Source organism: Equus quagga, chromosome 18 (assembly GCF_021613505.1).
Source record: "Equus quagga isolate Etosha38 chromosome 18, UCLA_HA_Equagga_1.0, whole genome shotgun sequence".
NCBI lineage: Eukaryota > Metazoa > Chordata > Mammalia > Perissodactyla > Equidae > Equus > Equus quagga.
In genome coordinates this window covers 34,344,506-34,416,594 of record NC_060284.1, presented here as the reverse complement: position 1 = coordinate 34,416,594, position 72,089 = coordinate 34,344,506, and the positions used below count along the sequence as shown (strand labels likewise).

General features: G+C 37.1%; 1 protein-coding gene across 4 annotated transcripts; it reads left to right on the top strand.

The window, feature by feature from the left end:
• The first annotated feature begins 35,597 nt into the window (after nucleotides 1-35,597).
• Nucleotides 35,598-71,492, top strand: DPH5 (diphthamide biosynthesis 5). 4 transcript variants are annotated; one of them, XM_046645756.1, is made up of 8 exons: nucleotides 35,598-35,706; nucleotides 35,920-36,077; nucleotides 42,853-42,977; nucleotides 50,913-51,021; nucleotides 61,271-61,391; nucleotides 65,346-65,385; nucleotides 66,847-66,950; nucleotides 68,692-71,492. In XM_046645756.1, exons 2-8 carry the CDS (start codon nucleotides 35,943-35,945, stop codon nucleotides 68,913-68,915), a joined length of 858 nt encoding a protein of 285 aa, XP_046501712.1. In that variant the 5' UTR covers nucleotides 35,598-35,706; nucleotides 35,920-35,942; the 3' UTR covers nucleotides 68,916-71,492. The 4 variants fall into 4 exon arrangements, with proteins under 4 accessions (XP_046501712.1, XP_046501711.1, XP_046501714.1 ...); XM_046645755.1 differs by having other exon boundaries at nucleotides 35,598-35,743; nucleotides 68,692-71,491; XM_046645758.1 differs by having other exon boundaries at nucleotides 35,598-35,743; nucleotides 66,847-67,057; nucleotides 68,692-68,861.
• The last annotated feature ends 597 nt before the right edge of the window (nucleotides 71,493-72,089 follow it).

Genomic DNA, 72,089 nt, shown 5'->3' with positions numbered 1-72,089 from the left:
CTATATTATTTGAATGCAGATTGTGATAAGTTAAAGATATGTACTGAAAAACCTAAAGCAACAACTAAAACCAGCCAATTACTGGAGATCAAATAACTTTTTAAAGGACAGGAAAGCAGAGAAAAAGGGGAAAAATCAAGATGGTATAAACACAAAACAAATAATAAGATGGTAGACAAAGTAAAATAGTATCAATAATTACATTAAATATCACAGTCTAAACACTATAATCTAAAACAAAAACGTCACATTGAAAAAAAAAAGGAGGATCCAACTATATGCCCTCTATAAGAAATCCACCTTAAATATAGAGATAGGTTAAAAAGTAAAAGGATGGAAATATATATATCCTGTAAATACCACTCAAAACAAATAGCTATGTTAATATCAATTAAAGCAGACTTCAGGACAAGGAAAACACCAGAGATAAAGAGGTACATTTCACAATTATAAAGGAGTCCATTATACAAGAAGATATACAATTTTAATGTATATGCATCTCAGAGCTTAAAAATACATGAGGCTAAAACTGTCAGAACTGAAAGAAAAAATATACAAATCCTCAGTTATAGTTGTATATTCTAAGAATCCTCCCTAATAAGTGAAAACAAAAACAAAAACACAACATTAAGCATATAAAAAGACTTAACACTATCGACAAACTTGACCTAATTGACGTAAAAACACTCTACCCACCAACAGAAAAATATCCATTCTTTTCAAGGTTCAATGGAACATTCACCAAGAACAACCATATTCTGGGCCAGAAAACAAGTTTCAATGAATTAAAAAAAAAATGAAATAAAATAGAGTATTTTCTCTAACCACAATCCAATCTATTAATTAAACCAGAAATTAATAACAGAAGATACCTGGGGGAAAAAATCTCTAAATATTTGAAAAATAAACAAAACACTTCTACATAATCATGGGTAATAGAAGAAATCATGAAAAAAATTAAAAATATTTTGAATTGAATGAAAATAAAATATCAAACCTTTTAGGATATTGCTAAAGCAGTACTTAGAGGGAAATTTATAGTATTAAATGTTATTTCTTCTTAAATAAAAAGAAAGCTCTAAAATTAAAGACCTATATATACACATCTGAAGAAATCAAGAAAAGAAAAACAAATGAAATCCAAAATAAGCTAAGCAGAAAGGACATAATAAAAATAATAAAAATAATTAAAAAAAAGATAAAACCAATAAAAGCAAATGCTTTGAGAAGATCAATCAAATTAATAAATTTCAAGATGGAATCAACTAGGAAAGAAAAAGACACAAATGACCAATATTAGAAAGAAAAAAGGAGATGGAATTACAGACCTTACAGACATTTCTGGATTTTTCTATCTCATTATTCTAGTCACTATGGTTCAAGGCCATGTAATTCTTTTGATTTTTCTCTCACTCACAGGAATCAGTTAATCACCAAGTCCAATCTTTGCAATGTTTTTCTCATCTGCTTAATTTTTTCCCCTATCAAAATCACTTCATCACTTGGATTTCATGTTGTATTACCTCCCAAGGAGGGACCACTCTCCTCTAATTCATCTCCTTGCTTCCAGACTCTCCTTCCTAAAATCCCTCCATGCATTAACTAATTTATTTACCTAAAAAGTATTATGTGGCACCTTCCAAGTACCAAATAATGAACTTGTTATTGAGGATACATGGTTCCTGCTATCAAAGATCTCACTCTAGTGAAGGAGATTGACATTTACACAGATAAGTACAATGCAGTATTATAACTACACTACGGATATGCATAAAGTTTAATAAGACAAACAGAAGAAGAAGTAATGAACTCTGTCTGGGAGGGGAAGACATGCAAGGCTTCAGAGAAGTCATGATGTTTAAGCTGCATCTTAAAGAACAAGTAATTCTCAGGCAAAGGGAATAGCATAGATAAAGACAAACACATATGAAAAGCTTGGTTATGCTAAGTGAAACAAGCCAGACAAAGAAAGACAAACATAGCAAGTATCAGTTATATGTGGAATCTAAAAAAAAAGTCACCCTTGTAGAAACAGAGGGTAGAAAAGTGGTTGTCAGGGGCTGGGGGATGGGGTAAATAGGGAGAGGTTGGTAAAAGAGCACACATTTTTAGCTATGAGACAAATGAGGTCTTGGGATCTAATGTAAAACATGGTGATTATAGTTGATAACATCACATTGTATAAGCAAAATTTGCTAAGGGAGTAGAATTTAAATGATCTCACCAAAAAAAAAAAAGATAAATATGTTAGGTAATGGATATGTTAACTAACTAGATGTGGGGAATCCTTTCACACTATTTATGTACATCAAATTGCCACAATGTACATTTCAAATATCTTACAATTTTATATGTCTATTATAACTCAATAAGGCTGAAATTTAAAAAAGGATTACTAAATAATTAATATGTAAAATGCATGTTATCTTTTTAGAACAGAGCCTGGCATATAGGATTCACTATATAATAATTAATAATATTATTGTTGTTGTTGGCTCTGGGTAACACATGAACTATTCAAAGCCATCATTTCTTAATCTGAAAAATGGCACAAATAGATGGCCTCTATGGTCCCTTACTAGTCTAAATGTCAATGTTTATGATCCTTAATATTATAAAATATAAACTATTATCTCAAGAAACCTACTCTATTCTGTTAAATTTCTATTTAAGTCTATTATGATTTAATAAAGCCCAAGAACAGGGTATAATAGTGTAAAAATATTCTCTCTAGTTGAGAAATAGTGTCATATTAAATTGTTGTAAGTAAAAATAAGTTTAGCAAATCTGTAAAATAAAAGCTAGAAAGGAAGTTTTTATAAATAAATGTAAAATATACATACATTTAGTCTCCAGAGATGTTTGTTTATTCATTGATTTGCATAAAGAAATAAAACTAAATCAGGATCCACAGAAACAAAGCCATTTCATTATCAGGAAATCTTGCTTATTTAAGCTCTTCTTTTCCTCCTCTCTCTTAAGAAGATTCCCACAAAAGGTGATGTCACACTGAATCTAATTTGCAAAGGAAAAACCTGAAATAGTACTTTAACACTGTCAAAGCTTTGAACTACACGTCATCATAGACATACACACCTTGCTGTTGGCTAGAATCCAACCATGTAAGTACTTAAAAGAATTTAAAATAATCATTTTTTAGTATGCCTACTCCCACTACAGCAGGAAACTATAGGTTCCAAGCCCTAAAAAGATAATCTCTGGATGAAAACTATAAAACACAATTTGAATTCAAGCACGTTGGTTACATTCAATTTTAATTATAGGCGATTCTTTTAGAATTTGCTTTGAAAATAAAGAATCTCTTTGAGAAATATGTCACTGACATCTACAATGTGAACTCAGACAAAACAACAAACAATGTAAAAGAATGGATACCATTTTAAAGAATGTATGATTAATAACAGTCATTTGTTTCTCAAGCTGCTACTGGAACTGCAAAATACAGTCTGTCCTCTTATCTCAGAGGAACAGTTGTCCTGTCTCCTTTCCAACTCGCCTCCCACCACTGGACTTAATAACCTTTCCTTCTGTCACCCACACTTTTGCCTAAAAACTATGCTTAAGTTTTATAGCTCTATCTGTATCTGTGTCTATATCCCTATTTTTGAATCTGTCTCTATCTCTATATAATGTATCAGCAATCTCTCTTCTCAATGCAGCTGTTGCCTCAAACTACAATCTTATTTTTCTTTTACTAACGTATTTCCAGGGAAAAAAAGTAGTTTCCACTTTAAGCACTCACTCATTCCTTAGTCACCACATCTCTGAAGTAACTAAAGTCCTTTGTATTGGGTTGAATAATGTTCCCTCCCAGATTCATGCCAACCCTGAACCTGTGAATGTGACTTTATTTGGAAATGGGGTCTTTGCAGGTGTAATCAAGTTCAGATGAGATCATACTAGATTAGAGTGGGTCCTAAATCCAATGATTGACGTCCTAATAAGAGGAAGGAAATTTGGACATAGAGACACAGACACTCAGAGGGAAAATGGCCATGTGAAGAAGGAGCCAGCAATTAGAGTGACGCAGCTACAAACCCATGAATGCCAAGGACTGCCAGTAACACCAGAAACTAGAAGGGGCAAGGAAGGATCCTTCCCTAGAGCCTTCGGAGGGAGCGTGGCTCCGCCGATACCTTGATTTCAGGCTTCTGTCCTCCAAAGAGTGAGAGAATAACTTTCTGTCGTGTTAAGCCACTCAGTTTGTGGTAATTTGTTACTAGGAAACCAATAGATCCTGCTAATCACAAAATCCAACAGTCCCTTATTATTCCTCATTTTCCTTGGTTTAAGAAAAACTTAACCGTACCTTTTATCTTAAAATTCCTTCATTGGATTTGGAGACTGCACTAACATCTTCATGAGCTCTTTTCCCTCCTTTTTGACTTTATGGTGGGCTTCCTGCAAAACTCTTTGCCCTTTTTTTCATTCTTTCTCACATGGGATGACTCTTATTCTTGTGATTTCAATTACTGCTTCTACGTAGATAACTTCCAAACCTAAATCTTCAACTCTGACCTATCTTTTGAGCTTTAAATACTATGCTTTCAACAACAGTAATTTTTAAATTCTGTATTTTAGTTTATTTTTATTTATACAGACAATTTTCTAATAAGAGTTACATAGCCACTTATATGTGCTAAGCACTTTACATACATTATCTTGCACAGATTCACAATAACCTTATGAAGCCGTTACTATTATTATGCCCCAATTTAAAAATGAGAAAGCTGTGTGAGGCACTGAGTGGTTAAATAACTTGTCTAAGTTCCCACAGTCATTAAGTCGTAGAGCTGGGATACAAACATGCACGATTTCACTCAACACAGTGAGTCTTGAGTATTTGGGCAACTCAGATCTCTTTGAGAATTTGGTGAAAACTGTGGTCATTCTCCACAGAAAAATATGCAAAAGTTTTCCGTAAAATTTTAGAGAGTTCATGCATCTCTTAGAAGTCCATTTGTGCATCCCAAGTTAAGAAGATGTGTATTGGAAAAAGCTGAATCACTACAAATACATTAGCAATAAGGAAAAAATAACTGGACTCAACCGTCTAATTTGATTCTCTAGTAAAATATATTGTCTGCTCCAGGTAGCAAAGTAGTAGACCTTTATCATAAAGAAGATGGTGAACATCACACTCATTCATTCAACACTAATGTAATGAGTGATTCTCAATCTAGAAGGGAATACATAGCATATAAACAAATAATTACAATACAATGAAACAGTTATGAAAAGAACAAAAATCTTTATGGATCTGTGGAAAATAATATAAAAGGCCGGTGGTGAACAAGGAGATCAGGTGGAAAAAGTCATTTAATTAGGTTAAAAAAATTCATGCAAGAGATGATTAGAGAGATTCTAACCTAAGGCAGTGGAATCAGTGATGAGAAAGGAACAGATTCAGTGGTTACTAAGGAGGAAAACACTGTCCAAGTTTAGGGGCTGATTCAGTGTAAAAGATGAGAGAGAGAGAGGAGACAAGAACAACTCTAAGATTTCTGAATAGGATGCATATGTGTAGAGATGCCATTGATTGAGGCAGAAAATAAGGAGAGAAGGGTGTTGAGGTGGGGAGAAAAAAAATTCCATTTGGACATGTTGGGTTTAAAATTGGATTGGGGCATCAACGTGCAGCTATCTACTCATAGGAAACATGATTAAGAATTCAGATAAAAGACTGGGTTAGTATTCTGGAGTCAAAGATATATTATGGACATAGTTGAAGAAATGAAATGGATGGATTATATAAAGTGTGATGAATAAAATAACAAAGGGATCTGTAATCAGTCAGAGTCCTCCAGAGAAACAGAACCGATAGGAGATGTGTGTGTGTGTGGGTGTGTGTGTGTTTGTGTATTTTAAGGAGATTTATTCCAAGGACTGGCTCACATGATTGTGGGGGCTTGGCATTTTGAAACCTGAAGGGCAGGCAAGTCTGAAATTTTTAGGGTTGTCTGGCCAGCAGGCTGGAAACTCAGGAACTCAGGCAGAGGTTGATGCTGCTGTCTTGAGATAGAATTTCTTTTTCTCCAGGAAACCTCAGTTTTTGCTCTAAGGCCTTCTATCATTGAATGAGGCCCACACACATTATCTCCTTGAAGTCAACTGATTGTAGATGTTAACCACATCTGCAAAATACTTTCACAGCAGCACTACATTAGTGTCTGATTAAATAACTGGATACTATCACTTAGCCACGCTCACACAAACAACTAACCATCACAGGAGTACAGACAGTACTCAACAGTCAATGGGAAAACAAAAGTCTGCAAATACCAACAAGTAGTGAGAGAGGTAGAGAACTTGAAAAAAGGGACCACAGAAGCCAAAAAAGAAAAGATCATCAAGAAGATGATCAAAAGTTTCAAGCACTAAGCAGGGATCACGTGAGAGAAGAGCAAAAATCTATTCACGGAATTTGACATTAAGTAGTTAATTGTGACCCCAGTAAGATCTGTTTTGGTGGCATTTAGGGAAGGGGGCAAGATTGCAGTGAATTGAAAAGTGAAAGGGAGTTGAGGAAGTAAAGGCCTGATGGCAATATATTAGTAGGAACAATAACTGAAACGTTACAAAAAACATTTTCCCTTTCTTCAGATGGGGCCTCCTCGCTTCCAAATTATTTGGGTCTTCCCCCAAATTTTTGGGTTCTACCACTCCCTGAGGGGCCACCCCAGCAACAGATGCTGTCACAGCTGTTGAGATGCCAAGCATTATGGAAATTAGCTTCGTGTCACAGATGACCAATTAGAGATTACAATGGAAATGCTGGCAATACTTTTAGGAGACATAAGAGAATCCTTAGAAAAGTTTTCAATGTATCTGTAGAAAGAAATGCAAACGTATTCATTAATAAGTATTACTTTAAAAAACCATTGGTAATCTATATACTTTCCTGGAATCAGAAAAGATTCAGACGTCTGTTATACGCCCAGTTTTGTTAAGCAGTCATACTTAAAGTTTGGCTGACTAAAGATGAGCATACTTAATAAAAAGGGCATTTATGAGAAATGGGTGCATAGAATTATTATGATAGTTAAACTGAAATTGATTTTTATTGATACGTCTTAGTTTGTCTCTAATGAAATCAAGGAGAAGCATTATTTGGCGTGAAAATGCCATCTAAAATATTTGGATTTCAGGGCTGGCCCCGTGGCCGAGTGGTTAAGTTCACGTGCTCCGCTGCAGGTGGCCCAGTGTTTCCTTCGTTCAAATCCTGGGCGTGGACATGGCACGGCTCATCAAACCATGCTGAGGCAGCGTCCCACATGCCACACCTAGAAGCAGCCACCACGAAGAATATATACAACTATGTACTGGGGGGCTTTGGGGAGAAAAAGGAAAAAAATAAAATCTTTAAAATACTTGGATTTCACAACCGGTAGGAATTTGCTTGATATATAATCTTAATACTTGTTTGATACAAGAATAATCTTATCTGCGTTTCTTAAATAAAAACATATACACAAATTATTTGGGCCTCCCCAAGGCTAAAACTTCTTTACAAAGGACTTCTCTCAGCATTCAGGAGAAAGGCCATTGGATCTATGAATTAAAACTAAAATGTTATAAAATATTTCTTTTTTAACACTGGTTCTGGGGTAGAGGACATATGCTTAAATTATAGGCTAATCATGATACATATGGTTTTATTGTTGATGAAGATTTTGCCTAATTCAATAAATATTTCTGCAGACCCAATAGGTGCAAATACTTTGGTAAATGAGCTGCCCCTTCTTATTTCTATTTCCCATTTAAAAGCAAAAGATAAAAGACTAAATAAAATAAAATCACTGAAGGAAGAAAGTGAGATATTTTTTAAAGGCAACAGTGAAAACAAATACTATCCAGAAGCACAACCAAGGGCAAGGCAAGCACCCCCTGTAAAAAACATGACACTTTATCACGTGGAAAGTTGGAGGAATACCGCAGGAAGGGCTTCTTAATCATAGCTGAAAGCGTCTGAAGTTTTCACCATCAGAGAGACTAAGACTGGGCCTCCAAAAAAGGTATATGCAATGTGTTTTTACTGCCGGCCTGCCCACTGGCAGGCAGCATCGACTGTTCTTCCTCCCATCATCATCATCTTCAGCAGCAGCAGAGCAGCAGCAGCAGGCTCCCCAGGCTCTCAAAGGTCAGTCTCAGCCTCAAACTCTTGGTTATTGTCAGTTCCTCCACACTAAATAGATGTGTTTAGATGAAAGTTTTGAGTATAATTATTTTTACCAAGCAGAACTGATCACTTTTGAATCTTTTCTAGCTGTAGTGAGTCAAAAATTACTGAATGTGTATCATGTGCAAAATAGCATGCTAACTATGGTGGAAAGAGGGGATAGTGGCCAGCAGAGTGGAAAAATAAAATATAATCCTTCCCCTTAAGATTATTAATTTGTTTCATTCCTTTGGCTCGAATTCAACCAGGCCTAAAATGTGCTTGGCATGGAGATTAAAAAATGACACTAATCAAGTCTTCTGCCTTTCAAGGACTCACATCTAACTCAACATCGGTTTGTTGAGATCAACAAGGATTTAGATGTCAGCATATTAAAGTTGAAGGACCCAGAGATAGGCAGGATAACATAGCAGTTTAAAGTTTTGGAATCAAATGCAGTCAGGCTCCAACCCCAGGCCTAAACACTCTGCATTTTAGTTTCCTCATTAATAAGATATAATAGGCAATATTACATATATTTCATAAGGTTGCTGTGCCAATTAAATGAGAAAACTTATTTCAGAACATTGAGTATGATTCCTAGCATATGGCAGATTATTAAAACATCTAGTCTAACTCTTTCATTTAGTAGATGAAAACACTGAGACTCCAAAAGAATGTCTAAGGTTAGTGATGCGACAAATTGGGACTAAAACCCAGAGTGATTTAACTGGGAGAACCAGGCTTCACTGTGACAGTTAGGGATTCAAGAAAGGGTGCTAAGGCAGTTTTCATGTATTTTACAATAGCCCAAGTATTCAAAAATTTTAAGCAGATGATATTACTTATACTAAAATAACAATAAGCCATTATTTTCTTTAATGCCTTTTCAAGACTCGCACAAATATCAATTTTCTGCTTTAGTGCCAGTAACTGTCATAACTCTTTCCTTTGCTTTTCACTAGAATATAGGTTTTTTTTTAAAAAAAGGTAAACTTTTTGGGAAAATAAACCTGTTTCATTATGCTGACAATTGCCTTTGAGTTTACTTTCTCTTTTGCCCTTTCTCTGCTTTTCTCCTTTGCTATTCTTTACCACAACATAGAGACACAGTTCTTTTGAAGAATGTATCACACTAACCTACCTTCATCTTCCCCTTGGCTCTTCTCTATTTTCAGTATTGATGATTCACGTTGGTAGAATTGTAACTGAACTACTGAACAGTGGGCCAGCACTTGATTTTCATAGCACCCAAAGGAAACAGATGAGCTACAGAGATCCCTTGGAGGCCTGGGTCAGGCAGTGGAAGGGAAATCTGAAGGGGCAGCCACGAAGTCAAGATGCTTAGGCCTCACTGGCGTGATCAAGCCACCAGACTTTATTGTGTTCCAGCCTGTAAATCTTAACGATGCTGCTTTTCCCTCCCTTCCTCACTAATCTCTGAGACAGTGGGTATTGTGGAAAGAACTTAAGTTTTGGAGTCAGCTGAACTAAGTTTAAATCTGGGTTCCACCACTTACCAGCTTCGTGTCTTTGATTAAATTACTAAACCTTCCTAAACTTTAATACACTTATCTGTAAAATGGACCTTATACCTATTTACCCGGATTATGGTAAAGGTTAACCGAATAATGAATAAAAACATCTAACTTGTAGCAAGCTCTTAGCAAGACTCCTCCTGTGATCCTGATTTTGACTTGAGGCTGATCTCCTGTATTCTTTATTTTTTATTACTCATTTAAAGATAGGCATTTAATTCAATGATGAAGGCATATTGGAGGGAACATTATTGAGTTATTGACAGGTTATTTTTAGACAAGTGGCTTTCTGTTTGGAAAAGAAACAATTTTAGATCCTATCATGTAACCTAAAATCAAATGTCATTTTGAAAAATAATGTACTATGTATAATGGTATACAGAAGTATTAGTAACTAAAACGTTAAGCAAGAGATTTGCTTTGCGTTAGTTTTGGGAATGCTTTCATTGTAAGTGATGTGTGTGATTTTTTTTGTTGTATTTAGTATATTTACACATAGTGAAATACACAGATCTTAAGTGTAAAATTAGATAGGCTTTGACAAATGTATACATCCATGTAACCAAAAACCAATTAAGATATCACCCCAGAAAGTTCCCTAGAGGACTTTTCCAGTCAAGTGCCACCCCCAAAAGCAACCACCTATGATAGACCCCAGAGACTAGTTTTGCCTGTTTTTAAATTTCATATAAATGGGATCAAGCAGTATTTTTCCCTCTGTCTGGCTTCTTTTGATCAGCATGTTTCTGATATTCATCCGTCTTGCTGTGTGAACCAGTAATTCATTTTGAATTGCTTATAGTATAGTATTCCATTGTAAGACTTTATCACAGCGTTTTTTTTAATCCATTCTCCTTTTGATGGGCATTTGGGTTGTTCCCAATTTCTGGCCATTATGCATAAAACTGCTACAAAAACATATACAAGTCTTTTTGTGGGCATATGTATTCATTTCTCTTGGATAAATAACAGAAATCAAATGGGTTAGGTCATAGGATAGATGCGTGTTTAACTGCCAAACAGGTCTCCAAAGTGCTTTTATCATTTTACACTCTATTAGCAATGTATGAGAATTCAGGGGCTCTACATCCTCACCAACATTTGATGGTGTTAATTTTTAAAATGTTAGCCATTCTAACAAGTGTAAAGTGGTGTCTCATGTTAATATTAATTTGCATTTCTCTAATGACTAATTATGCTGAGTATCTTTTCCTGTGCTTACTAACCATTAATAAATCTTCTCTGGTGAAGGGTGATTCAACTTACTTTTTAAAATTGGGTTGCCTTCTTATTTTTGAGTGTGAAATATATATATATTTGTCCTGGTTCCTGACACAGAGCTCCTAAAACCCTTGCAAATGGGGTGCTAGGAGGATCTTTTGTTCTAATATTTAATCTTTAACTCGAGTTCCTGACACAGAGCTCCTAAGAACTTGGTAATTTCCTGAGTGATAGGAGCATCTGACACAGAGCTCCTAAATCCCTTGGAATTTCCCCAGTGACAGGAACATCTTTTGTTCTAATGAGGTGACTTGGTGGGCTCCTGGATAGGGGCTGGTCACCAAAGATGAAGCCATGATTAGAAGCTTGGAACTTTCAGCCCCACCTCCCATTCTCTGTGAATGTAATCACTAATCATGCCCATGTAATGGAGCCTCCACAAAAACCCAAAAGGAAGGAATTCAGAGAGGGGAGAGAGGCTGGAAATGGAGTTAATACTGAACCATGCCTATGTGATGACGCCTCCATAAAAATCCCAATAGTACGAGCTTCAGGGAGCTTCCCAGTTGGTGAACACATCTACGTCCTGGGAGGGTGGCCCACCCCAATTCCACAGGGATAGATCTTGTGCTTGGGACTCTTCCGGACCTCGCCCTATATATCTTTTCATCTGGCTATCCTTTATCACATCCTTTATTGTACAAAAAACTGGCAAACATATGTGTTTCTCTGAGTTCTGTGAGTTGTTCTAGTAAATGATAGAACCCAAGGAAGAGGTGCGTGGGTATCCTCAATTTGTAGCCAAGTCAGACAGAAGTTGTAGGTAACCTGGTGTGGTATTCTGCTTTATAATAAGAAATGTATATTTGGTCTTTGTCCACTGTTCCTGGCACATAATTCCTAAAACTTTATAGTTTCCTGTATAAGATCCACAGAGACATCTTTTTTGTTATAATGTCTGGCCTTTTGTCATTGGTTGCTGAAATAGCTCCAGAGCCATAAAGGTGAAAGGAGTGTCTTGTTATTCACAAGCCTCTTTCAACCACACCAGAGTTTATGTTAGTGAGATGACTTTTGGAAATCTCCTAAGGATGGGGGCTGGTTGCTAGGGGAAGCAACCATGATGAAAGGGTTGGAACTTTCAATCCCACCCTAGACCTCTGCAGAGGGGAGAAGGGCTGGAAGGTTGGATCAATCACCAATGCCCAGTGATTTAATCAATCATGCCTATGTAATGGACCCTCCATATAAACCCAAAAGGAGGGGATTCAGAGAGCTTCTGGAGATGGTGGGAGAGTGGTAAGCCCAGAGAGCTTGGAAGCATTGTGGTCCTTTCCACATATCTTGCTATACGTTTCTTCCATCTGGCTGTTGCTGAGTTATATCCTTTTATAATAAACCAGTAATCTAGTAAGTTCTATGAGCTGCTCTAGCAAGTTACCCGAACCCAAAGAGGGGGTGGTGGGAACCTTCGACCCAGAGCCAGTTGGTCAAAAGCACAAGTAACAACCTGGACTTGTGACTGGCCTCTGAAGTGGGGGCAGTCTTGCGGGACTGAGTCCTTAACTCGTGGGATTTGACACTATCTCCAAGTAGATAGTGTCAGCACTGAGTTAAATTTGTGGGACACCCAATCAGTGTCTGCTGAGAATTGGAGAACTGCTTGGTTTTGGAAAAAAACACACATCATAGCTGGGGACCTACTACTTGTGATTTGTGTGTGAAGTTGGGGGAAGTGTTGTGAGAATGACCCCTTAACCTGTGGCGTCTGTGCTAACTCAGGTTAGTGTCAGAATTGAAGTGAATTGAGTGAACTGACACTCAGCTGAAGTCAGAGAATTAATTGCTGTAGGAAAAAAACCCCACACACCCAGGTGTTAGAAATAGTGTGGTAGTAGTGTAAGAGTAAAAGAGAAATGTAGTTTTCCCTCTAAGAAGGATTTAATTATTTATTCAGATACAAGTCTTTTGTCAGATATATGTATTTTGAATATTTTCTCTAAATCTGTGGCTTGACTTTTCACTTAATAACATCTTTTGATGAGCAGATTATAATTTTGATGAAGTTTCATTTTATCAATCTTTTTTCTTTAGGGTTAGTGCTTTTTTGTACCTTTAATAAGAAATTACTTTCTGATTTGTTCTTTAGTTTTAAAAATTAACAGTTAATGAATAAGAATATATTTCAATTTTAAAGATATAAAAGTTCAGTAAAATATTATACATCACAATTTACACTGTTTCATTAATTTTCAAACACAACTATAAACTCAAAGTGGTCACATAAAATGACAGAATTGAAGTAATTTAAGTTCTATTTCTTTGCCTTTAAATCACTGTACTATCATTTATTTTGAATCTATTATTTTAAAAAAGGACTATGTATGTAGTATCACATGGGTTAGAGATATGAGCTGCACCGGAAGAAAATTCAAATGATTTCTAACCGTTATAAATCCCAAACCAAGGGCTGGCAAACTTTTCTGTAAGGGTCCAGATAGTAAATACTTCAGGCTTTGCAAGCTGTGCATGGTCTCTATAGCAACTTAACTTAGCCGTCCCAGTGTGAAAGCCACCACAGACAATATGTAAACAAAAGAACACAACTGTGTGCCAATAAAGCTTTATTTATGGGCACTGAAATTTGAATTTCATATATGATTTTCATGTCACAAAATATTGTTCTTCTTTTGATTTCAATCATTTACAAATCTAAAAACCATTCTTCACTCACAGGCTGTACAAAAACAGGCGGCAGGCAGATGTGGCCTGAGGTCTATGGCTCGCTGCCCCTGGCCAAGGGAAAGCTCGGTTTTACTAATATCCCTTGTCTCGCTTTGTGGACAGGTTTACCTCTAGTTCACCCTTACACTGAGTACAGCCCTTTGAGTTCAGATCGCTTTACAGGAGAGGTGGCTCATTTCACCGCCCAACTTTGGTAGGCTGGAGAGTTTGTCTCCAGGACTCAGGAGCCTGAATTGTGCAAATGGAGCTCAGGGTCCAAACGCTTTTGAACAAATTCCTAGGGCAAAGGCAGCCTAAGTGCTACTTTCTCTAAGTTTCTGTCTTCATTTTGCTTTTGGCCTCTGAATTTTGAAAAATTTCTTGTCAGCTCAGTTATACATTTTATCCATCATCTATTGCCATTTTCAGTAGGAGGGTTATTCAGAGTATTTTGCCATTCTATAGAAACAGAGATCCTCTAATCAGAAGAAATTTTTATACACACTACCCAAAAGCTATGTGTCATTTTTACCCTCTTTCCTTAACTTATAATTTTTCAAAGTTTTGGAGGTTAAAGTCCTAGGGAGATTTTTAAGTTTCTTCCTAGGAGTTATCCTTCACTCAGGCTAACATCTCTTAAGAAGAAAAAGTATCAATATTGGTAAAATAGATTTAATACCTCTTGGCTACTTAAGTACCTATAAGTGTAGGCAGAAACCTTAATCAAGACTTAATTACTCTTTACAAACAAAATGTAAATCTATTATAAATGGTAAACAGAATTTTAAATTAAATCAATAAGAAGTACCAAATAGAGGAAACAACATTTTTAAAGAAGAGATCATTTTGTCTATTCAATCTTATTTGTTTGATGTAGGACTCAACAGGATTTCACAGGCCATCAGCTTTATAAGAATGATCATTCAAGTTTTATTCTATTTATATGCTCTTAACTGTCCACACTAGCACAATTTCTGAAACATATTCTCTAAACAAAGTTGTTGTAATCTAATTAAGAAGTATTTCCTAATTCTGATAATTTTCCTTGTATGGACAGCCTTTAACAGACTTTACCAAGTGGAAATTTCTGCTGTCAATTCAGTTTTTAAGCATCACTCAGACTTTTAATGTGTACATAAATTCCAAATTCCTTGCCTCCCCCCCCCTTTTTTGGTGAAAACATTTATTTTCTTAGCAAATTTTAATTATACAATAGTGTTATCAACTATAGTCACCATGCTATATATTAGATCTTCAGACTTTATTCATTTTATAGCTGAAAGTTTGTATCCTTTTACCAACCTCTCCCTATTTCTCTCACCCTCCAGTCCCTGGCAACAACTTTTCTACTCTGTTCCAATGAGTTTGATGCTTTCTTTCTTTAAGATGTAACATGTAATTTGTAGATGTAATCATGTAACATGTAATCATGTAAGATGTAACATGTAAGTATTTACCTTTGTCTGGTTTATTTCACTTAGCATAATGCCCTCAAGTTTCATCCATGTTGTTGTAAATAGCAGGATTTCCTTATTTTTCATGGCTGAGTAATATTCCATTGTACACATATGTCTCATTTTGTTTATCCATTCATCTGTTGATGGACACTTAGATTGTTTCCAATCCTGGCTACTATGAATGATGCTGCAAGGAACACAGGAGTGCAAATATCTCCTTGATATTGTTTTCATTTCCTTTGGACCATGGCCGTTTCTTGATATGATTAAAACTAACAACATAATTTAGGTTTTGCACATGTTTCAGTTTTGGTGGCCAGGCTTGCTTTTATTTTAGATGGTCTAAGGCTGTTGTAAAAGAATGTGGCTGTCCGTTGTCCCTGATTCCTGTGAGGTAGCCTCTAAATCCTTGGAATTTCTCCAGTGACAGGAGTGTCTTTGTTATTCATGGTTGGGTCCCAGAGAGTTTACCCTAAAGAGATGACTCATGATGGGGGCTGGACACGTCAGAAAGATCAATCACGTGATTAGAAGTTTGGGATTTTGAGCCACATGATATCAGCCCAACCTCCAGGGAAGGAGAAATGGAGATTAAGTGCAACCTCATGGCCAATGATTCAGTCAATCATGCCTACATAATGAAACCTCAATATAAACCCTGGACACTGAAGTTCAGATAAGCCTCCCTCGTTAGTGATACTCTGTGAACTGCTACACACCAATGTTCATATCAGTGTGTTCTAACTCCATGGGGAAAGGACATAAATTTCACATTTGGGGCACTCCCAGATTTCACCCTGTGTGTTTCTGGTTTTGGCTGGTTCTGATTTGTGTCTTTTTTGCTATAACAAAACTATAATCTAAGAACAGTGCTTTCCTGCGTTCTGTGAGTTGTTCTAGTAAATAATCAAACTGAGGGGGTCATGAGAAACTTCCAAATTTGTAATCAGCTTGTCCAAAGTGAGAGTAGCCCTGGGAATTCCCAAGCTTGCAGCTGTGTCTGAAATGAGGGCAGTCTTGTGGAAGACTGTGCCCTTAACTTATCATGTTTGTCCTAACTCTGGGTAATTAGTGTCAGAATTGCATTGCAAAGGCTTTACAATATTTACTGCCACATGTACTCCTGAGCTACCTTCTCTTATCACTAAGTTCTTTGGTTCATATATGAATTGTGACCTTTTTTTTTTTTGGATCAAAGCATTTTATTGAGGGGCTTCGGGGGAGGGTCATAGGGCTGTGAGCACAATGAGATCTGATGTCCTCGGCCCAGCTGGGATCTCCCCAGCTTCAGAGTCACTTAAATGAGCTGTGACCATTTTTAAAGAGTAAACCTATTTTGCATCATATAAATTTTTTTAGAAAGCAATGTAATTGTAGATAGTAGTGATTATTTCTGAAGTAAATGAGATATCAGACATATTTTTATCCCATAAACTTTTATTAAGTTTATTTCATGGGTACATCCTAGTTGGCAGGATACAAAGACAAACATAATTCCTACTGTCAGGGGGTTTACAGCCTAGGAGAGACTCAGACAAACCCATTACAGTAGAATTAATCAGTGCTATTAAGAAAAATATGAAATAGGAAGTATGACAATGCCAAACGAGTGGACGAGAAAGAAAAGCAGAGGCTTCAAAGAAGTGACATCAGGACTGAAGTATGAGAGTTGAGCAGGGAACAGCCGAAAGGAAGGTGTAAGAAGGGGAAAAGAGTGTAGCACAGAAGGTGGAGAGTGGAGAATTCCCTGGGACCTGATACAAAGTTGGACTGCACATAGGAGAAGTAAGAGTTGCTGTTAGATAGAAACACTGAGGCTAGAACGTAAAATGCCTTATCTACACTATGCCAAGAAGTTTGGATTTTATCTTGAATGTAGTGGAGAAGCACTGAAGGATTTCAAGCAGGGGAATAAAACAGTAAGAAATATATTTCAGAAAAAAATTTTTGGAACACTGTTACAAACAGATTAAATATCAGATGAGATTGGAATCAGTTTTAGGAAGTAGGAAGTAATTCTGGAGTAAGGCCTTGGAATTAGGATAAAAAGAATGAATTAAATCAAGAGATACTAAGAAAGTAAAACTGGATTAGATTATACTGAGTTTGAGGGCATAAACACTTGGCGAGGCATGAGGATGTGGTCTGGATGGTGCTTCTCTTCACTAAAGGGAATTCAGGAAGAAAAGTATCATGGTGGGAAGAGTAGAGTTCAAGTTTTACACATACTGAGATGCTGTGAGAGAACTCAGCATAGCAGACGCATAGTTGAATATATGGGATGGCAGCTCAGGAAAGAAATTGCAAGTAAAAATATAGGTATGTTTGTATAGAAAATACAGAAAGTCATAACTTTAAAAGTGATTTTGGAGACATGAGAGTGAATAAGATCATTAAGGAGGAGTTTGTCGAGTAAGGAAAGAATAACACCAAGAAAGGAATCCTGAGAACACCAATATTTGAGAAGTAGACAGAATTAGAAGATAGATAAATTCAAGAGAAATGGTATCAGAAAAACCAAGGAAGGATTGATCAACAGAGTCAAAAGCTGCAGAGCTCCAGTAGCAGAATGTCCCCTGGTTTGATAACACAGGTCATTAGAGACCATGGCAAGAATAGTTTCATCGTAGTAGGGATGGAAAGTCAGATAAAATGGATTAAGACAAAAGCAGAGATGAGGAATTTGAGACAACCTCTGACTTTTTTCAAAACGTTTGTGTGTGAAAGGAAGGAAAAGTATTGGGAAATAGCTAGTGGGGTCAACAATTAGAGGAAGGTTGCTCTGATTATTTTTAAGATGGGTACACCTTACTGTATGCTGAAGGGAAAAAGCCATCAGGGAGGGAGTAGTTGAAATTATGGAAGAGGATAATAGATGAAGCTAGGTCTCTGTGATTGGGGAGAAGAGATTTGGAGAAGGGGTAGAGGGATACACGTTCAACAAACAAGATGCGGAATACTGTATTCTGAGTGAAAAACAACAACAATGGTAGGGGAGCCACTACAAAGAGAAACTTAAGTTACAATTCAGAGAGAAACTACGGACAGGGAATTCACTGACAATGGAAAGCCTATTGAGCCTGCTAATCTTTGAAAATGACACAAAACAAGCAACAATTTATGTACATTCTCTACAGAGAAACATCATGCAAAATATCAGGCCCAAAGAATAAGAAGTGTTTCCAAGCCATGTTTCCTTTTCCTGAGGAAGCCAGGAATTAACTATTCCAATGGATACATAAGAAAAGATTCTGTTTCTGCTGAGCATGCGAAGGCATGGCCATACTGCAGAGGTGTATTTGTACTTTAAACAAGTAATCACTATTCATTTTTTCTCTCAAAACAGTTTTATAAAAATAGCCCACAAAAACTGATTGAATTAGTCCTATAACTAAAATTTTACAATAGAACTTTGGCAGTTTTCATGAAAAAAACCCAAAACAAACAAATAAACAAAGCCACTCTGAAATGATGGTGTTACGTGGCTGGCTAGAATCCTCAGAAGGTGAGCAACTCATTTCTGGGCACGCCAACCCCACAGGGTGACCTGAATCAAATTTAGGCCTCTAGAAATTACAAATTACTTCATGTGACGGACCTTCAAAGTTGCTTGCAAATTAGGAAATCAAACTCAGGATACCAAGTATCTATTTATTTCATTCATTTAATAAAGAAACATTATTTCTTTCAACAAAGAAATTTTATATGCCAAGTCTTGTTTCAGTTACAAAAATCAGAACAACTGCCTCTACCTTCACTGGTAGACCTGAAAACAAAGAATTACTCTAAGAGGGTCTGTACTGCCAGGTGTAGGAATAGGAAGATAGAAAAGTCACTGCTTTATGTTTGAGAGCGTAAGAAAGGTTTTTTGGAGCCAAGCCTATAAAGTGACTTGTGGAAATGAAGAGAAGTCTACCTGGAGGATGGATCTGGGGGTTCTCCAGGGAGTGAGAACAACATGTGCAAAATGGTGACGGTCAGAAAAGCTTGACTTCTTTTTAGAGAAAACACTACTGCAGTGTAAAGGACGGGTTAGGGTAAGAATCGAGATAAGGAGGCAAATCAGGAGGCTACTCCACAGGCGAGGTGAGAAATGACAAAAGATAGAATTAAAGTTTGAGCAGTGGGGAGTACTGGAAAGATTCAAGAGCTCTTTAGGAGACAAAGCTGAAAAGACATGGAGAGCAATTGGGGGTAAGAGAAAGCACTCAGGGTGACTCCAGAATCTCCGTTTTGGGGTAACTAGATGCATCCCTGTGTGACTAACTAAAGTGGAAATCACAGATGGAGAAGCATGTGTTATTTTAATGTCCCCGTAGTTCCAGCCCACAAACTAACTTGAACAAATTTCTTCCAATGGGGTCCATGTAATAGCTGGAACCTTTTCATATCATGATTAGTAAAACTGCAGTTATTCCGCAGTATCAGAAAAGAATGAGATATTAATAATAAATATCAAAATATAAAATATAGACTTCAATAAAGAGATGAGCCTCAGAGGCCTGAGAGCTGGTCAAACATATCCACACATAAGGAGATAAGGCTGAACTTTTCCAGGCAGTAAGGAAAAGCAACTGGACTGTAGCTTAATAAGTGCTTTTAATGCACAGAAAGAATATATCACTATGAAAAGGTCAGCCCAGAAAACAGGGTGCAGAAAGGGAACTTACGGATATGGGGCTCACAAGAATTCCATTAACTTGTAAGCTGTGTGGAAGATTGGTATTTCCTTACATCTTCCCAGAATCTAGGTAATTATACCCACTTACCCCTATGGATTTTATGCTCATCAAGTAACCTTCAAATTGGTATGTGAAAGAAGGAATGTCTTAATTAGGAATATACATTCCCCACTTCTCCCCAAAATTAATAAAGTTGACAAAACGACAGCCAGATTTTTGTATATCAGAAACAGGTAGATGTGGTTAGTATTACCACATTGCTAAGAAACTGGTATTCTGGGTAACCTGGAAAATCTACTTAACATGTTTGCAAGGCTGAAGTCTATCTGCTATGCTGTCCCCATCTGCAGCAAGTTGGGCTCCCTGGACAACATCCCACCAGACTCTCCCCAGACCACTGCATAAATAAACTCTGGTTATCTGGTGACCGGTCAAGCATCCAGAAAGAGCTTCCATGTGTCACCTGGATATTATAAAAAGAAGAGAATTAGACCAAGCTATTAGAGCAGTATCCAGTTTAATTAACCTCTTTTTCCCTCTGTTCTCCTGATGTACGGCTTGTACCTCTATTACAGCATGCATCACTGTATTATGTTATCTCTATGGAACACAGCTATTTATGCTGTTTTCCCACTTGAATATAATCTCTAGAGGGTACAGATAATAACTTATGTCCCTAAGAGTACAGAACACATAGCCTACACGTGACAGGCACTCAATATTTGTTGTATTGAACCAGGCACAATTAAGGACAATTAGGTATTATCAGGCTTCAAATTAGTTGTGAAAAAAATTAAGATAAATTTCTGCATGTGATGAACATTCATAAATGTACAAGAATCTGTCAAAAATGTGATCCTCCAGAAATGAGTAAGTTTAGCTCAGGGGACTTTTTGGGAGAGGGGTGTAAAAGTATTTCAAATGACTTGCAGAAATGAATAATAATCTCAACTTTTCTATGCCTATTTATGCCTGCATCCAGTTGGTTACAAGAGGCAAGAAAAATCCCACAGATCATTCTAGTTTTGTTGAATTTCACCATAAAATGGTGTTTATGTTTATAATAATGAAATGTTATGACAGCCCCAGAAAGACTAAATGAGAGCTTTTCTAGGATCCATTTCTTTGTGGTTTTAAACACTATTTAGCTGTATAGAGAGTACTGTCAACTTAGATCTGAATTTAGCTTTATTTTCTTGACATTTGACACGAACTTCTAAAAGTAAGAAACAGGTTCCAGTTTGGATCAACTCCAGGTTTTAATCAGTCCCTGCTCTCCCCTCCCCCGCTCAATTATGATCATGGTCACCCACATTGATTTATACAGTCAACACATCGCAACTTACTTTGCTATTGAGTAGACTCAAGGCTGATTATCACCTCATGCATAAACCACTACAATAGTTTACATCAAATAACTTTCCCATTTCTAGCCTCTCCCTTCTCAGTTCCATTAAGCCTATCTTTACTTGACTGCTCTTGCTAGGCAGCACTTTCACCAAGACATTCTACAAATATTCACTGAACATCTATTATGAGCAAAGCACTGATATAGGTGTCACAGAGAATATAAAGAGAAATAAAACACTGCCCTTGCCATTAAAATCCAACTAACTAGAGAGATAACATACAATAGTAACAAAATATTAAAGGAAATCAAAAGAGGAATAAAGGAAAGAAATTGCAGCTTAGGTGAGGTGGGATGGCACCACAGATGAGGGGCTTCTAAACTAGAACTTAAAGGATAAGACTCCTTTAAGATAAAGTAGAGAATGAGAATTCCAGATGGGAAGCAAGAACCTGAGCCACGGGTGGCTGTAAAATTTGAGACAAATTAATCAGAAGCAAGATACAAAGCAGACGAGATCAAATAAAGACGACCACAAACACTGGCAAGAATCTCAGCACAGGCTATCCAGTGAAGACCACTCTTTAACTGCTATTGCAGCACGTAACGATATGGCATGTATCATTAATTTTAACCAAAAACAGACAAAAAAATCAAGTGACACAAGATCCAGGGTATTTATCCAAGCAGCAACATAGCAGGTGATTAACAATAGTTTAAGAAATAGACAACTGGTCACTGGGCCACCATACACAGTTGGGCAGCTTGCATGTAGTTTATGTAAGTGACACTTCCTGAAGCTGTGCAGTGCACAACCTGTTCAAAAGTGCTCAGTGACCCTGACAGTTTCAGAGAGGTGAGTACTTAGCTTTGTGGGGGTCCAGCTTTGCAAAAGGGAGCTCACTCATGGGGAGAAGGGGATGAGGGCAAGAAATTTCAGTCAGAAGACTGAAAGCAGTTGTATGGTTCAATCTCTTGAAATAACAAGGCAGAGATGCAGGCCCTGATGAACCAGGTATAAGCAAGAAACTCTGTTATGGAGTTACTGAACTCTATTACCAAATTCTATTACTCTAAACACAGGGAGGTCAGACAGGAGCCCAGATAATGGAAAAGTGAATAACTAATGTTGAGTGATGCAAGTATCATGATTAGTACAATTCTGGGTGTGACTTCTATGTAGGAATTCTTACAGCTTCTTTAAGAAAAGGATTCATGCCAGGGTCTCACACCACGATGCCACTAACACCACAACTTACTGATGGAGTTTAATTGGCCACAGAACAAAATTATTAGGAACTAAAACATGCCACCATCATTATTTAAGAAAAAAAATGTTTAAATCCTTATTTTTTAAGTTACTAATACCACTTTTGCTTTCTTTCATTACAAATAACATTTCAGCTACATTATAATTTTTAAAAACTTTGAGCTTTCATCTGGAAATCTGTATGTTTTCTGAGTACAAATATTCTAATTGCAAATTCACTTTTTTGGAGGGATGAGAGAGAATGGTCCTACAGTGCAATTTTACTTAGACACACGGAAATTATATAAAACCAACTGTAAAAACAGAAAAAATCTTTGTTTGGTAGTAATATCAGCTAATGTTAATTGTGTACAATCATGCACTGCTTAAGGATGGGGATACATCCTGAGAAATGTGTCATTAGGCAATTTTGTCATTGTGTGAACATTATCGAGTGTATTTATACAAACAGAGGTGGTGCAGCCAACTATACACCTAGACTATATGGTATAGCTTATTGCTCCTAGGCTACAAACCTGTACAGCATGTTACTGGACTGAATACTGTAGGCAACTGTAACACAATGGTATTGTGTATCTAAAAGGTACAGTAAAAATATGGTATAAAAGACAAAAAAACGGTACACCTGTATAGGGCTCTTATTGATGAATGGAGCCTGTAGGACTGGAAGTTGCTCTGGGTGAGTCAGTGAGCAAGTGGCGAGTACATGTGAAGGCACTGAACATTACTGTACACTACCATAGACTTACAAACACTGTACACTTAGGCTACACTAAATATATAAAAAAAAATTTTCTTCAATAAATTAACCTTAGCTTACTGTAACTTTATCACTTTTTAATTTTTTAAACTTTTTGACTCTTTTGTAACAACATAATAACACAGCTTAAAACACAAACACATTGTACAGCTATACAAAAATATTTTCTTTCTTTATATCCTTACTCTAAAAGCTTTTTTCTATTTTTAAAATTTTTAACTTTTTTTTTACTTTTTAAACTTTCTAGTTAAAAACTAAGACACAAACACACACATTAGCCTAGGCCTACACAGGGTAAGGATCCTCAATATCACTGTCTTCCTCCTTCACATCTTGTCCCACTGGAAGGTCCTCAGGGGCAATAATGCATGGAGCCATTGTCTCCTATGATAACAATGCTTCTTCTGGAATACCTCCTGAAGCACCGGCCTGAGGCTCTTCTTGAGGAGGTCTCACTCTTTTCAGAAATATGTCCATGGTGGTTTGCTCCGTTTGTTTTTTTCCATCACACATTTGCTTGTAGGCAGATAGTGCACCATGAACATTTGTGTCTATTAACGAAAATCTTTTGGTGTTAGGGGTCTATGTTTTCAAACTTTTTAAGGAGCTTGTTGAAGTTTGCAAAAGCTTCTGCTAAATGCTTCACTATGAATTTTCTTGGGGGTTCTTCTTTTTCTTCTCCTGGAGTTTCCTTTTCTCTTGCCGCTTCTTTAGCTATGCATTCCTGTTGCAGTTTCAACAACTCCTCCTTAGACAATTCCTCAGGAACCACCTCTAGGAGCTCCTCAATGTCATCTTCATCCACACCCAGGTAAAGTTGTTTGCCATCTCAACCAGTCTTGCTTTTTGCAACCTCCTCATCATTGCAAATCCTTTGAAGTCATGGATGAACCTCTTGAGTGTCTTCTTCCAAACGCCATTCATACCCTCCTTGGTGACATCACCCCAAGCCCAAGCAATGTTCTTGATGCAGTCATAGACGTTGCAATCCTTCCAGAATTGCACCAGTGTCTTCTCAGTGTCTTCCTTAGTTGCAGCAATAGCCTGGGCAAAGGTCCTCCTTAGGTAGTAGGCCTTAAAAGCTGCTTTCACTCGTTGATCCATTAGTTGGATCAATGAGGTAGTGTTTGGAGGGAAAAAACACCACTTTGATATTGGGATGAAGATCACCAATAAAAAGAGGATGCCCAGGAACGTTATCAACAATAAGCAACATCTTGAAAGGCATATTATTCTCCAAACAGTACTTCTCCATTTTGCTGGCATAGCAATTCAGGAAGGCATCTTGGAAGAGGAGCTGGGTCATCTATGACTTCTTATTGCTCCTGTAGTACACTGGCAGTGTGTGCTTACTGACACGCTTGAAGGTCCTGGGGTTCTCACTGCACCAGATCACAAAGGGTTCCAATTTGTAGCCTACAACGTTGCTCCCAAGCAAGACTGTTACCCTGTCCTTAACAGCCTTGAAATTCGGCATTGACTTGGCCTCCTTATGGATGAAAGTCCTTTCAAGCATCCATTTCCACAATAGGCAGGTTTCACCCATATTCAACATTTGCTCTGGCAACTAACTTTCCTCTACAATCATCTTATCTAGAGTTTCCAAAAATTGTTCAGCTGCCCCCACATCAGCACTCACAGATTCACCGCTTATTTTCACATTATGTAATGAGTAACAACTCCTGAATCGTTTAAATCCCCCAGACCCAGCAGTAAATCCAACATCATAGTCAGGTCCAGCCTTTTTTTTCCACGTGGCAAAGAAACTTTTTGCTTTGGAGGTGATCATCATGGTGCTGAGAGAGATATGCTTCTGTCTCTGGTCTTCAAACCAGGTCATTAGAAGTTTCTCCATGTCTGATACAGGCCCTTCTCAAATTTTTGTTAGTCGTGTTGCCTTCAATGAAGCAGATCCTTTAACAGCTTCTGTCAGTTTGCTCTTGTTCTTCAAGATTGCAGCTATGGTGGACTGGGACATTACTGACCTGCAACCAATAACCACAACTGCTTTTCTACCTTTGTAGTCCTCAATCACTTTTAATTTTGTTTCCAGGTCAATCACTTGACATGGCCTCTTACTGGCAACATCAGCAGTGGATTTTGTATGCTTAGGGGCCATGATGAATAAAACAACATGAGATTAAAGCAAGCACAAGAGAAAATAGTGCAATCAAGAGATGCTACGAACACGAAATGTATAAAGCTGCTGTTGGCATAACACAGCATACTGTTTTACAGTAAAATTTTTTTTAAATAAATAGAAAGCATACACTCTAAAATAACAATAAAAAGGATAGTATAGGAAATACATAAACCAGTAACATAGTCATTTATTATCATTATCAAATATTATGTAATGTACATAAGTGTATATACTATACTTTTATACGACTGGCAGTGTGGTACGTTTGTTTACATTAGCATCACCACAAATGTGAGTAATGCATTGTGCTGCAACATTATGACGGCTACAACATCACTAGGCAGTAGGAATTTTTCAGCTCCATCATAATCTTATGGGACCACCACTGCATATGCTCTCTGTCACTGACCAGAATGTTGTTATGCAGCGCATGACTGTACCGCATTGCAGGCCTTCTGATATATATTTTACTTATATTATCACATTTAATCCTCAAAAACCTCTATAAAGGTAGTAATATTTAAAACGGCGGCTAACATTTATTGAACAATTATTAAGTACAAGACACCATTCAAAGCAATTTATATGTAGTATTATCTCATTTAAGCCACATGACAGTTCTATGAGGTAAGATAACAACCTTTATTATCTGCCTTTTACATGTAACATAACTGAAGATTCAGAAACTCTCCTAAGGTCATGATAGCTAGTAAGAGGAGCCAGAATTCAAGTCCTGTAGTCTGACTCCACTGCCCTGGCTCTTAATCACAGCTTTTTACAGCTTCTGCAAGTGCCAGGAGCAAAGATATGATTAAAAAAGATTCTGTTTGAGTTGAGACCCCCATAAGCCATTATTTTCAGAAAATCTGATGAGCTCAGATAGTGAGGTTTTCAAAAATGCTCAAAAGAAGTGATGCTACTCAAAGTTACAACAGAAAATATTACAGTAAAACAAACAAAAAACTAAATAAAATAAAGTAAAAAGGAAGGAAATAAGGTTAGGGTGAATCATATCCTAAGTCTGCCTAGGATTTAGAAAATGCAAACCATATCCACTCCAGGAAAATTAAGTTTATGGAAATTCTGCAACTTGAGATAGTCAGGGTTTTAATTTTGGTTGAAAAGTTTCTAGATTTATCATGGTGAAAAAAAATCAGTCTGTAAGTATCATAAGTGACGATATTACTAAATCTGAATAGCTCAAGTTCTACACAGTTTATTAGTGTATATTTAATAACAACTCAGAGAGTGTTTACAAAATTTATATTCTGGTTACATTAATTTCCAGGCTTAAGGAATTGTTGTATTGCTCACTGTTTCATATCAAAATCTGTTAAAGGAAGGAAGGTAGGGAACAAGGAGGAAGACAAAGATACTTATTACTGAGATTTCGAGCCCCAGAAACAAAGCAAAGGCCCACAGGTGCAAAGTCTAGGTTGATTCCCAGTCTAGTATTCTTTCCATTCTATTCTACTTCTTCCCCAGAAGAAAGTTTCTGAAAGCTACAGCATGTCTTAGAAATCATCTAGCTAAAAGCATCTATTTTACTGATAGCAAACATGGTCCAAATTCACATAGTGACTGGGAACAGTCAGAATAATTGGGCATCCTAACCATGGGTATTCTCTCGGGCATAACTATGTTCTTTAGGTACACACAGTCATTGGTGCGTACACCTTAAGGCTCATTTAAAGAAAGCACCCTAATTTACAAATAGGTTTACTCACTTAAAAGTACAGATTCAGCACTTAAACACTGTGATGGGGGAAATAGATACTTCTGCTTTAAAAATAAATTTACTGTACACCCTAAACTTACACAAAGTTATGTGCCAACTATATCTCAATACAGCTGGAAAAAAATATTGTCCGGACAAGTAGAGGAAAAAGATTAGAAAATTAAAGTTCAAAATGTTAGTGTTTGTTATCTTTAAAAAAAATCAATTTACTTAAAAATGTTTTTAATTACTACTGACTTTAAAAACATTTTCATCCAATACAAAAAGTAATATTGTTTTATTAATATTAAAGAATAAAGAATTAAAAAATTAAAGAATAACTCAAGAAAAAATAAATTACATATGAGGTGATTAACATCATTAATCATCAGGGAACTGCAAATTAAAACCACAATGAGCTATCACTACACATCCACTAAAATTCAAAGGACTCACAATACCAAGTATTGGCAAGGATATGGAAGAACTGGAATTCTCATCCATTACTGGCAGGAATGTAAATTGTACAAACTTTGCAAAACTGTTTGGCACTATCTACTAAAGTAAAGACACATATATCCTATATCCTAGCAATTCCAATTCCTGGGCATAGATAACAACAGAAACGGGTTTGCTTGTATCCAACAAAAGACAGATACAATGATGTTCACAGAAGATTCATTCATATTGGCCCCAAACTGAAACAACTTAAATTTCCATCAACAATAGAAAAGATAAATAAAGTGATACAATCATACAACAGAATACTATGCAGCAAGGGAAAACAATGAACTACTGCTACACAAAACAACATGGATGACTCTCACAGAAACAGAGTTGAGCCAAGGAAGCCAACATGAAAGAGTATATATTACATGATTCCATTTGTAAGAACAGGCAAACTAATTTATGGTACTAGAGGTCAAATAATGGTCACCTTGGGGAGGAGAAGGTATTTATTGAGACTAGACAAAAGGGAGACTTCTGGGAAACTGGAAATGTTCCATAACTTGATCTCAGTGATGGGTATATGGTTGTACACTTATGTAAAAATTCATCAAATTGTGCACATAAGATTTCACAAACTTTGCTGTACACAACCTATACCCCATCTCCAAGGCACTCTTTTGTTCAACTTTCTGTGAGATTCATCCATATTGTTTTGCTTAGCAGTAGTTCATTCTTTTTCATTGCTGAATAGTATCGTATGAATGTACCACAATTATTCTTTTTATTGTTGTTGGGCATCTAAAAAAGTTTTTAAAAAATTTAATTTGATTTTTAGATCCCAAATGAACATTTCCTCTGCTCACTTGTAGATTTTGTTCACTAAAGTTCTGAGAAACGAAGTCCATTAATATATTAGCCATCCTCTACTTTAAGCATTAACAAATTGCCAGGCAACATTTACTTGGTGCCAACTGAGTCTACAGTGCTACACTCAATGACGGAATGATAGAAATACAGACAGTTCTTCTCAGAAAGAATACCTCAGAGTATAATAATAACGTTTGCTTAAAATGACCCTTTGTGAATCAATAATATTATATCTAGAAGATCAGTCCATAATTAATGGACTATATAATGATTTCATAGAACTTTTGTGAAGGGGGAAAAGAAAGAACCTATTTAGGTGGGATGAATGAGGTTGATTGTCACATTATAATCTGTTGGATGCTGTACATAACTATAAAATGAATTTCAAAGTCTATATCTATAACTGCCAATGTTTATTAAGTCTCACTAAGCCAAGCCCTTTATATGTATTCATTCATTTATCCTCACAATAATCCTATGAGGGATGGTACTATTAATTCACAGAGGAGACAACTCAGGTTTAGAAAGGGAATGCACTACTGAGGGGAAACACCTGAACTTAAACCAAGGTCTGAATGACACCAACATCTGAGCTCTAAACCATTATGCAAAATTCTCTCTGAACAGTTCCTCCTTTATAAACAAAAGATATATAATTTATCTTACGTAGATATGCATTCCTTCATTCAACATATACCTATTGAGCATATGTGCCAAACACTGTTCTAGGTGTTTGTTTCACATTAATAAAGCAAACGGACCAAAAAAAATTGCTGCCCTTGTGCCGCTCATATTCTAGGAGGACATCGACACCAAACATAAGTAAGTAAATTATACAGTTATGTTAGAAGGTGAACAGTGATATGGGGGGAAAGAGCAGGTGAAGTGATTGGAAGTGTGAGTTAGAGTCTTACACAGGTTAGGCCTCACTGAGGAGGTGAATTTTGAGCAAACACTTCAAGGAATTGGGACTAGAGCCTTACAGATATCTGTAGGAGGTGGGGGTGGGGAGAAAAGCAGAAACTAAGGTCAGAGAAGTAGAGGAGAGGTGTAGTGATGGGGTGAGGGGGTGGGGACTAATCTAGAGCCTCGCAGGCCACTTTAAAGAACCTCGGCTTTTGAGTGAAAAGGAAATCACCTCCCTTCTCCCACCAAATCTTGGCTAATTGAGATATGGCTAAGTGAGATATGTTTCCCTAAATAAAACTTAAAAAGACACTATGCAGTTTTTTAAGCATAGAAAGAATGAAATTATGTATCTTTGATTCTATCTTTTTAGCAAAAGACTTTGTAGGAATTAATTGCCAAGTATAAAAATGGGTTAGAAACAAAGAAAAAAAAATTATACACACACACACACACACACGCACGGAAACATCCTGGGGAGCTACTTACTTTACAAAAACATAGGGCTCTAAGTGACTTTCTTACAATCTATTAAGCTAGGGGTACTGACTACAATAAAAATTCCCATATTTTTCACAAAAAATAACACTACTCATGGAGGGTTTTTAAAAAAATTATTATTACGCAATTGCATGATCACATAGTGTAAAATGTGTAGATTAGTAAATAAGGTCACTGAATAAAGAAAAAGTGACCTTTTTCCCTAAGATAATGTACAGTAAAATAATTTCAAACCTTGTCTTAATCTTAGTAAATATAACTCCTTCTCCTAAAGCAATGCTATCTTTAGTTAGAACTTATTTGTGAATTGTTAGAAAATAACTATCAATCAACTTAGGGTCTCTAAGCTCTACAAATATTAATCAAGATTTCCTCTAACAAAGAGACAATGTCTGGAACATGTAGGTTAAAAGGCCAGCTGCAGAGTAAAATAATATTCTCTATTCACAATAAGGTCAGATGGAGTTTACCCAGTAGCCCTGATATCTTTTTTCAATAGACAAACAACGAGCTCAAATAGGAAAACTGAAGGATGATTTCTTTTAGATGTAAGGTAATTACAATTTGCTCATAATGTAAGGCAGTGCCTCAATTACGTTATCACTTTAAAATAAAACTATTATATGATGCATTTATGACAATAAAATGCAAAAGTCATCGCTATTAACCTCTTACATTTACTGCGTGAAGTTCTCAGATTAGATTTAAGGAAAAATTTCTGACAGTAAAGGTACTAAAAATGAGTTACTAACAAAGGTTATAAAGACATCTGAAAGATCTTTCAGGAAAAGCATTAATGTTCACCCTCATGGATGATCTGGTATTGTCCTACATATTAAAGCAGAACAGAAAGCAGGAAACTTCAAGCCTCATCTATCCTTGTTATTCTTTCAACTTAAAAGGCTTTCACTTCTTCCTTTTGTTTTGTGCTAGAATCATGGATCTCTATAACCATTCCCCCTTTCTGCTGCTAAATATGAGATTTCAAATTTGCTATGACAGTGTAAATATGTATTCTATCTGCTTTCATTATCATAAGATAATGCTACAGTGTTGATTAAATACTAATTTGAAACTGTTTTAAAGCAAAATTCTCAAAGCCCCCCCTAAATTTGGTGAAGAAATGATATCATTTAATCAGCTATATGCTTAGGTATGTTTTGCTAATTTGTTACCCATATGAGAGGTGTATCTTTCACGAAAATACAATCATATGCAGACTTATGTCTGCAACTCCCTTGGAAATGCATCAGAAAAATAACATGAGTTGAAGGCTGATGGATGGCTAAATATGTGATAAGGTAAACACAGCAAAATGTTAATATTGTAGAATCTAGGAGATGGCTATATGTAAACACTTACTGTAAAACTGTCTCAACTTTTCTCTACATTTGCAATGGTTAACACATTGTTGGGGAAAACGCAATCATATTTGAAAACTCTTTTAAACGGCAAGGGAGAAACATCCAAATCACGAAGAATAATTGTGCAAAAAAATACTAAGCAAGACTTTGCGCTTATATCTGTTGAGGTGGGGAAGAAAAAAGATTGCCATAATATCTTTACTTTATCAACCTCAAGAAAAGTCCCCAAAATTTACACTCCTATTGAGAAATGAAGGCAGCTAAAAAGGTTTGCTTGTTAAGAATTCTATAGTGAAAATAAGTTCCTTTGACTGAATTTTGAAGAGGAAAAACTGCAACTACTTTTCTATCTAAAAATATGTTATTTCTTTACCCAGAATAACTTCATTTTCAACAAAGATTTCCTGAAAGGAGATAAAGTACACCTTCTTTTGGATTATTCTTTTTGGCACTGTCCTTTCACTGTGAATCTACCTGAAAGTACTAAGAAAATCTGCAAACAAAAAATGACCAGTACAATGGAAAATTTACCTACTTTATAATGTGCATATAAAGTACATGTGATATGTGTCATAAGCCTTTCAGCATAAATGACTTTCCAAAGTATCACGAGCAAGGAATGTTTATGCTTGATATTCCACCAACGACTTTTTGGTAGTCATTGAAAACATACCACTCCTTGCAGTTCATAAAGATAGAAAAATACATCATAACTCAAAGAAATTGCTCAGCTAATAGTGGATACACAATGATCTATTTAACAAACATTTATTGAATACCTACTATGTGCCAGACACCATGCTAAGCCTTAGGGATGAGTAAGATATGAATAAAATACAGTCCTGACTTCATGAAATCTATGGTTTGGTAAAGAAAACAGACAAACGGACAATTATAAAATATTTAAATTGACCAATAAGTATATGCATAGAGTATTATTGTAGTAAAAAGGAGGTACCTAACCTAGGCCAAGGATCTCTGGGAAGGCGTCCTGAGTTTAGTCTTAAAGAATGAATAGCAGTGATTTAGGCAGGAGAGAATGAGAGAAGGTATTCCAGGCTGAGGTGGAAGCCCAACTAAAGGCAGAGAGGCACAAAGCAGGATGTTGTGGGCACAGAACAAACAGTATCACCTAAGAAAAAGCTCATGGTATGGAGTGGAGAGAGATGAGGCTAGAGAGGTAGGCAGTAGTCACGTCATGGATGATCTTGTGGTATGATCTTGTGGGATATGTTGAGGAGGAGCTGGACTTCCTCTTGGCCTCAAAAGGATTTTAAGAAGGGGAGTGACATTTTCAGATGGTATCTTAGCTAGAACTCCCTGGCCACTGAGAGAAAGATGAATGTGAGGAAGACATGGTGACCAGCTGCAGGAGTGACATGAGGACCTGAACCAAGACCATGATGGTACGTATGGTTTTTATTGAGAAAGACAGGCAGATTGTCAGGTTAAATGTGGGGTGACTTCCATGTGACTGGCTTGCATGAGTCTATAGATGACAATGCCTTCCAAACCAAGAAGATAATACGGAAGGAAAAGCCAAGTTGAAAAGGAAAATGATGGATTCAGTTTTAGATGTATTGAATTTCATATGCCTCTGGGTTATCTAGGTGATTTCCAGCAGAAAGTTAAATATAGGATGCTGAGGGGGAGGTCTGAACGGGAGGTTGAAATTTGAGTCAGCAAAATATTGAGAGATAACTGAAATTATAAGACTGAATATTCAAGGTTTTGTATTTGTTTTTAATTTGGGCCATTTTAGGTGTGTAGTAGTATCTCGTTGCAGTTTTTATTTCCCTAATGTCTAATGATGTTTGGCATCTTTTCAAATGCTTATTTGCCATTTATGTATCTCCTTTGGGGATGTGTCTGTTCAAACTTTTTGCCCATGTTTTTTAAATTACTGTGTTTCAAGAGTTCTTCATATATTCTTGTTACAAGTCTTTTATCAGATATATGTTTTGCAAATATTTTCTTTCAGCATGTGACTTCACAGTGCTTCCTGAAGGGCATAAATTTTTATTTTGTTAAAGTCTGTGGGGGACCAGAATTGGCCACCTCAGAATGTCTCTCTTTGCCTTATTATTTTTTAATTTTGTGAGGAAGGTTGGCCCTGAGCTAACATCTGTGCCAATCTTCCTCTATTTTGTATGTAGGATGCCACCACAGCATGGCTTGATGAGCTGGCCATGTCTAGGTCCGCACCTGGGATTCGAAGCTGCGAACTCCAGGCTGCCAAGGCAGAGCATGGGAATCTAACCACTATGCCACCAGGTTGACTCCTCGCCTTATTTTTAAGAACAAAGGCTCTGAAAGAAACTTTGACCTCCCCCACTGTCTAAAAGAAATTCAAAATAAAAGGCCTGTCCCCAGTACAGGCCATCACCATAGATAATTCTGGGTATTGATAGACTGTGAGGGTCCTTGCTAAGCCCATTCTCATCTACCAAACACTCGCTTTTCCATTTCCATGTGAATTGCCTTCCTCCCCTTTGAAGCTCCAAACCACTAGCCCCAACACCTTCCTTCGTCTTTCTGAAGATATTTAAGCTGGCAGCTTGGCCATTCTACAAAGTTACCCAATTTTCCTGGGTTTCTCCCATCTATACACGTTATAAAGCTTTGTTTGATTTTCTCGTGTTATTCTGTCTCATGTCAATTTAACTGGTAGCCCAGCCAGAAGGACCTAGAATGGGTAGAGGAATTCTCTTCCTCCTCTACAAGTCCAATTTATTAATTTTTCTCTTTTCTGCATCATGCTTTTGGTGTTGCACCTAAGAAAAAGAAATCTTTGCCTAAAGAAGGTCACAAATACTTTCTCCTATGTTTTCTTCTGGAAGTTTTATTGTTTTAGGATTTCCATTTGACTCAGGAACCAGCCTAAGGAGACAAGGCCATCTGCAAGTCTCTGGGCCTAACAAGATAAGGCCCTAACAAGATTGGCCCTAACCAAGTGGCAGGCTAGGAGAATCAGCTAGAGGCCACCAACATCCACATTCCACAGCTTCTGGACTTTCCTGGACTTATGTATGCACCCTAGCACCCAGGAGTCCCCTGAAGTTGACCCAAGCCCCCCATGAGCATAGTAAAAATCACACCCAGGGGTGGAGAGCTAGCATGCTAATGATACAAGCATCACATGTAGTAGCATGTTATATGACAACGCAGGCACAAGCACAACTCCACATCTACATGCCATGACAAAGCACTCCTCCCCAGCCTTTGCCTAATAAGAACCCCACAACCCTGCTCCCTAACGAGCTGGTCACATGCCCCTTTCCTTTCTGCACTGGCTCCCTTGTGTCTCTCCTGCACACAAGCTAATAAACTTTTACTCTTCTACTCTCATTTGTTGTCTCTCTTGATTTCCATCCTAGGGGACAGTAAGAACCCAATGTACTGGTAACACATTTACATCTATGATCCACTTTGAGTTAATTTCTGTTTATGGTGTGAGGAATGGATATGATGAGAGTGGATAGAATCAATCATAAACAGTGTTTAGAATAAGAAGTGCAAAGAGTGACGGAACCTGGGAAGAAAACTTAAGGCCAAGGCTTAAGGAAGCTGAGTTGGGCAAAAAAGACACGAGGCACTGTCGGAAAAGCACCAGGAACATTCTGAATAATCAACACTGTCTAAGATACGCAATGAAAAATGTCTTTTTAACTTGTTTGAGGTCATTAGCGACCTTACAAACAGCATTTTCAGTCAAAACAAACCATTTTGACGTTGGGACTACATCTAACCAACCACTTTACAAGAATTCCCCCTGTGGTAGTAACTGGGACGAGGTCTGAAATCCCTGAGCATCCTTAAAGGTCACTTCTCTAGGCACAAAAGGGTCTGGGCTTCCCGACACTGAAGATGACGGAGGCAGATTCCAGTTACGTCCCTTGGGGCACTCCAAAATGAGGTTTTGGAGACAAACCCGAGGAATCACTGCCCCGCTGGGAAATCAAAACCACAATCATTGCCGGCTTTGCCAAACTGACACCTCACAGGGGAGGCAGCTGGTTACAACTGAATGAAAAGGCGAGGATGGAAATCTGTGCACTTGGGTAACCCGGGGGCAAAGCAGAGAAGTCCCTCCCAGCCGCCACCCCCTCGTGTGTCTGGAGGAAGAGAGGCGCAGGGCAGAGGGCTCCGCGGCCCAACCTCGTGTCTGGCTCCTCCCGGGTGAAGAGCTCCTGCACTTACCCAGTCCCAGGATGGAGATGTTTAAGCCACTGGCTAAGGGCATCGTGGGCCCGACTCGTCCTTCCCCAAAGGGCACGCGAGGGGCACTGGACGTACTTCCCCGGGCCAAGTGACCTTTCGCCTCCCCACCCTAGCAGCCTGCTGGGTACCACAAGTTGAGCCGGAACCGGGTCTCCCCCGCGCAGGAGCTGGCTTGCCCATCCCCTCCAGCTAGTCGTAAAGTGCAGTAAAGGCGCCGGCGTTTTGCGGCACCGTAGGTGAGGTCGGCGGCGTGGATCCTCGCTCGGCTCAAGTCTGCCGATTCGGCAGCTGCTTCTGCAGAGAGGCGGTGGTTAAGAATTTGGGGGGGAAAGGTGCCCAACTAAGTTTCTCTCAGCGGGTAATTGTCTGCTGTTAGCTAACAAGAGAGGTCGCAGGTAGGGTTGTTTAAAAATACTTCTTCCAATCTTATTTAATGAGAAACGTGAAGTAGGATTCTCGAATCTTGTGACGTGCCATCCCTCCTCGTGCTGTTTGGGTTTTCATCTTCACTAGATTTTAGGCGTCCTCGGTGTAGCTGACATTTGGTTTTCTTGTTCACTTCGTCCTGCAGCCTCCCTTCCCCTGGATTTTGAAATGCTTTACCTGATCGGCTTGGGCCTGGGAGATGCCAAGGACATCACAGTCAAGGGCCTGGAAATTGTAAGACGCTGCAAACGAGTGTATCTGGAAGCCTATACCTCGATCCTGACTGTAGGGAAGGAAGTCCTGGTAGGTGCTTAAGGTTCTCCAGCCTTCTGGGAAGAAAGCTGTCTAACAGCTGATTTTCATTTCACTAAGCTGAACCGAATTTTCAGGTCTACTTGTTTAAGCCCTTTGTTTAAAACACACCCCCTGCTCATTAAGGATCAGAGGAGTACAAGAATGGAAATCATACATCAGCCAAGTGACTTGGAAAATGAAAGGGTGCTTCGTCTTACTTTACAAGTCTAATTTTGTGGCTTTCTCCGGTCAATAGGAAAGGAAAGTTATTTTACACTCCTGGGGATAGTTATCAAAATCTCTTATTTTGTAAGATAGCCAAGAAATCCTTTCTGAGTTGAATGCTAATGAGGTGGGGACCCACAGCCTTAATGAGTTGGTTATATATTAAGAAACTAAGCTGAAAGCATCCCCCTTTGAAGTGTTTCCATAGGGAATGCTAATCGCCTTTCTGTCTGTATCATATGCAGAGAGATCTTACCTTTTAAATAGACATCTCCCAGTAAGGCTTATAGCCGTACACTTGTTTATATTGAGTGAATCTGGGACTTAGTAACCATAGGATTTGTTAGTGTATCATACATTTAGCTGACTCATTAAAATTGTGGAGGAGGGGTCAAATTAAGGGCTCAGTAAATTTTAGAGGAGGGATCAAATTCAGGTTCATTGTCACACTCCAAGTAGAATGTACGTTAAGATGAAAAGATTGATGGGCATGTTGTAGGAGGAGGGAAAGGATTTTAGAATTGTCTGGTTTATTAAGTCTCCCACACAAAAAGGTGACCTAGAGAATTTCAGATCTTCTGACCTATCAGATTTGCAACCCAGAGAGTTCTGAAGGTCTCAAAGTTACTTTAAAATCTTAAAGAAGAAGTTAAGGATTGCTGCTTTAGTCGGCCATGCACTGAAATAAAAGTTGTGTCTAATGGCCAGCTTTGATGTGGCTCCAGTTTATTAAGATGGAAACAGAATATCGAAACTCAAGATGATAGAAAGATTCCTCTCTAATTAGTGGTCAGGGACAACTAGAATGAACTTAAAATCTTCTAAAAGAATATAGACAAATAACCCATCAGTTTTATAGAATTACGTGTCAGAGCATGGCATAGAGGAAAGTTTGGACCTGGTTTTTAAGTCTTTGCTCTTTTGCATATTAACATATGACTTTGGACAAGTCCTTTAAATTTAGTTTCTTACTGTGTAAAATGAGGAGAAAAATCCCTACCTTACAGGTTCTTTTCAAAGAGCCTGGCACAGAAGTGTTCAGAGATAGTAGTTGTTAATAGACATGTTTCCAAACTTCTCTAAACCTCAGTTTCTTCATTTGTTATGTGGAGATAATAACCAATTGGAGTGTCATGAAGGGTTTTATTAAGATGATATATTTGAATGTGCTTTGTAAATTTAAGGGCTAGCTAAATGTTAATTTTGGTTGCTGTAATTTTTGGTGTTAATTTTTTCCCAAAAACGTACTTGTAGAGTTTTACTTACAGAGAAGATCTGGGGCTGGGCCCAACGTCACCCACAGGTAAATTGTGTGTACTTTGTTAAGGTGCTAGACTATCTGTTCCTCCACGGTAATGAGCAGTAATAGAACTTACTATGCCATGTTTTAAATGCTTTACATGGACTATTACTCGATAATTACTGTTCACATTTTACAGGCACAGAGGAACTTGCCCAAGGTCATACAGATAGCAAGTGATAGAGCCACAATATGAGCCAAGGCTGTCCTGAGTTGAGATCAGCCACCCTTGACCTTTGTACCATACTGTGTCTCTTTATTCTTATGGATAGATAATTGCGTCACAAAGTATGACTTCAGAGAACAACTACAGAGAAGTTGGGATTCAACCAGAATGGTCAATCCCAGATCCCTCCCTGTCACAAAATTCCATTGGTCTGTTGTCCATGACCACCTCCAGGCCCTCAGTTCATGTTCTTCCCTGAGCACCTTGCCGTACAACATCAGCCACCTTAAATGAATCATTTCTGGAATAAAGGTATAAATAAATAAATTTATGCCTTATATTGTCCGGTAAAATCTCAGAGCCACTTTCTCTTCAACCACTTCCTTTCTTCTTTTCATTTCTACCTTTTTCTTTTTTAAACAAGTTATTATTTTTTTTGTTGTTGAGGAAGGTTAGCCCTGAGCTAAAATCTGCTGCCAGTCCTCCTCTTTTTGCTGAGGAAGACTGGCCCTGAGCTAACATCCACGCCCATCTTCCTCTGCTTTATATGTGGGATGCCTGCCACAGCATGGCTTGATATGTGGTGTGTAGGTCTGCACATGGGATCTGAACCAGCAAACTCTGGGCTGCCAAAGTGGAGCATGCAAACTTAACCACTATACCACTGGGGCAGACCTAAACAAATTAATTTTTTAAAATTCTTGATGTGCTCGCACTTAGGTGTACAATCTGGTCTCCATAACTAAATAATTATTACTGTGAAAAAAAAAATTGGAAAATTCTTTTTTCTATAGTGAACATAACACTTTTTTAATCAGTAATCACACAGTATAATATTTTGTAAAAGGCACACATGGATTTTGCTGAAGAAATCTGAAATTTATCTGTTCTTACATGGAAAGCTATTATTTTCAAATTGCCAAACAGGTAGTAGTATTTGTATGTTCTCTATTGTTTAGAGGTTAATTAAAATGGAGACAGTGAATCCAGGAAAGAGTTTTAGTTTTGGTATATACAAGATGAATTTCTTTAGGCACTTTCTTGGATAAATTATTTTATATGCATATTTGATAGAATGCACCTGTGTGCATTGTCCAACGAGTTATACACTATGATCTTTGCTCTCAAGTCGTTTGTGAGTCATCTACATATACCCAGGAAAACCTAAATAATAATGGAAGATTTAAATAACAATTCATGACAGCAGCGGAAAGGAGAAGCTAAACTTATGTTACTGGAAAGAACTTAGATGATCTTACTTGAGCCAACAGTCTTGCTTTCACCAACTAAGTGGTATAAGCTGTCTCAAATGTTAAATAATCACTAGTTTTTAATTGTAATGGAATACATGTAAGAGAGAAGATCATTTCAGTCTGTGGTGGTCAGGGAAGACTATGGAATAGATGGAATTTGAGCTATGTTTTAAAATAACACATCCCAATCATTTTGTTTCTTTTGTTTGAATCATGGTCCAAATAGAAAATGGTAATGTTTGTACAGCTCTGCAGGGTAATTAGAGGAAGCTGCTCATGGCCAAAGGGGACCTGGGGCTCCAGCTACCCTGCAGAAAGCACAGGAGATCACTAATCTCTGCCTGTGTATCCCCATTTGTAGTACATGTCAAGGTTTGGAATCAACCGAGGTTCTGTGACCTTGAGCAGTCACTTTGCTTTTCTATGCTCTTTTTCTTATACGTAAAACAGGGATAAAAATAGTACCTATCTCATAGATTGTGGTAAAGATTATATGAATTCATATGCATAAATTCTTAGAATGGTGTCTGACCACAGAGTAAGCCTATTTTAAGTGTATTATTACAAGTCTTGTTATTATAGATAAGATTTGATAAGGGAAAGAAAAAGAGTTATTATAGATAAGATTGAGTAAGGGAGAGAGAAAGGGCATTCTTTACTGATCAAAAGCATGGAGGAGAAAAAGCACAAGTATTTGCTGCATTTATTCTTGGGCATCACTGAAATAACTTTCATCTTCTCCCAGTGTATCTCTTCCTTCCTTTGTCTTCCTAACCTGCTTTACCTGGATGGCGTCTCGCTCTGTTTCCTTGTCCTCTTATCGAACTGCTGTGGATTGAGTGGAGGGACAGAAGAGGACAGTAAAGGACTTCACACTGAAAAAAAGGAGGCCGTCCTCTATGACCTTTATTAACTTCCTATTTGTCCTCACCCTGAATCTGAATCTGCCCTCCCTTCAGTCTTAGAAAATGATTTGTAAGATGAGATTCTCTTCCTGTTCAAGACTAACTCCATCTACGTGGGTTTTTTTCAAACCTCTTTCTCTCCCTTCCTCTCAAACCTTACTCCCATCAGTTGTTCTTTTTTCTTTATGTTCCATCTATTTTAACATCATTCTCCCCTTAGCCTGAAACTATACTCAAATACTATCCATTCTGAAAACTCTTATCTTTTAAACCTCATCCTCATAGTTATTATTCTCTTTCTATCTCTTCTTTTTCCAAAGCTGTTTGAAAAAGCAGTATACTCTTATTGTTCCCCACTTCCATTCCTGTCTCACACTCCTGTGGGCTGACTTCCTTGTCTCTGAAATATTTCTCTCTTTGTTGAACAATTATTTAGCAGTCGAGAAGCCCAAAGGGCAGTTTTGAGTTTTTTTTTTTTTGAGGAAGATTAGCCCTGAGCTAACATCTGCCGCCGATCCTCCTCTTTTCGCTGAGGAAGACTGGCCCTGAGCTAACATCCCTGCCCATCTTTTTCTATTTTATATGTGGGATGCCTACCACAGCATGGGTTGCCAAGTGGTGCCATGTCCACGCCTGGGATCCGAACCAGTGAACCCCAGGCCATCGAAGCGGAATGTGCGAACTTAACCTCTGTGCCACCAGGCCGGCCCAAGTTTTGAATTCTTAACCTGTTTTATTTCTTTTGACATAGTTTGCCTCCTCCTTGAAATTGGCTTTCAAGGCATGACTCTCTCTTGGTTTTATTCCTACTTTTCCATTTTTCTCAGTCCACTTTGTAAGCACATTTCTCCATTCCTTCTTTGAATGTTAGTAGGTTTGGTTTTTTTTAAAGATTTTGTTCTCTCATTTGTTTCCATATACTTCTTTGAGCCTCTACTCTTACTTTTTGACTAGGTAATACATTAAATTGTTTGAAATTAAAAAGATACTAAGAGGCATACACTTGGAGATTTCTGTCCCAGTTCCGCTTCCTGGAGGCAAATCAAGGCAATCATTACTAATGTCTTGTGTATCCTTCTAGAAATACACAAAGGTAATTTTAACTTTTAGTTCTTACCCCGTCCCCTATATACAAAATCTGCCAACTTAAAGCCAAGAATGAATTTTGAGTTTTACCTTCATTTTCATGAATGGAGATTAGGGCTGAGATTGTATAAGGCTAATCAATCATTGGATGCTATATAATGTAAATTTAAAATCGTTTGTTAGATGGTACTACTTTTTTTTTATTTTTCTCTCCTGATCCGGACTAGGTTTGATGCTCCTATAGCGCATATAACGCAGTGGTTAACTCCCCACTAGACGTGATGCTCCACAGGGCAGGGGCCATGTATGTCTCATTCACCACTGTTTCCCACCGTCAAGCATAGAGCTTGGCATGGAGACTGTGCACAAGAAATATTTCTCAAGTGAGTGAGTGAATGAATAATTAAATGAGTGGGTAAATTTAAAATAATATAATGCCAGTCTCTTACTGGTTTTGCTCTCTTTTCCCTTTTTAAACAGCATTTTTCAGGAGGATCAGCTATTTGATTATATTGGGGTGTTTGTGTGTGTTTGTTTCTCTTAAAAGGAGCTTTTTTTATAAACATTCTGTTGTCTCAATTCTATAATAAAATGTTTCTTAAGGTAAGTGATAAATATGGAGTGATACATGATAGAAGTCTTGAGAAGAGAGTGGGGTTTTGTCTTGTCGTTAAATCACTTATCAAATATCATTTAGGATTATTGCTAGCATTAAGCTGGTAGCATGTGTCTTGCTTATCTTTAAGAAATGTGAAAAGTCCGGAAAAAACTATTATTTCCTTCGGTTTTCAGTAATCATATGTGTTTCTCTTATATAAGTGAATATAAATGTTCTGCAACTATTAAGTTTTCTGGATTCATAAAATTAAAGGAAGGTATATAAAAACAATGATTAAGAAAAAATACATGGTAAAAGTGAAAATAAAGAGAACATTTTTCGTCTATAAAAATGCCATTGTCATTTGACTTGTGATATAATCCTTATGACTCAAACAAACTTAGTATGTAAGAAATAGTATTGTCTATCGGTGCATCCACTTGTACTGTATTTGAATTACATATTGCTTTGTCGGAAATCAGTTATGAGATTCATGATTTTGTATAATAGCTTGTAACTACTACCACGTGGCCGCTGGCACACTACTAACTCACTCTTACACGCCGTGCTCCGGTTAAGGTCAGCCTCCTAGGTTTGTTCTCTAGAGTTGAACTTCAGGAGATTAATTCACAAAGCAGTTGTATAGCGACTTCCTATATATTTAGAATCCTTTTCTTTTCCCTGCAACTTTGTCTTTTTTAGCAGGAACTAGGAAATACAGTTTTATATTAGTCTTTCCTGCAATTATATAGGAATGTTGGCTGGTTCTGTAAACAACTAAATCTTAATTTTCTATTATTTCTCATTGACGTTACCTTTTATTTTAGCCAGGGTCCCTTAGATTTTCCTATGGATAATTTAGTGAAACTTAAACTACCATGTATGTTTGTAATTATTGTTTAATGTATTCTGTATTACTATGTTTGTGCAGTAAGGCTCATGCATACTTGTTCTCTCTTCATCCTACAATGTTCTGCCTGGTTTATTAGACCCAAATTTAGAGGTAAATTTAAAATGCAAAAAGCCTCAGATGTTAGAAGGTCTACCTCCTCTTGGGATATTAAGATAGCCCCAAAGACAGAGTTTAATTGCAACATGATATAGAGTGTTAGCTTATTGATGAATTGTATTCAATGATCTGTGTTTGGATAGTTGCCAAGAGTTGCACCAGCCCCAGACAAAGGTTGTTTTGTGTGTATGTTTTGAAATGATCACCTACTGTTTCATTTTATGTTGGACTTAAATCTATAGGAAGAGTTTTATGGAAGAAAATTGATTCTTGCTGATAGAGAAGAAGTGGAACAAGAAGCAGATGCTATCTTAAAGGATGCTGATATCAGTGATGTCGCATTCCTTGTGGTTGGTGATCCATTTGGGTAAGTCAAAGCAGACATTTTGAATTTTGATTTATTTACTCTTTTGTTTAATAAGAATTATTCTATTACATTTAAAACCTTTTACCTGCCAGGTCCTGATAAGAGACTCTGTTTCCCTAGATTCTGTCTAAAATTTCGTACTTTAAACATTCATTATCTTTACATTAATGAAGAAAATCTGCTTAGTAAGGATGTCATCATATGTATCACTTACATTGGTTATCAAGTGTCAACTCTAAAAGTTTGTATCATTTCTGCTGTTCTTTTAGAAGGTCACTTAGGGCATCAAATGACTTAACTAGTACATCATTATTAAAATAAGTATGTTGGATTATCAAGAGTGGTACCTGCCATTTGGTTTGCAGGTAATTGCAAGCATCTTCTGCTTGCTTTGTCCTAGGCTTTTTTTCTTCTTTTTTAATCATCTAATATTTAGCAATACTGCTGTCACTTTACTTGCCTCAAATTTATCATTTATCAAGCCTCAGATTTCAATTTCTTATATCCATTGGGAGCTCTGTTCTTCCCCATTAATAAAAAGATGGGTTTCTACTTGTCTAGTCAAGCATCATCAATCTCTAATGTCAAGCTAAACAGAAGAATTCTTTGTCTCCAGCTGGTGACCCAAGATTTATGTCACAGATTTAAGGAACATAAGGACAATTAAATCACTATGAGCCCACCACCAAGGATATTTTTCAAAAGAATGGAGTTATATGTGCATGTGTCTGTCAAAAAGAAAGTAATTTGTATCAGTATGAGGTGCCAGAGATTGTGTATCATTATTATACTTGGTTGCAAACGACATTGGATAATCATACATTTTAAAATATTTAAATAGTTTGTTTTAGCCTCTGACATTGTTTTCTGTAAAAGTATGATTTCCTCCAAATTATCAGTACCTGTCTTCCTTTTTTAGCCAAAAAATAGTAAAATAAAATGAGGGTAATGAAAAATCCTGTATATAAAATGTCTTGGAACTCCTGTAGTGTCTTCTCATTATCACACTGATTTCTGCCCAAATCCCGTGTTTTATATATGCCTTCTGAACTCACCAAGCTTCTCAACTTGATGGTACCACAATTCTAATGGTCACCTCGACGAATAATCTCAGAGTCACTTTTGACTTTCATGGCATCCAGTCACTGACAAAGTTTGGTAAACCAGTGTACTCAAAGTGAGGTTTGTGAACTGGTGCCAGCCCACAAATTTTCTAGTCGAGGAGGAGATGATTACAGAAATTGAGAGTAAGCGTTTAGAAACTTTTATAGTAATTTTAAAAAGTAATTTTATCTCTGGTGAATCTAGTAATAAAAACTTGGAGCTTATATTTTGTATTATTTTATATTTTATTTTTCTAATAGTTAATTTTTATTGCATTTTGAAAAACTATTTTTCCATGACAATTTAGAACTTAAAAAAATACTGGCCTGTGTCCACAGTTAGTTTGATAAGCACTGCTGTTGACTTATTTTACCCAGTTTTTTATGTCATTTCTTTCCTTTCCACTCTGGCTACCACTATTCTACCTAATCCAAACTCTTATTATCGTACACCCTGGCTTAACATAGTGGCCTTTTGCCTGGTCTGGTTATAGACTCTTAATTCATTACCTAGGCTGTGGTCGAATTCCAATTTGTAAAACCACATTGGAAGTCTTACCTGGGCTCAAAATGAGAACATGGTTAGTTCCATCTTTGGCTAGACATGAAAAATACCGTCCAGCCTGCCCTCCTACTGATGTTCTGCCATTCTTGTACTGAAACCCACACTCATGCCAACCAGTTTGCGCTTCCCCAATCATGCTTTTCTCACCATCACACATTTGTTCAAACTATTTTCTTCATCTGTAATGCCCTTTGCCCTATTTCTGACTGTCAGAAGCCTACCCATCTTTCAAAGCCCAACTCAAACATCACATTCTCTATGCTGTAGTCCCTAATTACCCCTACCCAAAGTTATATCTCTTCCTAACTGCTGACATATCATATTAGTTTTCATGTATTACCTCACAATGTATTTCTTATATGTATATCTACTCTTTAGATTTGCAGGCTGTCCTTCACATTTTTATCTCCTGCCTTTCCTTCACAATAGTTAGTATATAGTACTAACTAGTATATAGTGGACAACAATTAAATATTAATTGAAAGTGTTGTTGAATAGTTTGCCTGAGGTCACAACAAAGGAAGACCAGGCATATCTCAGACTGACATTTATCCATTCGGTACCTTTTGAACATATCTCATGACAGGCACTCCTACGTGCTGGAGATATATATATTAGATGATGATAAAACAGGTTTATGGTTTAGTAGGGAAGGCCTACAGCAATTGAAGAAAAAATAATAAATTTTAAATTTTGATAGGCCTTAAAGGAAAAAAAATAGGGACTAACAGGGATAGACTTATTTATGCAGAGTCATATGGCAAACCCGTTTTGTGGAAGTGATATTCAAGCAAGTATCTGAAAACTAAAAGGAATAGCAGGAAGGAAGAACATTCTAAACAGAGGGAACCATAAGACTATTCAAGGAATGGAAAGGCCCCAGCAGCAAGAGCGTAGTGAGTGAGACAGAGGGACGTGAGGAGGAGGTAAAGAGGTGGGCAGGAGCCAGGCCTGGTAAGGCCTTGGAGGGAGGAGGGATTTTGTTTAAAGTGCAGTGGTAAACCTTTGGAGGATTTTAAGTTGGAAAGAGTCACAATCTTACATTTTTTTTCAAAAATTTTTTATTTTCCCTTTTTTTCCCCAAAGCCCCCTGGTACATAGTTGTGTATTTTTTTTAGTTGTGGGTCCTTCTAGTTGTGGCATGTGGAACGCCACCTCAGCGTGGCCTGATGAGTGGTGCCATGTCCGAGTCTAGGATCCAAACCAGTGAAACCCCGGGCTGCCGCAGTGGAGCACACAAACTCAACCATTCAGCCACAGGGCCGGCCCCTGATTGACATTCTTAAAAGATCACTCTAAATGCTTGGGTGAATGGACTTTAGGGAGACCAGGGTGGCTCTGGTGGAAGAGAGAAAAAGACAAACTTAAAAATATTTAGAAAGAAGAATGCCAGGATGCATATAGTAGATGAGAAAAAGGAAAGAAGTCTTCCAGGATTCTGTCTTTAGTAACTGAGTAGTTGATGGTGCCTCTCCTTGAAATGATGAAAATCAGTAGGAAAAAGGACTGGGAGAGGGGCTGGCCCCATGGCCGAGTGGTCAAGTTCTGTGTGCTCTGCTTAGGTGGCCCTGGGTTCTCAGGTTTGGATCCCAGGCATGGACCTACTCCACTCCTCAGCCATGCTGTGGAGGCATCCCCCATACAAAGTAGAGGAAGATGGACACAGACGTTAGCTAAGCGACAATTTTCCTCAAGCAAAAAAAAGAGGAAGATTGGCAACAGATGTTAGCTCAGGGCAAATCTTCCTCACCAAAAAAAAAGGACTGAGGGAAACAAGAATTGGTGTTGATTCTGGAAACATTATAAGTTTGAGGTGTCATGTAGGCAATTTGATATCTACTAGTGGAGCTCAAGGGAGGGGTTATCCTGAATCTATGGCTTTTGAAGTCATCAATATATAGATGATATTTAAAGCCACAAGAATGGGTGGAGTTACTTCACGAAAGAACAAGAACAAGAGAAGAGGACCTAGAATCAATCCCTAGGAAACTTTGGCATTTCATGGTCTATCAAGAGCCAGAGAAGGAGAAAAACCAAGAAAGTGTGTTGTCACAGAAGCCAAAAAAAGAGAATGTTTCAAAAAGGAAAGAGTGGGGGCTGGCCCCGTGGCCGAGTGGTTAAGTTCACGCGCTCTGCTGCAGGCAGCCCAGTGTTTCGTTGGTTCGAATCCTGGGCGCGGACATGACACTGCTCATCAAGCCACGCTGAGGCAGCATCCCACATGCCACAACTAGAAGGACCCACAACGAAGAAAATACAACTATGTACCAGGGGGGCTTTGGGGAGAAAAAGGAAAAAAATAAAATCTTTAAAAAAAAAAAAAGGAAAGAGTGGTCAGCCTTGATAACTGCTGAAAGATTGAGTAGGAAATGAGGATAGAAAAGTGTGTGTAAATTTAAAGGCATGGTGTTTGGAGCTAATCAGTTGTGACTTTATGGAGGAGTTGGTACTTGGGCTGGGACTGTGTGGGGTTCAGTAAGTGGAGATTGTGGGGTGGTCCTGGGGGTGCGATTGGGAGGTAGATGGGAGAATTCACTGTAAATGAAAAAGACTGAGACCCAAAGAAAGAGCCTTTATGCTTCTCAGAATCCTTCAGGGACTTTTCATGGCCTTTAATCTTTTAATAGTCTATCTGCTTTTTCCTTTGGCTACTCATCTTTTTGACTACGCTACAGCCAAGTTGTACACGTAGGCCATTTCATAAGTGGTTTGCAATGTTCGTCCTCTATGTCTTTGCTTATGCTCTTTCCTTAAAACAGACTGTTCCTCCCACTTTCTATTTAATAAAATGGTAGACTCTTGAAGACCCAGTTCAGGTGCCACCTCTTAATGAATTCTCCCTTACTTTATTCAAGACTAAGTACTTTTTTTTTTTTAACTCCTAGACAGTTAAGTTTCGCTATGTCAGTGAGTAATCATGTATAACTTTGTATTCAGATTTATGTAATATTTACTATACTATAGTTATTTTTCATTTTCACACTGAATCACTGTTGGGATATAGTAGTTGAAGACAAGATGGTAGGCAATGTGTAAATTTTCATTGAAGAATTAGAATTTGAGAGAACTAATTGAGATAAACCAGTAAGGCAGTACAGAAGGCAACAAGACACTGAAATTCTTCCTTATATATGACCCCCAAAAATGTCCTTTCTTTAATTTTAATCCTCTTTCTACTCACTTGAATAAAAAATTTAAAAAGAAGGGAAAATTGTTCGGTCAATCTCACATTCTTTTTTCTAGTATTTTTAAAATTGTGGCGAACTATATATAACATAAAATGTACCATTTTAACCATTTTTAAGTGTATGGTGCAGTGGCATTAAGTACTTTCATATTGTCGTGCACCCATCACCACCATCTCCAGCAATCTTAGATGCTTGAAGAAGGCAATTGAAATCAGTTCAGTCAGTTAATGTAGTTCTCATCTTTGCCTTTTTATCCAGGTTATTGAAGGGAATATAGAAGTTAATCACATAAAGAATGTAAATGACTAAAAAAAAATACTACATCAGTAGATCTGACTCAGTCATGTGAGAGATGAGTCTTAAGTTTTTTATCCCCATAAGGAGCAGTTGAACAGGGTCATCATTAAACAGATTCTTTCTAAAGATGGTTCTGTTTTTATTCCAGTCTGTATTTTAATATACTCTGGAACTACAGATATTTTGTAATAAATGAACACATAATTTTTTATCCTTATGTTGTGTGCCCTTTCCTTTATGACAAACACACATACAAAAATGTACCTTTATTCACCTGTCTTCTGTGTGCCCAACTTGGGTCATTTGATTGCTTCTATTCCATGTAATTAATGCATTCCAAGAGTGCTTGTCATCTAGTGACTATTGGATAAACATCAGCATTAGTATCATTAGTCCATTTTTTTCTCCAATATAAATAAAGCTGCCGTGTACAGATTAATGTATATGATCCTTTTCCCTCCTCTCACTTTACTCATCCCCACATTTTGGATTGTTTTCTAATGGTAGATTCTCCGAAACAGGTTTATAATACCAAAAAACTCAAAAGTTTTGGACATGGACATTTTCAAGCATATAATGTCAATTTACTTTTCAAAAGGATTTTACCAATTTATAATGAGAATATCAGTTTAACCATTTCATTGCAAATAGTTAATTTTCAGATCATTAGCCATACCTCTGTCAAATGTGGTGGTACTATATCTGCAAACTAATGTTATTATAAAATAAAATTTTGAATAAACATACCAAGTCTTATACATTCAAATAGGTCACCATTATGTACTTTATTTTTTTGACTCCATTGATCAAAACATTCTTGAATCTCCTCTTTTGAAATTGCCTTCAGAGCAATTCCAAGTAACAACTATGTTATTAAGAAAAGTTTGTAAGGTTTTATGGGCACGTGGCTCAATCCAAAATCGTGTGTGTGTGTGTATGTATACGTGATTTTGGATAGAACCGCGTGCCTAGAAATAGTAATACATTTGTTTTTACACACACATACTTTCCTAGTCACAATAATGAAGCATTTTCATGAGCTACAAACTGGAAGGAATGTTCAGTATAAGGGCATAAGCCCGTGTTTCAAATTATCTTTTTCTTTTCCATGAAGCAATATAATCTAGGTAATCGTGATAATAAAATACCAATTTTATCACAGTTTTTCATAGTAGAAACCCGAGGAGCTTATTTAATCACATTTATGGCAGTTTCACAAAATGAAATCACTTTGCCAGGTCATAAAATCTTCATAGTACACCAACCACATCTGGTCATTTTAAATGAACTTGTATCAAAGAGACATATAATTTTAAACCAGGTTTTTTTTCCTGCTCATCTATTTAAATAACTCACCAAGTAACTAATTCAGTTTTCTTTAATCTTAGTGTTAAGTAGTGAGATTCTTTTGAAGGTGATATTAAAAACATTTTTTACAACTGGCATTCATATTATTTTTTAAAAGCTTACTCTAAATCAAATTAATGATTGTTTTTCATATTAGTTTTTATTTTATGTGTGTGATTAAAAGCAGGTTTCCCTGGTGGGCATTTGTTCATCTGTTTCTGACTGCCTCATGGGGTGAAAGCCCTTGATCTTCCTACTTGGTATGCATTGACCAGTTGTCAGCTTCTGCTTGTTTGTATGTAGCTCCTCAAACATGCTAATGTTGCATTCCCCAGTAGGGCCTGGAGTTCTCATCAAGGGGGGAAAAGGCCTTTAATAATGCAGTTCTAAACTGATGTGGGCTTACATTTCACAATATCCATGTTTATATTTACATATATTCTTTCTCTACCCAAATCTGTTTAATTACAATAATTAGATTTATGTCAAAAAAGGAAAGGCAACAGGCAGAATATGCATATATATACACATACTAATTATACACAGTCACCAGACTGAAAACAGTTATAAATGACTGCTAGACTAATGTAAAATCCAACTAGGATTATTTCCGATAGAACACTAACATAAAGACAGAGATTGACAGGCTATGAAAATGTTCTGTGTATTCTGCCTTGTTGTATTTCAAAATACAAAAACAAAGCCTTCAAAATAGAGCAGAAATCAAGGAGTGGGTCTAGTGGTGCCATAATTTAGAACTCAGGAGCAGTAATTTTAAGAGGTTTTTTCTTTTTGGTAGGGGAAGATTCACCCTAAGCTAATATCTGTTGCCAATCTTCCTCCTTTTTTCTTCCCTTTCCCCCCTCAAAGCCCCAGAACATAGTTGTTTATAGTTCTAAGTTCTTCAGGGTGGTTCTTTGTGAGCCACCGCCACAGCATGGCTACTGATATACAAGTGGTGTGGTTCTGTGCCCAGGTACCAAGCCCAGGCCACCAAAGCAGAATGCACAGAACTTTAACCACTAGGCCATCAGGGCTGGCTCAAGAATTTTTTAAAGGGACCCTAAGATCAAAAAGTTTGAGAATTGCTATTCAAGAGCATGGTCTCTGAGCTTATACAGTATTCCACAGGTGGCTTTTGCAGGTATTAATAAGATGAAAAGAGCAAGTAAAACTTCTCTTTGTTTCTGTAGCTGCCAAGGCTGCTTTAAGAATATTACAGGTGCAGTTCAGTGTTGTGAAGGGCATGTGTAGACTTACACTTTTCTTGCCGGAAAGCCCAGGTGAAAGCCTTATGCAGGCGTGCAGCAGTATTTGAGGAAAAGCCATCCCCTTGACCCTTTGATGGACTTCAGCTCATGAAATCTTATAGCTTTACTGTCTTACAAAGTCATTGTTGGTTACTTTAATCCAACCTGATCTTTTCTTACTACAGGGCTACAACACACAGCGATCTTATTCTGAGAGCAACAAAACTGGGAATCCCTTATCGGGTTATTCACAATGCTTCCATAATGAATGCTGTAGGCTGCTGTGGTTTACAGGTAATACTATGCAGGATGTTTTTTTAAATGGTGCTTAGCAAAAATTTTTTGTTTTTCTACAAATTGCAAGTAGATTTTATTATATTTCATGAATTATAAGACATTATTATTTTATACTACATCACTGTGTACTGTTTTATAATACTAAATTTTTTTTATACTAAGTTTTCTTGTAACTTAGATTTTTTCCCACTAGTTGGAATAGGCTATTGATATTTAGCTAGAGAAAGATTTTAATCTTATATCCAACTTGTGCATACAAAAAAGGAAATATAACATAATTAAATTGGTTAAATATTCCTGAAACCTTTTTTCATTCTTCCAAATAGCTTATTCTGCATTGCTGAGGCCCACGTTTTTCACTCAGTATTGTTTTCTGTGGCATCAAGAGCCTTGTGATGCAGCATTTCTTAAAATAATTTATAATAGGGCCAAAAGTCACTGATACGAGGCTTTTAAGGCAGCTTTGCAGTTTTTGATGTGTCAAGTCAGTTGTTTTAATCCAAGACTCTTGGTTCTGAGGGGTTAAAATAGTGCTTCATAACCGTTTCCAAGATTTTCTTCCAAACTGCTGGCATTCATTTTCCAAGTTTGATATTTGTGTTCTGATGTTCACACATATATAATCCATGACAACTATGATTGCTTCTGGCCAACCGTGGTTTTAAGACCTCATTGATTCTTAAGGCACGTTCATATCAGATATATTGTAACAGGAAAAAAAATGTGTATCTTAGAATCTATGAAATAAGATATTCTCTAATATATTTTCCTAGACTGCATAATTTAAAATAGCTATTTACATTATCATTGTATGCATGGCACGCTTAAATTTTAAAATAAGTGTATAGATATATTTCACAATGCAAAAAGTTTGGCAAAGTCCGCTTCCTTATAATAGCTGGTGTTTTTTTTTTTACTATTTGGATTCTCATTTATGGAAAAAATGATAACCTATACCAGTGGTTCTCAAACTTTAGTATTCATCAGAATCACCTGGAGAGCTTGTCAAAGAAATTGCCTGGCATTCCCCTTAGATTTTCTGATACTGTAGCTCTAGGGTGGGGATCTGAGAATTTGCATTTCCAACATTCTCAGGTGATGCTGATTCTGGTATAGGTACCACACTTGGAGAACCACCAACCTAGACAGATAAAAAATTTCTTACAAAGTTAACGAACAGTACTATCTTTTTTTTTAGCATAGCAGCATTGGAAAAGAAATATGCTTGCGAAATGTAAATGTAGAACAAGTTACCTCGTCATGCTCTCCTGATCAGTTTTTAAAAAGGGGAATGGGCACCACTTTAGACAGGCATTCTGTCAAAGAGCTTTCCCGTGAGTTCAAAAAGAGCCTTTGAGTTATTGAACAGAAGTGCTGTTTGGGTGCTGTGACAGACTTGAACAGTTTATGCTTTCCAACATCTTTACCTTCGGTTAAAGAGTAGTAGCATGAAATTCCCAACCTAGAAATGGGTGCAAATTTTTTTAAACTGTCTGTTTATCAGCCCCTTTTCAGCTATTTTATTGTTTTTGTTTTATTCTAAAGCAGCATAGGGAATTCAGAATCAGCCATTGAATTTTTTTCATGAACTTTTTAGTTTATTAACTGAGAGAAGACTCTTGATTATCAATAAAAATGAAAGTAAGTAGTTGCGTAGAGTAACACTTCTGCACACACATACACACACACACAGCCAGTGATAGGCCTTCTCTTAAAGGCTATAAAATACAATTCCTTACCACAAACCCGATATTCTTTTAACGAAAATTTTCCTTGTTAAATGAAAAGTATATTAGAGGCTGCCAAGTTAGACACTGTTAAGAGGAATAGTGATCCATTTATTCAACAAATACTGTTTACCTACTTATTGTTGGTGTACTCAGTGCCTTTGAATACAGTGATAACCTGACCAAAAAGGTCTGTGTTCTCAAAGAGTATGCATTCTAGTAGGAGGGAGAGGCAATAAGAAGTAAAAAAATAAATTTCAGGTAGTGGTAAGTATAAGAACTTCAAGTAGACTGATAGGTTAGAGAGTCACTACTCTAGTTGGGTGGTCAGGAGAGGTCTCTAAGGTGGTAACATTTAAGATTAGATATGAATCAAGAAGGGATTAGCATATTCCAGTCAGAGGGAGCAGTTCATACAAAGACCCTAAAAGTGGAAATGAGCATGGTTTGTTAAAGGAACCAAAGACAGGCTTTTTGGAGAGTATCAGGCAAGGGGAAGGGTAATCTGAGGTCAGATAGGTGAGTAGGGCCGGCTCACTAGACTCCTAATCCAACGTCAGGAGTTTGGATTTTATTCTAAGTGATATGGACTGCCTTTAGACGGGTTTAAGCAGTGCAAATACTTGATCTGATAAATGTTTTTAAAAGATATCTCTAGCTAGTGTGTGGAGATTGAATTATTACCAGGCAAGATGGGAAGTCAGGAAATCAATTAGGAGGCTGTTTTAGTCCTTAGAGGAGATATGACAGGAGCTTGGACTGCATGGAGGGGTGGAGTGTAAGAGAAGATCAAAAGAAGTAGACTTATAGGTGTAGTGTCTATTGAGAGAATTGAGATTTAGGGAGATGTGAAGAGCCATTTCTGCCTTGCTGATCGTCCTAGGAGAGGCAGTAGACTGTATATGCTACTAGATTCTTTCCCACCATCTTCACTAGCACACTTACTGTGGTCCTTACCCCCAAGGACTTGTCTATGGGGCTGGACCCTTCTCTCCCCATTGCTCAGTTGGTTTCTACTTTGGTTGGTTATATTAACTTGTCATTTCTAGAGCACTTGCCTCCTGTCCTAGGTTCGAACCCTCTGTCAGTCTTCCTCTGCTTTCAGGACCATTATTAATCTAGAATTGATTATGTAGAAAAGTATGATTAGGTTTATCTTTCTCCCAGACCATTGAAGGCATGGATGCTGCCCTGAATTTTCATCTTTTGTCTTGTGAAGAATAGGTAGTCTTCAAATAAATATTTAGCACGTGTATATATATATTTCTTTTAAAGATTGGCACCTGAGCTAACATCTGTTGCCAATCTCCTTTTTTTCCTCCTTCTTCTCCCCAAAGCCCCCCAGTACATAGTTGTATATTCTAGTTGTAGGTCCTAGTTCTGCTATGTGGGACACTGCCTCAGCATGGCCTGATGAGCAGTGCCATGTCCGCACCCAGGATACGAACCAGTGAAACCCTGGGCCGCCAAAGCAGAGCGTGCAAACTTAACCAATTCGCCACAGGGCTGCCACCAAGCATATGTATATCAAGTGAAAGAAGTGAGTCACAGAAGACACATGTTTTATGATTCCATTTGTATGAAATGTCCAGTAAAAGCAAATCTATAGAGACAGAAAATACTTAGTGCCTGGCTGGGGCTAGGGGTAAGAAGAAGGATTAGCTCCAAATGGACATAAGGGATCTGATTGGAGTGATAAATATTTTCTAAAACTGGATGTGGTGATGGTTGCACAACTTGGTAAATTTACTAAAAATCATTGAATGTACACTTGAAATGGGTGAATATTTATATAAATTATACCTCAATTAAGTGTTTTAAAAAATGAATTACACAAAGTTTGCTAGATGAACAAGAAGATGAAAGACAGAGGGAAATGTACAGCTAAAGAAGAGAGTCACGGAAGCACTTTGGGGAATCTGCAATGTATTACAGAAACACACACACAAATGAATGCATATGTACATACCACAGAAACCTTGGCTCTCTAGGGATTAGTTAACATAAGACTTAATGTATATGTGGGGTAAAAATTGACTATAAATTTGGTGGAATTGGTAAAGGAAAAATATAGTGGAAAAGGTTTAAAGTTTTACTGCAAATTGAAAGGTCTTGGTTTTACTTTTTGCTCAGGCAGTAACTAAGGAGTCATCTCGCTTCTCTGGATCTTGGGTTTCTTAACTACAAGCGGATGAAGTAGGGACAGGAGGAATGTTAGACAAGAGCAGTGGTTTTCAAACTGCCCCGTGTTTTATGAAGATGCTTTAGAGATTCTGCAGATAACGAAGTAATTGACGCCAAACAACAAAGAGTAAATCCCCAAGACGGCCAATCATTATTAACTCTGTTGATGTTTTATTTAAGAACTCATTTGGAAAAGAGATTTGGCAGTGAAAAAATGAAGAATACTAAACTCGATAAGCTCTAATATGCTTTAGATTTGGAATCTAAAAAGCTGGCCTGTTTTCAGTTGTAGGGAAAGGTTACCTTGACCAAGATGTATTAGATACACAAATTTTCATTCAGTAAATGTTAAGAGTTTTCAGAATTAAAACAGTAGTTATAAAAATATATACGTAAAAATCATGTTATTTGAAATTCCTAAGTAACAGATATTTGTAACACTTAAATATTACTTGTATTTTGAAGATTTTTCTCAAAGAAGAGTCCATTTTTTTGTTTAGGGCCAGGCAAGTTGGTTGTATTTAGACATTCCTGATAATGAAAAATCAGAGATTTTTCTCAAAACACAAAAAACATTAGAAACAAATTCCTTCTTTTCTTGAATTTTTCAAGTTAAGTGTTTAGCAAATTAATCATATAGAATCAGAATTGCTTTCATTGACCGTTGCTTCTGCTTTAGAAGACCCATTTTTAAAAATAACTCTTTTGCTTGATAATAAAGGACATACATACTCATAGAAAATTAGGAAAATACAGTAAGTATAAAGACAAAAATAAAAGGATTCATAATCCCACCACCTGGAGGTAACCACAGTTACCATTCTGGTCTATTTTCTTTCAGTCTTTTTATTCAACACTTACTGTGTATACATTCTCCTGATTCAGACAGGCCAAATAAAAGAAGAAAGTACAAATCCTAAAACACTTTCTTTATGTGATATTTATCGTTTATTGCTAATCATTTATGTGGTGGAATGTATTCATTCTTTGGTAAGAATTTGGTGACTAAAATGGTTTAGAGACATTTTGAAGGACAATAAATGAGACAATTCAATGACACCAAGTAGCAATGATTTTTGTGTTATCAATTGTGGCTGACTTCAGGGAAAAGATTGTATAATTTTCTCATCATTATGAAATGCTTCCACTTTCTCTGGCTGTTGCATAAGCAGCCTTGACTATTGCCATATGTTCCTCTGTTTATATAATACATTTCTACTTTGAAAAAAATGCATATTACTTTCAAAAAGTAACAACTCATTTCCTTCCTTTTTTCATAAAACAACACTCATTGTAATAATCAGCGTTGTTGACCTTGTACTAGTTCTCACTGTTAATTTTCAGAAGCATTAAATTGGTTTCAGTGTTGTCTAGGGACTAATGTAGAAATGATAAAGCCCAACATAGTACGAAGAAAACTTAAACTAGGTAGTAAGGATATCAGAGCTCTACACTGCCTTAGAAGAACTCATCTGATAAGTTCTTGATTCTTTTAGTCACTTTGGAATTGTGTTTGACCACATGCTAAATCATGGGCATATTAAATTTTTTTTTTTTCCTTTTGAGGAAGATTAGCCCTGAGCTAACTGCTGCCAATTCTCCTCTTTTCCCTGAGGAAGACTGGCCCTGAGCTAACATCCATGCCCATCTTTCTCTACTTTATGTGTGGGATGCCTGCCCCAGCATGGCGTGCCAAGCAGTGCCATGTGCACACCCGGGATCCAAACCGGTGAACCCCAGGCTGCTGAAGCAGAACATGCGAACTTAACCACTGTGCCACCAGGCTGGCCCTTATAGTTTTCTTTTTAAATTGTATATCTGATTGTGCCACTCTTCTACTCAATCCTGGTAAATCCCATCCTATGCAGAATGTTCAGTTACTTGTATATGTTTATGTGTTAACCATATTATAAAGTCCTTGATTTACTCATCTTCACATCTTCTGTGGTACTTTATTTCATTGCCATGCGTATTATCAATGTACAACAAATATTAGCTGACTTAAATTGTTTATTTACTTATTCTCCCCCACCCCAAGATGGATCTTGTCTTTGAAATTATATGCCTTAAATTGTAATTCTTTCATTTAATTCATATGTGGGTTCTCTCATTTGTGTGTTAGAATATAAATCTTGTAGCTCTTCTGTCTACATTGTCATTCAATTTTATATACCTAATGTGTGGTCATATCCATAATCTTTCTTAGTGTCAGCAAAAATCAGTGTTACATCAGTATTAAGGAAAATGCATGTGAGGATTAAAAACACAACAACAACTCCAAGACTGGCATTATGTATAGAAGAGAAAACTAGTATCTTGATTATGTGGTTTTGTGGTGCGGTTTTTGGCTCAGCTATCTTTTACCTCACAGATTTAACTGTTCCCATTTAGGCTATGCGTGTGTCAGAGATACATGTGGGGCTTAATAGAGTTCTTAGCAAGTTAGATTTTCTAATTTTTCCATATGCAGAGAAGATATTTTTTAACTTAAAAATCATAAAATATTTTTCTTTGACTATAAAATAACAGAAGCATTAAAGCCTAATTATAAAGTGTAATTTACAAAGCATCTATGCTTTTGAAAGGAAAGAAATATTGGTAGCAATGAAATGAGCTAGAAGACTAATAAGGTCATTCAGGCAGGTGATGTTGAGGGCTCAAACTAAGGTAGTGGGAAAAACAATGAATAGTCAGTTTCTGGGTAAATTATAAAGCTGAAATTGATAGGAATTGGCACATGGTAAGATGTCAAGAATTAGAGATACTTGTTAGAAGCAAGTCAGGCGGTATCTATTTCTAGATAATTGCTTAATGCCGTCCTAAATATTGCCCAAGATTTCCTACTTCTCTTACTTTGTTCATGCCGTCTCATTCTTCCGCCATGTTCAACTTCCCCAGTCTAAATCTTCTCCATCCTTCAAGGTCCAGCTTATGTCTTCTCTCTTCAGAAGTTACCTTCAGGTGCTCTCTATGTGGGAGAAGTGCTGAACTCTTATAATATAGTCTATATCTCATTTTTCATTTACTACCTAATATTTGTCTTTCTTGTGCATCTTCTCACTCCAATTAGACAATGCCCTATATATAATTAAATGGGTGGTTTTAAGTTGAGATTTTGTTTGTCTTCCATAGATCAAAACTTGATCCAATATCAAGTTAAACTGTTTTCTCTATAACTTATTTTAGATCAAAACAAAAATAGGCCTGTATTTGCCTACTATTTTTAGAAAACAGCCCTTTTTGTAGTTGTTAAATTTAGATTTGCATCAATAATGTTTTGGGGAAAAATGATCACAGCACAAAGGCTTGTATTTGTAAGACGGTAAGCGCTTAGGCTGCTGCAACCTCAGTTCTCGTCACTGTATGATTTTGCTGCAGTGTATTTTTATAGTTTACTGTAAGTCCTTCAATTGTGAAACACAAAGTACTGGTCCTTCTGTTCTTTGAGGTACTGACATCTAAATGGTGAAACCATTTGCATAATGTTCCAGAAGTCATTGAAGAAGTTTACACCGCAACCATGTGAATGGTGACAGTCTGTAAATCAGGGTCCTGGAAAGCAGTGCTTATGTGAGGTTTTCTTTAATCCCCCAAATTAAATTCACAGATGCTTTTACACAGTGTTTATATGTGACTAGCATCTCAATTCTCTTTTAAATGATCTTTCCCTTTCTTTTTAAATGAAGAATTTACCTCCATGACTATATTTCTATGATTCTTAAAATATTGAAGACCCATTTAAAGTATTTATATATGATTGCATATATGATTTTCTTTAATAGTTTTCCCTTAAAGTTTTTTATAGAGTAATACTAATATTTCAGAATCTGATCAGAGATGCCAAAAATGCTTTTTAGAATATAAACAGTTGAACTTGTTAGAATTAAATCATAAGCATAGTTTAGAATATTTGGTAGTATTTTCGAGCTCACTCCAGTAAAGAAAGCAGTTGGGTTGTGACAGGACACAGCATTTTAGAACATCTTCATATCATCATTATAAACATCATTGTTATTATATCATCACATCCTTAACATTTATTGAGGCTTTACTATGTGCAAGGCACTAGGCACTCTACACACTTTGTCATTTAATCCTTGAAGAACCACATTATTAGGTTTATGGTCATTATACCCAGTTTGCAGGGAAGTTCCTCCTCAAAGTCAGGAAAGTCACTTGATGTGTTTATTATCACCCAGTGACTAAGAACCAGGGCTGTGACCCCCGGCTTTCGCCTGTTCTGTGAGGTGTCAGTGAGACTGCATACTCCAGGAGGGCCCGAGCTCTGTTTTGCTTCTCACTTTATACCTGTGTGTAGCATAATGCCTGGCACATAGTGGGTGATTTATAATAAATATTTGGTAGATAAATTTGCCTCTCATAGAACAATAACAGTAACAAGGCTAGGTCAATTTCTTGTAACTTGGGTGAGTGTATTCCAGGAATCCCACCTTGGACCTCTAAATGTATTTTTCACAGAGAAACCTTGTTACATGTGGCTGGAAGATTTATGACTCTGGATTCTTGGAGTTACATGGGTCTTTATACACTCATCTGTGAATTCGACTGCCACTGGGTCGCATGGATTCTATGGGGGAAATGCTGGTTTTTTTTAGGAATATTAGCCCTGAGCTAACATCTACTGCCAATCCTCCTCTTTTTGCTGAGGAAGACTGGCCCTGAGCTAACATCCGTGGCCATCTTCCTCTACTTTATATGTGGGACGCCTGCCCACAGCATGGCTTGCCAAGCGGTGCCGTGTTCGCACCCAGGATCCGAACCAGCGAACCCCGGGCCACCAGAGCGGAACGTGTGAACTTAACCGCTGTGCCACCAGGCTGGCCCTGGAAATACCTTTATAGACAGTTTTCAAATGACTTGGGGAATAGAGCCCATTGGTAGGTAAGTTGGAGGTCATGGCCATATAAGGAGCATGATGAACCTCCCTTTGGAAATTCAAAGTCACCATTAGGAGTATTGGTTATAGTTTTTAGGACCTCAATCTATAAAAATCAAGAAAAGTTGGGCTTCTCTAGGGATGTAGGGATGGAGGACACTGAATGCCCAGCTTCTGTTTCCTTCCTATCTGCCTCCCCTTTTACTTGTTGCAGCAGCTTCTGAAAACTGATCTGGGAAGCCTTAGGATGATAATCCCTTCGCCAGACCAGTTTCTTCATTTTTCAAATGAAGAACTTTAGGCTTAGGAAAGTTAGATGATTTCCTGAAGTCACAAAGCTATTTCAATCACACAGTTAATTTGTGGCAGAGGACTAGATGTGATTTCCAGCATCTGTTGCTTTCCAGCTCTATTAAAAATTCTTTCAAGCAGTGTTTAACTTGAATAATTATGTCTTTACATAGCAACTTCAGTGTTATGTTTTACTGTATATTATGTCTTTGAAAATAAATGTCCTTTGTATACTGCCTAGATAAGAACTAATGCTAGCCTATCGCTTCACAGTTTGAATAACTTTTTACATGTTATTTGATCCTTACAGCCCTCTAGGTAGGAAGGACAGTATGTTATCACTATTGCCATTTTAGAGAGAGAGACTTAGAAAGAGTAATGTCACACGACTAACATGTTGCAGAGCCGGAATTCAAAAGTAGATTTTCTCAGCATAAAGTTTGGAATTGGACTCACAGAAGTGAACTTTGCAGCCAGCCTGGAAGCAAGCTGGAAGCAAGCAAGCTTCTTGGTTGTATGATGGTCAAATGGGATGGGTGGGCCAACTGGGGGGAAAGGAGGAGGTTTGGGAAAAGGCCGCCCTCATAACTGAACTCTATAGTGAGGGAACAAATAGTGGGTAAAGTAAGGGAGTAGGTTTTGAGAAATGGCTGGAGTGAGTATAGCATGTGTATTTACTGAGATGGTGTGGTGGAAAGGAGCACTTCCTCAGAGCACTTTGAATTTCTTTTTCATTAGTAACTAGCTTTGTGACCTTAGGCAAGTCAGTTGATCTTCTGAGCTTTGGTGGTCTCATCTGTAAAGTGAGAAGAATAATTAACCTTGTGAACCCTGCTCTGACTACTCAGAAGTCTTTTGGCTTCCTTCTGGGTTCTTTGTATTTCAGTATTTTTAGCAGCTACATAGCTGAATCATGAACTGGTTGTATATGTTCCTGTACTGACTGCAGAAATACTAGAAGCTTCCTATTGAAGGCATCAGAAAGACACCAGCTGCTGTGGACCAAAGAGAAAGTTTTATGACCTTTTTTGTGACAAATTTGATCCCCAACCCATCTCAAGTCTGGTTCTCGCTTTTTATTTTGGTGGTTATCTATGAAATAGTAGTGAACTGTTCCGTCATTAATTAATGTTTTTATTTTTTCTAGTTGTATAAGTTTGGAGAGACAGTTTCTATTGTTTTTTGGACAGACACTTGGAGACCAGAAAGCTTCTTTGACAAAGTGAAGAAGAACAGACAAAATGGCATGCACACCTTATGCTTACTAGGTAAGGGCTCTGGAGTTTCCTTACAGTCACAATATGGAGTTGTCATATTAGTCTCATTTTATATTTTGTGTTAAGGTGAAACCATTCTGTGGATAACTAACTAGAGGTAAGAAAGGACGGTCTACCCCCTTCCTCATACTCTCAGGAGACATGCATTTTCTGCTCCAAATACCACATGGCTCTTCCTGCATACATGCCTTAGTTCATGCTGCTCCCCTCTTATGCCCTAATAGATCCTCTCCAGCATCCCATATGTTGCACTTTTATCCATCAAGACCCTGTTCTTGCCATTTGACTGCAATTCAACAGACTTGTATTGAGCATTTATTCTTACCAAGCATCATTGTGTATCTCCTAGAGATATTCTTTGAATCCTGCAATATTGATGCCATCAGAATTACAGATCTGAAATAGATCTTATTGAAGCATGTTTTACAGTTGAAGTTCACAGAGTTATTGGATCAAATTCCCACTGTCACCCAGTGGCACTGGTGGCAGAATTGGTAGAATGCAGATAGCCTGTTATTCCCAGCTCTTGTCACTGTATCTTGCTGCCCAGATCCTCTTTACTACCTAATGTGGGAAGAGGCTGGGAGCGCCATCACTGTATACTAAGAGATGATATCGATAGAGCTTCGGAAGGACATGCAGTGCATTTTCCAGGAGAGGCACTGGAATTGTACCGATTCACTTTCGCTATCAGTTCCTATTCTAACAATCTATGTTATAAGAATACTGGTATCAATGCTTTATCCTGTGACTGATGAACAGAGATAAGTGGCATTTTCAATAACTGAAATAATACTTATACTTGGAATCAGAAGACAAAATCTGAGTGCTACTACTTACTAGCTAGAGAATATTGTGACCATTCTTTACCTTTGTCTTCATTTTTATCTAATAGGAATAATCCCTCCTTGCCTCATGAAGTTGTTTAGAGTAGTACTTCTCAAACTATATGTAGTAAAGGACCAGGTTTTGTTATTTTTTGTATATATATTTATTTTTTAATTTCTTATCTTTTGTGTCAATGTCAAATTACTATAAATGTTTGTAAACACTTATTCTCCTGTAGTTACTTCATCATTTACTGGTAACAAAATGCTCACATACTCGCATCAGTCCTCAGATCACACATTGAATTGCACTGTTTTAGTGATTACCGTGTGTGAAGCCATCCAGTAAAATGTCTGCCACATAGCAGAGGATCAGGGCAGAGAATGAATCCATGATTTTGGCCTCTATAGTAAGGACAGCTATTCAGAACATGAGAAAAGATTCCTATGTGCCAAAAACGTTAGTTTTTTTGTGTAATATAGCCAATTCTGTTGTTTAATTAGATATATCCATCATCTTATCCCAAACTTAGATCCAGTTAAGGCCAGTAGTATGTAAAGGTCAAAGTAAAATGATGAGGGAAGGATGGCTGTTAAAAGGACTTTTGTTAAAGAAATAAGTAAAAGTATATGCAACTGAGGGATAAAAAATAGGGATTCATTGGAACTCGGATACTAGAGTGAGTGAGTGGGGTGGGGGTAGGGATGGGGTGGAAGAGTTGTCTTACAACAGAACTGAGAGATTTTAAGACAGAACAGGGAGAAAACTTAAGAGGCAGGCTACCCGATAACTTCTCCTTATATTCATTAAAAATGGGAGGATGGGGGAAAAGTAGCATTTATCTTTTAGGAAGCTTTGGAAAGGCAATTAGAAAATAAGTTTACAGGTATTTATTGAGTATTTACTGTATGCCCAATGTTGAGTTAGGTTGTTTTGAAATACTAAGGAAGTATTAGATATGGGTGTTGCCCTCAGGATTTTGAAATCCAGTTGGAACTAACATGCTGTGGACATGAAATTGTAAAGCACAATTAAGTTCTATTGTATGAAAAGGCAGGAAGGACAAACCAGAACTTTGGCTCTTGAACTCTCTAAGAGCTGCCTCTTTTCTTGGCTTTCCTGGGAAAAGAGAAACAAGGTTAAACAATATATCTTCCTTGCTCCATTAACAAAAGCAGGAACAAGGTGTGAAGTATAAGATACCACGATTCCAAATCCTCAAACCATAGATCTCATCATTTAATCATCTGGAATTCTCATCATTTAAATTAGTATGTATTTATTGAATGCCTGCTATGGTCCAACCCGTGTAGGGATTAGTGAGAATATACCATGGTAAGAAACCACAGAGAATTTTAAATTTACTTGGAAAGACAAGACTGATATATATGATGTAATTAGAGATTAATAAAATGTAGTATTAATTGTATATTTCAGAGAACAAAGGGCATTTGAGGGAAAGTCAACAAAGCCTTTATGAAGGAATTGGGACTTACTCTACTTAATTAATACTAAAGTAGATAGTTTAAGATAAGCTGGTTGGTTGGGTAGTAGTAGAGCCATGTGGAAAATTTGTTCAGTAGACATTTATTGAATATCTACTGGGTACTTTGCATTATGGTGCTGGTACTAAGATGAATAGGATATGTTTACATTCTAGCAAGTAGAAGTAGAGAGGAATAATTACAGCCTGTGTGAAGACAAGGGAAAAGTATTAAGACTGGTCTGGCTTGAGATTAATTCACTAATGCAGCCTTATGTTTGATTGAAAAGCATCTGCCTGTGAAAAATTCTCCCAACCCTCTTCATTTTACAGATTCTGTAGAGCATATCATTAAAAAAGTTAGAAAATTAGAAATAGTACATTTAAAACCTTACTAATATAAACATTTCAGAAGCTTAAGGTGAATGAATTAATAAATTCATTGAATTTTTTAAAATCTTACAAATATCATATAAAGGAAATCTAAGTTGACTTATACTATTAGTTGTATTGCAGGCCACATTTTCAAAAACAGTTACGCATTTTTTCCTGTATGTGGCTTCCAAGTGGAAATAATAATCAATATTTTGAATCTGAAAAATACGTTCACCATGGGTTCCAAGAACATTTAGAAACACATATAAGGGATTAATCTTTGTTATATTTTCCAAGCAAACTCTTTGGTATCCTTTATAGAAAAACTTTCACGATCCCTTAGGAAAGCTGTAGAAGTCTATCAAAAAGACCCCTTAGTTACACTGTATTTATTTTTGCAAAAACAAACTTTGGCTGAACTGTTTGTTTTCAGTATGTAGAACAGGAAGCAGCTGTTGCTCGTGCTGTTGTGTACTGAGTGCCTGTGAGGATGGAGAGCAGTTCTACTTTTTACCTTTTACCAGAGTGTTCAGCTGAGGATCAGTGATTAAAAAGTGTAAAGAATCAAATATTTGTGACGCTTGGATCATCAGGCTTCATGAGAACAGAGATTATGTGCATTTTGACCCCTGTAGTAGCCCTGTACCTCGCAGTCAGTGCTAGGGGAAGCCGTTAAAAGCATTGAATGTTTGGTATTAAAGTGTCTATTCATAGTTATTAGAGTATGTCTTACCATTCCAAAGAAAGCAAAAGTCTCTTTTCAAAATGTGGGTAGAATTTTCTTCTGTTTATGATACATGCATTAAAACTTACATTCTAGTGCCTGGACTATAGGTAGGAATAGGAACGTAAGACTTTTCAGTTGGGTCTGTGCGGTTACCACCTAGCAGAAGTGAACGCAAAGATTTTGATTAGCTGTTAGGTAATATACATACCAATATTTATCTGACTCTTTCCTGTGTCTTCTTTTCCAAGAAGAAATTAGATCCTTTCATGATGGTCTCAGGGCCAGCCTCATGTTTGTTTTCTGACTAATGACCTTTAGCAACCACAAGCTTCCATTCTTCTCTGTATTTCCATAAGAAGAGTGGCTAGAAACAAGAGCGAGGAAAGACTGTCACAAACTCTCAAATGAGCATTTTGGAGACTTGAGAAGAATGTTTCCCCAAAGTTTAGGTGATTCAACTGAAGTTTACACAAAGACTTTGGGATAAAGTAGTTAATTAGACTAAAAGAGAACTATTTTTTGCTTCCTCCAGACATCAAAGTAAAGGAGCAGTCTTTGGAAAATCTAATCAAGTAAGTTCTTATTCTCAATGCTTACGTCTATTTTAATTCCATGAACAATAAATTCTGCTTAAATGACATGAGTTCTAAAGATTGTTGAACATCAGCTTTTGTTAACAGTTAAAAAAAATACTTTTAATCTTAGGAAATGCTAAGCAGTGTGATAGAGTAGAAAGAGCAATAGATTTCATAGATTCAACGCTGAGAACAGTGTTTGGCCCCCCAGTCGGCACTCAGTGAATATGTGTGGGGCGGATCAATGAGTCGGGAGTCAGGAACGGGGGTTTGGGTCCTGAGTGCGCCTCTGGTATGTGCTCTAGGGCAAGTCACTTCCACTGTTGAGTCTTATTTTCCTCATCTGTATAATGAGTCTAATAGTCCTTCTTTGCTTATCGAGGCAGTGTCCAATACAGTAGCAGCTACCCACATCCGACTAATGAGCACTTGAAATATGGCTGCTATAACTGAGGAACTGAATTTCGTATTTAATTTTAATTTCCTTAAAACTAATACTAAACTTAGTTATTGGAAAACTTTTAAGTGTAGTTAGAACAACTTCAATATGTAAATCCACTTTTACAATCATGAATTTTATGAAATCTAAATACAGATCAAGTATTTCCAGTGAAAATTGAACATTTGAATTAAGATGTGCTATAAGTATAAAATACATAGCAAATTTTAAAAACAGTACAAAACAATCTCTTTAATAATTTCATAGCAGTGAATGTTGAAATATAATATTTTGGATATATTTGCTTAAATATATTATTAAAATTAATTTTGTCTCTTTTACTTTTATTAATTTGGCTACTAGAAAATTTAAAATCATGTTTTTGGCTTGTATTTTACTTCTACTGGACAGTGCTGACTTAGAGAATTATTTTGAAAGTCAGGAAAATAATCTATATGAACTGATTTATACCTGCAAAAGTGAGATTTTTATTATGATCACTGGGCAAACATGGTAGGCTTTTGAGGCATACAGAAGTAAACATGTCTTACCCTCTAAGATTTTCAGATATTTATTGCTTTAATTTACTTTTCTTAGAGGAGGAAGTGAAAAGAGGAATATGTGGTTTAAACATGGTAATAAAAAGAACACTATAGAACCTCATGAAGCTAGGATATAGAACAAATCGCTACTTATTTGAATTATTTTTGCTTAAGGTATCACTTTGAATAAAAGTGACTTTGATTTAGACATTTAGCTTTAAGTTATTGCACTTCTATTTCTGCCAACACTTCAGTGAGATCAGAGGGTAGTTGAAGTAGAACAATGAAAAAAGCTTAAGAAACCTAAGATCAGCAATCACTGTATCCATGCTTTAGGGCATACTTACAGTGGGTAACGTGAAAGCTTCAGACAGAATGTAGACTGTCATGCTTGAGTTTACCTGGGGAGTAATTGCATTAAAACGTATTATGTAATTTCATGGCTAAGAACAATGGCATCTAGTTTTATACTTACAGGGGAAGGAAGATCTATGAACCTCCTCGGTATATGAGTGTAAACCAAGCAGCCCAGCAACTTCTGGAGATTGTTCAGAATCAGAGAATACGAGGAGAAGAACCAGGTACTCAAGACCCTAAAGGACTCTCATATTCCCCTCCTGCTGCATTGATCTGTGTATATGATACAGCATCTGACACACACACGTATGCCACCACCACTGAAGCCAGAGTCAGTGTTTTTGAATTGTACTTTTTTTGTCATTTTTTTCCAAGCTTAACTTAAATCTCATAGCCTGAAAGTTGTAATGAAAGAAAAACCATGGAGTTCTTTCTAGTAAAATTAATAAAATTATAGAAAGTGAAGATTTTTCACAAATTAACTATAAATCAGATTTGATATAAATGTGTTAATGTATAAATATTTTAGTAAGATACAGAACTTCCATTTTAGCCCACATTTATGGTGAGATTTGTCCAATAAAAATATATTGATTCTGCTTTTTCTCATTCTCCACACTGAGACCAGAGATAATTTTCTTCAGGATAAAGACAAGAGAATTTATCCTTATATACTTAATATCTAGACACAGTGCATACTATGTAATAAAATGTTTATTGTCAGCAAATCTTTTTTGAAAGTTCCTTAATGAACCAATCATTATATTGTCATAAGTTGCTGACTGCCTTTGAGCACTTATCTCTTGATAGAAATTTTACATAAAGAGATTCTTGGGCCAGCCTGGTGGCGTAGTAGTTAAGTTTGCATGGTCTGCTTTGGTGGCCTGGGGTTTGTGGGTTCAGATCCCAGGTGCAGACCTATACCCCTCGTCAGGCCATGCTGTGGTGGCATCCCATATACAAAAAATAGAGGAAGACTGGCACAGATGTTAGCCCAGTGACAATCTTCCTCAGGCAAAAGGAGGAGGATTGCAACAGATGTTAACTCAGGACCAGTCTTCCTCAGGAAAAAAAAGAGAGAGAGAGAGACTCTTGAGTGACCACAGCTTATTTTATTCTCAATAGGCCTTGTTAAAGTCATGAAACAAATAATCTCTAAGGGTGTTCTATATCTGTAACTTTGAACAGAGTTCATTGCATGCCGGCTTCTCCTCGTATAAATCATTTACCCCATTTTGATTATTGTTCAGTCAGGACAACTTTCCCAACTAAACAATAAAACCGTGATAGGGTCACCAGAATGAGTAATACTAAAGTTCACTAATGTTGGTTATTTTGAACTTAAAAGCATAAGTAATGTCAAATATGCATTTTTTGTTAAGGGCTCTGTAGTTTACTAAATACTTTCATATCTATTATCATAGCCCTTCGAACCATGAGTGAAGAGAGAGAGTATTCCATTTTAAAAAATGAAAAAACTGGTTTGTCACATAGCTAATTAGGTAGCCAAGCAGAAACTCAAATCTGTGTATTTATCTCACAACCCCATGGTTTTTCCAGTATATCATGGTCAATGTGAACATATCTCAAGCAGTTTATTAAGAATATAAGCATATAATAAACTTTGTTTCTTCAGAATCTATTTAAAGACAAATGCTATGCAATCGTAAAGAGTATGGATTGGATACAGGTAATTGTTTATCAAATCCTCAAAACTTAAACTAAGGTAAGCCTTTGGAATTCTGAAAGGGTAAATTTGGGAAGTACTACTTTATATGTCAGATCATACAAATAGTTTAGAAAAGCCTTAGATAAATCAACAGATAATTGATCCATAATGAGTGACTAAGCAGATTTAAGATATTTGGGGCTTCTTTGAATGTACTAATGTTGGCTTGAATGTTGGGCAGGATAATGTATTTGCTGAATTGAACGGCAGTATCTTTTTTTCTTTTTTTTAAATAGCAGTTACCGAGGAGACACTCTGTGTTGGCTTAGCCAGGGTTGGAGCTGAGGACCAAAAAATCGCAGCAGGCACTTTGCAGCAAATGTGTACTGTGGACTTGGGAGGACCATTACATTCCTTGATTATCACAGGAGGCAGCATGCATCCACTGGAGATGGAGATGCTAAGTCTGTTTTCCATACCAGAAAATAGCTCAGATTCCCAAAGCACTGATGGACTCTGAACATAGACATTTTCAACTGTTGGATGTTAATTTCAGTCGTATGTGCACGTACACATATTTGTATAACAAATTGAACAGATCTTTTGGTTTACCTAATAAGTATAAAACAAATGACTAAGAAGAAAGATGTTGACTCAACAATGCTTGGTTTCCTGTGGCAATGAGTTCTTTCCCTATGATATCATCAGTTGTTGCTGATATTTTAGCAGTTTTTCAGGATGGTACTCACTTGGAGCTGACCAAGCTGGAAAACTTGTACATAGACATTCATAAACAGAGTCATTTAAGAGCCATTTTTACTTATGAAACCAGTCTATACAAGGTGGAACTTTCTTCTTTCTTAAAAAGCCTGCTGTCCTGACTGCAGCTGTGAGTTGCCCTGACAGCGGTTAATATTAGTGCGTCTAAGCAGAGGTGGAAGAATGAGTCCTGCTTACTGAAAGCTCAGCTGAGTACATGCCACAAAATGACATCCTTCTGAATTGCCTTGTCTTGTTTAGCTGACATCCTAATTATGTGGTTCATATTCTGCTGTATTTTGGAGGTTATATAATTGTTGAATTATAAATACTCAGCCAGCCATGTACAGTTGCTGTTTGGTTTTAAATAGCAGCTTTCACATCCAAGCTGACAAATGGAAAACTTGCTGACTACAAAATAAAATTTTAGTCAACATTCGTCATATCACTTAACTCAGTTAATATGCCACTCTGTATATGCAAGTAGTCACATTCTTCTCATTGGTTGTAAATAACACTCCATTTATTATATTTCATGACCATAAAGGTGTTTTTTGTTTCTTTTTTTAAGATTGACACCTGAGCTAACAACTGTTGCCAATCTTTCTTTTTCTGCTTTCTCTCCTCATATCTCTGCAGTACATAGTTGCCAATTTTTCAGTTGCAGTCCTTCTAGCTGTGGCATGTGGGACGCCGCCTTAACATGGCCCGATGAGCGGTGCCACGTCCAAACCAGTGAAACCCTGGGCCACCGAAGCAAAGCGTGCAAACTTAACCACTCGGCCATGGGGCCAGCCTCATGACCATGAAGTTTTATCCTTTTTTTAAGTTCATAACAGAAATAGCTCTGCTCTGTTCTAGTTTAGTTGGTCTAACTCATTATTTCCATGGCCTAATCAATTTATCTGACCTCTTTGCTTAGTATATTTGTTGGAAGTTAAGCAAATACTTCCCTACTTCCTGGGAGTATCAGTTGGCAAGAGATTGTTCTGACTTATTTCATTTGAGATAAAAGATATTTTAATATATATGAAACGTTCCATTTTCAAGCTATTGGACACAAAAGAGGAGAGAGGCAAAGACATTTAAGTACCAGTTCTGTATTATTTTCCTCTTAACGGTTAAACCAAACATTTAAGAATTATGAAATGAACAACTTCTGGTTTCGTAATGGTGGAATAGCGTGTAATGTACAAACCCCCCCAATTATAAACTGCACAAAACATAATAAATATCTGTCTAAAGGCACTGGGAGGTGACCAAAAGCAGGCTGAGGACTATTCTTATATGGCTTTTCCCTTCAGGGCATTCCCAGTCAGTCTGGTGAGGGATAGCTAGAACCTAAGAGAAAGTTGCAGTCTTACTGGCTTGAGGTATTAGAGGAATTGGGGGCTGCTAGAGGAGCTGTAAAATGAAGGAGGAAATCCTGGAAATGAAGGTGGCAGTGAGGGAGGAGCCTTCCAATCTGCATATAATCTCTTAAATCTTTGGCTAACTCCTGAACTGTGCATGTGCACAGAAGACTCCAGTGTTCCTGGCGGAAAGCCAGAGCTGAGGCAGGACAGCTGAGCAGAGATTGTCGCTCTGTATTACAAGAGAAGAAAGAGATTTGAGTTTGAATTCTGACAAGTTAGAAGGCTTGAAAAGCACCTTGGGCTTTCCATCAAATCCCTAGAAAGGCCATGGATTAGTAGTAAAGACTGCCCAGGACTAAGGATTTTTGATAAAACTAAGGACAAAATCTTTAATGTAAAATCAAGATGATTAGCCAGTAATTTAACTGCCTTCTAGAACAAAGCTTATTAACACTTTCAGGGCATGATAACAAAATAGGTCTCTTTAACATGTCAACAATGACTAGAATATAATAAAATATTATGAGGCATGCAAAGAAACAGGTAAATATGACTTATGGTGAAAAAACACCCAGCACCACACAATAGAAAGAGATGCTAACATAACCCAGAAATTGGAATTAACAGACAAGGATTTTGAAGCAGCTATTAGAATTATGTTCAAGGATGAAAAGGAAAGGTGGTTGGAACAAATGAATGTAGATGGGTATTCTCAGCAGAGAAATGGAAACAAACCAAAAAATCAAAATGGTTGGACTTAACAGCAGAGCACAGATGACAGATGAATAGAAATTTTCCTGTCTGAGGAATAAAGAAAAAAAGACCAAAGGGAAGAAAATAAGCACAGAGCCCCAATGCCATGTGGGACAATAATTAGCATATATGGAATTGGATCCCCAGAAGAAAAAGAAAATAGGGCAGAAACAAAATATGAGTAGGGGCCAGCTCCATGGCCAAGTGGTTAGGTTCACGTGCTCTGCTTTGGTCGCCCAGGGTTTTGCCAGTTCAGATCCCCGGCGCCAACATGGCACCACTCCTCAGGCCATGCTGAGGTTGTATCCCACATAGCACAACCAGAGGTACTCACAGCTAAGAGATACAACTATGTACTGGGGGCTTTGGGGAGAAGAAGAAGGAAAAAAAAGAAGATTGGCAACAGATGTTAGCTCAGGTGCCAATCTTTAAAAAAAAAAAATTTTCCCAAATTTGGTGAAACTATCAACACACAGATCCAATAAGTTTGGTGAACCACAAGCATAATAAATACATAGAAAACCACACCTCACATATCATAGTTAAAACTGATGAAAACCAAAGATGTTAGAAAACCTTAAAAAGCCCCCAAGAGCGGTGATGGAGAAGCCAGAACATAGAGGGGAGCTATAAATATTGAGTGCTTCTCATCGTAAACAATGTAGGTCAGAAGACAATGGAAAGACATCTTTAAACTGAAATGAAAAAGCAAAACAAAATCTGATCAATCCAGAATTGTATATCCAGTAAAAATATCCTTCAATAATGAAGGCAAAGTAAAGCAATCTTCATAAAAACAGATTTGTCACCAGCAGACCTGCACTACA

Bases quoted from the DNA above. Each gene is read 5' to 3' on its own strand.
- DPH5 (XM_046645756.1), top strand. From the start codon at position 35,943: ATGCTTTACCTGATCGGCTTGGGCCTGGGAGATGCCAAGGACATCACA. The intron at 65,386-66,846 runs GTAAGTTCTTAT...TTATACTTACAG, and splicing joins TCTTTGGAAAATCTAATCAA to GGGAAGGAAGATCTATGAAC. The intron at 66,951-68,691 runs GTACTCAAGACC...TTTTTTAAATAG, and splicing joins AATACGAGGAGAAGAACCAG to CAGTTACCGAGGAGACACTC.